This window comes from Cupressus sempervirens, chromosome 3, assembly GCF_028749045.1.
Source record: "Cupressus sempervirens isolate cs-2001-9-10 chromosome 3, ASM2874904v1, whole genome shotgun sequence".
NCBI classification, from domain to species: domain Eukaryota; kingdom Viridiplantae; phylum Streptophyta; class Pinopsida; order Cupressales; family Cupressaceae; genus Cupressus; species Cupressus sempervirens.
The window spans coordinates 272,065,082-272,137,170 of NC_143120.1; the positions used below are offsets into that span (position 1 = coordinate 272,065,082).

The 72,089-nt window shown below is 34.0% G+C and overlaps 2 protein-coding genes across 2 annotated transcripts in view; one reads left to right on the top strand and one right to left on the bottom strand.

Annotated features, from left to right (window-relative positions):
- Positions 1 to 25,142: 25,142 nt before the first annotated feature.
- LOC149565975 (peroxidase 4-like) lies at positions 25,143 to 27,145 on the bottom strand. Its single transcript, XM_089819435.1, has 4 exons — positions 26,882 to 27,145; positions 26,143 to 26,334; positions 25,877 to 26,042; positions 25,143 to 25,749 (listed from the first exon to the last, which is right to left on the bottom strand). The coding sequence occupies exons 1-4, from the start codon at positions 27,086 to 27,088 to the stop codon at positions 25,364 to 25,366; spliced, it is 951 nt and encodes a 316-aa protein (XP_089675561.1). The 5' UTR covers positions 27,089 to 27,145; the 3' UTR covers positions 25,143 to 25,363.
- A 44,162-nt stretch (positions 27,146 to 71,307) lies between these two features.
- Positions 71,308 to 72,089, top strand: part of LOC149565976 (peroxidase P7-like) — a 1,497-nt gene continuing 715 nt past the window's right edge. The window contains exons 1-3 of the mRNA XM_089819436.1: positions 71,308 to 71,605; positions 71,785 to 71,976; positions 72,065 to 72,089. The exon at positions 72,065 to 72,089 is cut by the window's right edge and continues 141 nt beyond it. Of these exons, the coding sequence (XP_089675562.1) occupies positions 71,384 to 71,605; positions 71,785 to 71,976; positions 72,065 to 72,089 (439 nt within the window). The 5' untranslated portion in view covers positions 71,308 to 71,383. The remainder of the gene's footprint in view (positions 71,606 to 71,784; positions 71,977 to 72,064) is intronic.

Below are 72,089 nucleotides of genomic sequence, written 5' to 3' on the forward strand. Positions count from 1 at the left end.
AGATTAGCAAAAAGCTCGACTATTGGATTACCAAGCCACTTTCTCTTCCTAGTAAATTCTAGATTTGTTCTAAGATTCTAGCCACCACCCATGTCTACTATTCTTCCTATTGGGTGCCATCCAAAGCTTCCTACCTCAAGCTGGAACACTTGCTCAGAGATTTTCTTTGGGCTTCTAGTTCTAACCATCATGGTTTTCACAGAGTTGCTTGGGATTTTTGTTGTCTCCCAAGGGAGTTTGATGGTCTTGGCCTGCTTTCCATGTGGAAATAAGGCCTTGCTCTCTATGCAAAATGGATTATCTAAGCTATCTCTAAGGAAAAATCCTGGAAGATTCTGGTAAGGCACTTCATTTCTTTCGGCTTCCCTGTCAATAGGCCTGTGTGGAAGGGGATAGGTTTTCAAACCCTTCTCATCATGCATGAACTAGTGGCCATTTAGGGCTCATTTTTTATTAAGAGTATCTGGAAAGCCTGAGAAGCTCTTAAGCCATGGCTTCATTGGGCTGGAGACGAGTTTTGCAATGGGCTTTCCTTGAATCAACAAAACATTTGGTGGTCTCCCTTGTTTGCAATTCGGGGTACTCCTCTCGCCAAGATTCAAGGTGCCAGTGCTCTGCATTTTTTCAAATGTGGCATCCGCACTCCTAAGGATCTCTTTTCAAGAGTCACCATGAGTTTCAGGTCATGGGAAGATATGCAAGTTTAGTACCGCCTTGTCAATATGGATCAACAAACTTTTGACCTTCTGCTATCTTCCATCCTTGTGCACCTTATTCATAAGGTGGGGATTCAGGCTAGTCAGCCTTGGTGGCATGATTGGAAGTGGTATCCTGCCACTCCATTTGCCAATTATAAGCCTAGTATGGGATACCGATGGCCCTCACCCCATCTTCCAATGTTTGATATGCTTAACCAGCAATGGCATTTGTAATCTTCACTCTCTCAATAGAGAAAATATTTTGACACCATTTGGAGTGCTATTACAGAACCCAAGATTGCCCACTTTGCTTGGTGCCTTGCCTTCCAAGGTCTTCCCTTGGGGCCTCGGCTCAAGAACATTGGGGTTCTTGATCCCAGATGCCCCTTCTATGGTTAGCCTGAGTCTTTTTTGCATATTTTTTGATTTTGTAAGCATGCTCAAAATTATTGGCACTGGATTCGTAATTTTTTCAAGCCTTTCAAGCTCGAACCATTTTCATGGCACATGATCCTATTGGGTGATTCCCCCAGAATTCCAAGGAAATTCACCCAGATTTGGCATACCTTCAAGATGGAATTTTTTTTTCTTTGTGGAAAGATAGAAATGCTATTCTGTTCACTCACAACTTTTTGGATGTTAACATTGCTATGTACACTAAAGCATGCATTTGTAATAATGTGATTATGCAGATCTAGGTGCAAGCTAATAAAGTTTCCCTAGAAGTTGCTCACTTACAAGAATTGTTAAATCACTAGGGCAATGCTCCTTGTACCATTGCCAGAGTTCCTCTGGATGCCTCAGCTAATACCTCTACGCCTTGTGGCTACCCTTCTTGCCACCACTCCTCAAGCCGCCAATCTCACACGCCACGCTCCCAAGCTTCTTACCACCACTCTCCTAGTGGTGGTGACAGCGGATGGAGGTGCCGCTCTACTTCCCCACCCCATGGTGGTTCTGGCTGGTCCCTGGCTCCACCTCCTAGGCCTCGGTGGGCGCATTCTAAGAAATTTCCTCGCCTAGCTTTAGCAATTTCTCCTTCGCGGCTAGAGGTCAAGGAAGCAGAGGCTGCCCCTGATCTTGCTGCTACAGATGATGACTAAATTGTTCCTAGTCCACCCCACAATCCCATTGATATGTGGGGATTTCCTGACAAAGATGATCCTCCTCCTTTAGGTGGCACAATCTTGGCAGCTTGAGGTGGTTTATTATTCTTCTTTTTTGATGAATAGTTGTTATTTTCAGCTGAGTCCGTGTTGTTAAGTCTGGCTATAGCTGTGTGAACTCTTTCATGGGGTGATCTTGTATCCCCTAGCCCTTTTTTTGTGAATTGTTTTCTTAGTATATTTTATTAATAGAAAATGACTATTCATCAAAAAAATAAAAAATTATACATTCTAGAAGAGGATTCTCTCCTCTAGAATGTCATATGCTTTTTGGAATTTTTGGTATGATTTACTATTTTTTTCTTTCTCAAAACTAACATCTTCTTGAGTTTTAAAATATGTACTTGTACTATTTTTTAATTATAGTACATTATATCTAGTTAAAGCACTATAAAATCTATATGAGTATATTATTAACTTTGATCTCTATAAAATAGTTTTTGTGTTATAAGAAAAATATCATTAAAAAGAGTAAAAGTTACTAAAACTTTAGTTTGCTGAAAAATTTTGCTTTAATAATTGGACAAAAACTAGTATAAAACATTAATTTAATAGACATTTCTAATTAGAAAAGTGTAGGAATATATGTAAGTTAGCTAAAATGAGTTTATCTTGATCATCTATTTGGAAGAAAATAAAAATAGATCAAAATACTGAAATTCAGTCATTTTGATAAGTCAACCTAAAAGATGACATAGATCTATACTTTTACTCTAATACAAATCTTCCATGCCAAGCTTTATCAAGATTTATAGAAACATTATATTCCCAGAGAATATAATTTCATACATGCATATCTACTATCTAAAAAATTCCTAATATTTTCTTAAATACAATATACCAAACGTCTATGCTCAAACATCAGCTTGACATTCTTTTCTTCAGCATTGGTTTTCTCTCTAAGGCTATTAACTTCTCATTTTGGTAGATCCAAAATCCACATCTACACATTTCGTGCCCCAAAATTTGAATTTAATCAAGTACATGGTCATATTACCTAAAAAAGAAGTTGTTAAACTGCTGAGCAACATGCACTAATCTTGAAACCTTCTATGATCATTTTAATTTCTAGATGGTCTATTTAACTTCCAATCTTAGCATTGTTAAGAACTCACCTAGAGAACATCCATCTAAATTTCTAGGAAAACACATTCTCTTTGCTCCTATGTTTTTGTGGAATTCCAAAATCTGAAATCAAACTATCAAAACTAATCAACATGAAGGAAATTTTGAAAGGAAAGTTGAGAGGAAAGTGATGCTTTCTTAATCAAAAGGCCTCGTATATGCCTCCCTTAATGTCTTCCAACTATAGAATTTGCAACCATATCAAAATGCAAATTCTTCCTAATAACTAAGAATTTTCATGTTATCCTCAATAGAGAAATTACCAAGGGCAAATTTGATTTGTACGATAGTGAGAAAATATGAAGAGTAACTAGTTTGATCAATTTTTCTCCAATAAATATAAGAACAGAGTATACTACTCCATTACCAATCCAACTATTGTATCACTGGTGTTCAATTGGTATTTTACGTGGTATCTCAATTTAAATGCCACTTACTGGCTCATTTTTAATGTGAGCCATTACTTCTCTTCCTAAATTTTAATGGAAACGAGATGATAATTTGTCACAAATTGTTAGGATCTAAAATAAGAGATGTCATCAAGTAAAATTTTTATCTTCCAAACCTGAGTGACTAAATATATGACTTGTAAAATCGTAAGTCTTTCAAAATCATATATGTCACTTTGAAATTAATATTCTAAATTATGTTCATTGCCGATAGGCTTTCACTAGTGGGTGAAAGCCCTCAAAATTTGCTAACACTATAGCTTCCAAACCAAAAATTTGTATCGGAATGTTTGTTTCTGATCATTCCTATTTAGTGCTGGCAACTTAAAGTAAACACATTCGTGTTCAGTGCTGGAAACTTAAAGTTTAGTAATAATATTTCTAATTAATTTTTGTGATAGACATAATTTACAGATACCAAGATAAAAGAATGCACATTAATCTGGTACTCTTGCCGCGCACTACCAGATTATACAGAAGTAGTCTAAGCATAAATTGTTTTTGTTTGAGTCTGATTGGCATTGTAAAAGGTAGGAATGTCTACCATTTTTGGTCAATGGGAATACACAACTCTAGTGGCTTGTGCAACAGTAGCAAATTGTAAGGTTGTTAGCATCATTGCACAACTGGGATCCGGGTTTTTGTTTCGGCATGTAGGTGAGACACGTGCACACAAGACCTTAAAAGTGTTAATTAACATTTTAATTTCTACACTGTAATTCAAGTAATGTGAATGTGTTTCTTGAATTTTCATGATGATTAGTATTGTACATTTAGACAGAATTATTCATCAAGAGTTTGTATTTTAAATCAGTTGTCTTTCTCTGAGGTACAAATTGTTTCTGAGTTTAATCACATACAAATAGGAAAATAAATCCAATCTATTTTTGGGTGTGATTTCATTTCAAGAAAAATAATGCCACTAAAATCAGTATTTCCATGTACCTTTTTCATCATTTTTCTTTCTCATCTAGTGAAACTAGTTTTGATATTAGGTGATCTGTTTCGGTCTACAGTTGTGCATACACTCCAAATTCATTGATTAAAATGGCTGGTGTGGAGTTGCAGTTGTTTTTTTTTTAATTTCTTTTCTTAATCTAATAAAATAGTGATTTGTTATTTGTTGAAATTATTTCCTTTGAAGTTCTCCATTACTATTTTTTGTCAACATATTTCTTTCCTAAGAAATGCCTCACGCAGTTTTATTTTTCTTCATGGGACATTACTTAATAAAATCTCAGCAAGTCAAATCATTCAGGCATTTTGGAAGTAGGTGAAGATAGAAATGGTCAGAATTCACCTATAAGCATATAATGATATTTATTGGTATTATTTTTATTTACTTGAAATTTGAATACAACCACAAGAAATAGGAGGAGGATGTCCCTATATGTGAAATTATGTGCCTGATGATTCTCAGATCATGTGTGGAAAGAGTTGCCTGACATCAATAGAATGTATTCCTAGGCATTACCCATATGGAGATCACTGCAAAACTAGGCCAATTTTTTAATATTGCTCAATACATAGGTTATGCGATTGATGTTGATGTAGTGAATATTGGCATTATGACTGCATTAATTTTATCCTAATTTGTAGTCAACAAATTGAAGCCAAAGAAAAATAATTAGATATTATTATTTTACTAATACTCAAAAATTCAAAGACTCCAGTCCTAGCCCATACAATAACAGTAAATTTGTTTTGGTTTTCATAGAGGTCTGTTCCTTATCATTTTTCTTTTCATTTCATTGAGTAGCACACAAAAAAAATTTATCACTTGGAAATCATATGTGATGTGCATGGAACATTGTAGGTCATCTCTTCTTCAATTCCATCACAAACCAATGAACAAAACATTTGCCAATGCGAATGCATGTAGATTTTTCAGCAAGGATGGAAATAAACAAACTTTCCAAGGTAATGAAGATGGGACTAGCGGTGGCCTTGGCATGGCAATTGCGTTGTGGGATAACTATTGCCTCTTAGCTTTAAAAAGATTCAATCCAACCCTTTACTATATATGGTAGTATTTCATAGGTACTCTTTACTATTTCATATTATATATTCATGTCATTTATAATGTTAAAGCTTTAGAGTTCTTATATTTGCATTAACCCTTATGGTCGTAGCAAGAAGTACTATATCAAATAGCTGGTTGAAGGATGGGTGATTGGTAGGAAGAAGGGTCTCACTACCAATGTTCAGTATTTACATATCTCCATTTTAAAAAAATGTTAATTGCTATTATGCTACATGACAAATGCTTTGTTCTAAACTAGATTAGTTGCCAAATCAAAACTAGACTAATTTCCCAACACAATGGCTTTAGAAAGATTGGCAATTAGTTTCTACAAAAACAATAGAGTAAACAACAACACCAATTCATACACGGTCATCAATGTCATCAAATCAATGGATGACATTATCAAAGCAATTCCTAGAGAATATACAATGGCATTTTTGTGATGGTCAGTCAGTTTTTATATGTGCCACAATGGCATTGCCAATGATAAGCAAGTCTCCAAAGAATGAATAATTAAAATATTGTGAATAATTTTGCATATAAATTGTAGAAACAAATCAGTCTTTTACAAATATCCTATTACCTCATATTAACTCATATAAAAAGTTTTGTTAGAAATGGTCAATCTTCACTAGAACTACAATCACACAGGCATGGATGAAATATTCAGCTATTGATACACTTCAACCCCAATGCCTATTGGTTGTACTCTTGCACCTTGTTGGGGCAAGCGCTAGTCTTAGAATTGATGGTGCTCTATGGAAGTTAGTCTTTTAGAGTTTCTTTAGTTGCTACTACAAAGCTATATTAATACTTTTACTTTCATCTATTTGTAATTTTGGCAAGCCATCAAATTACATGTGTGGCATATTTATTAACATTATATGTAACTATGGAATGTCTCAATTATTGTAATAAAAAGTGAAATTTTACTTTTCTTTCATGTAATTAGATATTGAATAAGCTTCTATGTTTATGAATTTACATAGATATTAGATGGCCAAATATTATGATCTTATAGTGTAATTAGCCATATCATCAAAATTATTAGTATTGGTTAATTTTTACTAATAGTTATATAAAACTATTTTTTGTAAAAAGTCACCTAAAAATAAATTGCAAAGATGATAATGTCATATCAGAAGAAAAGGGCATTCAAGAGGAAGTGGTTGGATTTTTTAAAGATCTATTGACTACTACCTCTTCCATGGAATTGGAGGATAGGGTGGAATAAATTTTGGAATCAATCCCATGTCTTATTTTAGACCAAGATTAAAAATATATTAATGGCTCCTTTCTCTCTATTTTTGAATTACATGAAGTGGTTTTTCCTTTGCCTATAGATAAAGCTCTAGGACCATATGGGTTTACGTCATTGGTTTACCAAAAATGTTGGGATGGTATATGTGGAGACCTCCTTGCATCTATCGAATAGTCAAGGAGAAGGAAGGCTATGTTAAGATATTTGAATACAACTAATATTGCTATCATCCTAAAAATCCAATCTCCAACTACATTTGTGGACTTTCATCCTATCTCTCTTTTTAATATAGTTTAAAAATTTGTTGCTAAGGACATCTGCATGAGATTACAATAATTCATCCTATACATTGTCTCTTCAGAGAAAGATGGATTCATTTTATGTACATAATTAATGGAAAGTGTGTTAGTTTCTCATGAGACCCTACATTTTATCCATGAGAATTATTTACCTAGTTTTGTTATCAAGTTAGATATGATGAAAGCATATAGTTGAGGTTTTTGGTAGTTCCTTTTCATAGTCCTATATAAATTTAGTTTTTCATAAGCATGGTGTAAATGGATAAAGGCTTGCATATCTAGAGCTTGATTTTCAGTAATTATTAATGGGGTATCAACGAGCTTTTCTCGATCCTTGTAGGGGCTAAGGCAAGGTGACCCTCTTACCCCATTTCTTTTTATTATAATGGAAGAGGTTTTGAGTAGAATTATTTAGTCCAAACATATTATTGGTCTTTGGAAGAGGGTTAAAATGATATGTAGATCCATTTCAACCACACATTCTCTCTTTGGAGATGATACATTGTTAGTTGGGGAAGTGTCTATTCAAGAAGCATGGCAGACTAAAGGAAATTTAGATACATACAAATTTGTTTTAGAGTAGAAAGTTAGTCCACATAAATCCAATATCTTCTTGTTTAATGGTGATGATAAGGTTTTTAGTAAGATTTTCATGATTCTAGGCTTCTAGGTTTACCACTTATCATCATCATATCTAGGAATTCCTCTCTTTATGGAAACTAATAAAGTGTGTTATTGCTCTTCTATTATTAAAAGAATAAGGAGAAGGGTATTAGTATGGAAATTTCGATGGTTCTCACTTGTGGGAAGGATTCTATTGGTTAAGGTGGTACAATCTACTATTCCAACTTATTACATTGCAATTCTTAAGGCCCCAGCTTCAATTGTTAAACACATTGAGAATTTGATTAAGGACTTCTTATGCAAAGGAAATTTGTTGGAAGAGAGAAATTTTTTGTTAGTACCATTACAAGATATGACACAAACTAAATCAATTGGAGGGGTAGGTATTCATGATTTTCATTTTAGAAATAACGCTTTTGGTGGGAAACTAATTTCGTAAATGTATGCAAATCAAGACATAAAATGGTGTAGGATTATGTAGCACAAATATCTTGATACTGAGGACCCAAAAATAATTCTTACCATTCTAGATCCTCCAAAAGGTTCAGTTGTTTGGAACTTCATGATGCACTCTAGAGATCTAGTCTAGCTAAAAATCTCATGGAAAGGATACAAAGGAGAAAATATAAAATTTTGGAAAGACTCATGGCATGGTTCTCTTTCTCTTGCTAACTTACACCAAGACACTAAATTAATTAATATCTACTATATTTGGCGTGAAAATAAACTTATTGATTATGTCGACTTTCTTGATAAACTCTTGGGGAAAGCTGCTTGGAAAAATCCTACTGAATTACAAATAAAGGAGGATAAAAAAGGAATTCTTTAGACAATATTTAAGGATAGGGGGAGATATTTATCTAATAGAGAGGACTCTGTAATTTGGGTTCCTACTAAAGATGGGAATTACTCAATCAATGAGGGTTATAAAGTATTATAGGAAATTTATAATTTCAAACCGCCTCATTGATCTTTTTCATTTTGTTGGAATAATTATGTTCTTCCTAAGGCCCAATGTTTTCAATGTTTAGCCTTGAAGAATAGAATCCTCACAAGTGATAGACTTCAAAAATTATATATTGCTTTACCTTTCAGTTGTGTCCTTTGCAATGAAGTGACAAAAACCACTAATCATTTGTTATTAAATTGCTCTTTTGCGAATGAGTGTTGGTCTTTTGTTCTCAATAAACTAAACTATAGCATGCCCTTACTACATACATTGTGGGATCTATTCAAATCTTGGCCTATTTTCATTTGTCATCTTTAATCAACTGTATTTAGAAAGTATTTCAGCCATTATTGTATGGGTGATCTAGTGGGAGATAAATAAGCACATCTTTCAAAAGGAGAGTAATAATATTAGTGAAGTGGTAAAAGGCATTGAGAAATCAGTATCAGGAGTGGTTAATGCAAATCTATTATCAGTCAAATGCATTATTTTGTTCTCTTCCTAGGATGGACAAATTGTGAAACAATGGAAGAGGCCCATGATTCCTTTTGGGTCAATCCCTCAATGGAATGTTTTTGCTACTATAGACATGAAAATATAAAATGGGTTACTCCAACTCCCGAGTTTATTAAACTTTGAGCATTGGTATTTGCAGTTATGATAAACAAGGCAACACGTGTGCAGTTAAATCTTCTCCTATACATCAAGGGACTAATAATAATGATAAGCATAGGCCCTATTACATTGATTACTATTAGTTAAAAGGGGGGATTCAATAGGGTGCACATCAAAAGTGATTCCATGGTAAGGGGTGAATAGTGGGTTACACTTTTTTGCCTAAATTGACACCGAACTATGAATTTTCAAGAAAACTTTCACTTTCGGATGCAAATTGCTATTTAATGGTTAGGAATTTGATGAAGTAAGTTATAATCTTTTAGGATTTTTTTTGTGGAATCCAAATATATATATTCTTTAAAAAATTGAATTAATTTGATTGAATTACTTTTTCTCCCACAAAAATTGCTATGTTATCAAAAACCTAAATTTTAAAAAGTGACATTTTTTTTTTGACACAAATTAACTTTTTTTCTACAATAGATATTAATGTGATTCTTTCTAATTTCATTTTCTAACATCCTTACCAAAACCTTGAAGGTGATTTGATGTTTTTATCCTTAGTATTTCATATTTTATCAAAGTTTAAAGTTGACCTAACGTGAATTTGGACATACATGGATTTTGACACATGTAACTCATCATATATTTACTCAATTTCAAATTTTGTTTTTTCAATTGAAAGAGGACTTGAATATGGAGACTATAGTTATTTTTTAAAATAAAATTTCTCTTACTTACTATTTTACCATGAGCGTCCAATATATAGGTTTTTTTTTATAACAAACCTTTGTTCAATTCACGTTCAAAAATGTATACCTAAACAATTCAAAATGTAGCAAATTCATAGTCATTAGAAAGCTCATTCAAAGTACTTCTATCATTCAAATGACATGACTTTAGTGCTCCATCTAATCTTAGTAAGTGAGCCTGTAAGCCAAGAAAACATAGTAAATCTTTTTACATGTAGGAAAAACCTATATTTACCTAGTTTCGATAGAAACTAAGTTTCTATTGAAACCAAAAATACTATTTTTCATAGAAAAAAAAAGTTTCTAGTTTCTATCAAAACTAAAAACACTAATTTGTGTGGTTGAATGGGCCATCCATACTTTCGATCAAAACTACCTTAGGTAGTTTCGATCAAAACTACCTAATGTAGTTTCAATTGAAAGGGTAGTTGGCCCTTAGGGTTTTTTTTAAAAAAATAGAAATTTTCATATAAATAAATTTTAGTTTATTTTTTCAATTGTAATATTCAAATCCAATCAGATAGTTCACACTTAAATTGTAGGGCAGGAAATATTTTGCAACTTGTCTATTTTTGAATTTTTGAAGAAAAATTGCAACATGGGCAATAAAGGTAAAAGAGAAAATAAATATTCACAAGGAAGAACTGACAAACAAGAACATGAAAATTGGCAAAAAACTTTTACAAGATACTATAGGAGGCAAGGTATGTACTTGTGCAATATTTTTACCAATGCGTATTTAGTTCATATAGTGTGCAATTTTGTACTGTGCACTTTTTGTATGTTTATAGTTAGGATTAAGGTTTATCCAATTAATAATATGGTAAATATAAACTTATGGTCACTATTAACTTAATATTAATGGTTTATTGAATTATGAATATTTGGGATTAGGTTTTATTAAATTATGAATATTTAGGATTAGGGTTTATTAAATTATGGTTTTTAAATTATGAATATTTAGAATTAGGGTTTATTACATTATGATTTTTAACTTATAAATATTTAGAATTAGGGTACATTTTGATTATGGTGTTTTAAATTATGAATTTATTTAGGACGTAGTGAAATAGGACAACCTACTAAGGTTGGAGAAGGTTCATCCCAAGTTGAAACATGTATGTATGCATGCATCTCTCGCAAGTACAATATCTCTCTAGATTTCTACTTGTCTAGAGGAAAAATTTATATCTTTGATTTTTAATTTTAGAGAAAAACCCCCTTAGAAACTTGTTTGATTTTATTTGTTATATCGTGCATGTGCAGTAGTAGATGATGAAAATGTTGGACATGAGGAAATTGAAGATGAAGCAATGGATATAAAAGAAGGACCATCTAAAGGTTGGATAAAATTGTATTTAAATTAGTTCGTTTGTTATGTATATACACATATGTGGACCCTAAAGAGAAGTTGTATCTAAAGTCTTTATTTTAATTTTTCTTGTAGCCCAAGATCAAACACCAAAAGAGAATGTTAATCTAGCTCAAAGTTTGAAGAGAAAAATTAATCATAGATTTATAGATCATTTAATTAAAATGGATGTGGAAAAATTAAGAGAATATACTAGTCAACCTACACATACTACAAAGTGGAAATTGAATAAAAAGTCTAAAGTAACAATTGCACAATTTGAGAATCTTGATATAGTGGATAAAACTCAACTATTATCAATTTCACTTCTTAAAGATAGATTAAAAGAGCCATTGAAACTATTGGGTATATATACAAGTGTAAAAAAGAGGAAGACTTTTAAACTACAAAAGGATATTGTTGAAAGTGTTAAGGAAGGGTTACATTACATTGGAAAAAAACTAAACTAGATCTATAGATAAATCCATTGCATGAAGAATGATACTGACATCTATTTTAATTAAGAAATTATGGTGAAAAAGATAGATCTCTTCACTATCATCTCATATTGGGTATAGTTGAAAGATGATATTACATTATCTAAAAAGAAGAAACAATTTGGATGATAGTATATTAGAAGGAAATTGGTTGCTAATGTGTAGAGTTCCTCAATCTGATCAGATTGTGGAAATAATTAAGAACTTAGTCATTCAATTTTGGATTGATAATACTCATCCTTCCCTAAATAGAAGAGATATCACAAAGCAAAGAATTGGGCCTAAGAAGTATATTCAACAAGAAAAACATTGGTTGGATGTCACACAACATGAATTGTATCTCTCATTTTGTAATTTAAATCTGGACACAAGGATTGGATAAATAATGTTTGAAAGATTGAAACCCTATTTTGTGAAGATAAATAGATCTTTTGAAACACTTTTTGTCTATATCATGTTCAATTTAATTTTTAATATCAAGGGTTCAAAAAGATGATAGAATAAAGTGGTGTTTCTCAAAATTCTTTTCATAAATGATCAGGCCAATTCATAATATCAATCTTGTCTAACAAACCAAATGATCATGCAATATGTGAAATCAATTACATAAGAGGAACTTGTGAAACATGTGGTAACCTAATCGAATTTCCCTTGATAGATGAAGATACTAATATTTTGAGGATAGTAAAGTGTAAGAGATATAAGTACATAAACTCATAAAAAAAAGTTTGAAAAGAATCAACAAGGTTGGAATATGTAGAGGGTGACATACCTATTGGAGAATTTATGTCAATTTTTTGTAAATTGATTCAATGATATATACGTCATGCTTTTTTGCCAAGTGGCAAGTAGAATAGTTTCAAGCACTAAAAGAAACTTTCCCACTAGGAACAATTTTGTTTGTCATTAACTTTGTAGAGAATTACTCCTTCATTTCTCAAAAACAACTTCAAGCATAATATTTCTATATAGAGTAGGTTACTATTATGGTTCAAGTGTCTTATCAACATGCACAAATTGACTTGGATGGTGTGGAAAGTACAAATCAAGCATGAGTCATTAAAAAAAGAGTATCACTTTTAATTTAGTGATGACAAAGAACATGACACACATTTTTTGGAACATTATTTTAAGACATTTTTTGATTATTTGAAAAGCAAAGGCATAAAAATAGAAAAACATTTTGTATGGTTGGATGGGCAGCACAATTTAAATTAGCTAGACCATTTTATGCATTATGTAGATATCATCTATACCTTAATGTACCACACATTTGGAGTTTTTTTTTTAGAGTGGAAATGGAAAGGGTAAGCATGATGGTGCAGGAGCTTGTATCAAATGTGCTTTAAGAAAGTATCAAATGCACTATAAAGGATATCACATTAATAATGCTCATGATGTGGTTGAGTGGTGCAAAACACATTTTACAGTGCTAGCAAATATAGACAACACGTCATCACAAGCTGATAGAGTCATATCATTCAAAGTATTTTGGGAGGTATTAGGTATAAATTAATTTGAATATTATGATTGAATCAATTTTAGATTTAACACATTAAATTTTATAAATAAATTAAGGTACACACACGTGTTTAAAACTCATTTTTTAAATATGTATGTGGGGACCTTACACTCAAGTGTCAATAAAAGATCAATGCATGCATGCAAGAGGGTAGAGAATACACAATCTTTGCATTGAGTTATGAGTATAGATAGTAATGTGTGGTCATTTTACACAAGTGAATACTCATGTTTTTGTCCTGATTGCGGTGATGAAAACTATGATGGTTGCACTGATCAAGAACATGGATATGTGGGTGAATGAACTTTGGTGCCACTAGATGTTATCAATACAAATGAGTTTGAGGATGAAAACTTTGATGATATCCCATTGATTTCCAGTGATTATGACCATATTTCAAGATTGATCAGAGTTAGTATGTATTTCATAATTTTTGTTAATTTATTTTATATACACACACACACATATAATATATACATATATACATGCATGCATGCATGCATGCATGCACACACACACACACACACACACACACACACACACACACACACACACACACACACACACACACACAGATAGATAGATAGAATTTATATACATTGTTGGGAATATTATGAAAGGTTAAGTTACTGAGAGGGGAGGAGTGAATTAGTAACTTGTAAAATTTAATCCTTAAATACCAATTAATCCTTTATATGTATTCTGATCTAGTAGCATGCATGAGAAACTGAAAACATGAAAGCATACATGACACTTTTAACAGACAATTTGGTGACATAGAAAACTTCCAAATAGAAAGTAAAACTAGGGTTGGGATGATACCCACAAGCTTTAGTACTATAATATAAAGTTGGCCTGATAAGGCTTACAATGATCAGTTCTGATGATCTGCCTTATTAGGACCAATAAGGACTACTAGGTTCACCTTGCTAAAGAATTTACAAGCATACAGTCTTACCTTATTAAAATATTTGACTAATCCACCTATTAGGATGAAATAGTAGCTTGATCTCTGATCTATAACTTGGTTTGCTGAATGAGATAACTTTGAGTGTAAAATCACCTTGTTGTGATAGGTAAATCTTTGCTACTCCTTATACTGCTCATAGCCTTGTACTTCACTTTTCTACTCTCTTGTGCTTATTACATTGCTTCAAAATACTCTATTGCACTTTTGATGTGAAACAATACATTACATATATACCAATCAAATTACAAAGTCAACCAAAATAAAAGTTTACAGAATATACACAAAGTCAACCCATACTACAAGAACTCAAGTTCTGAAGACTAGCTCAATGAGGTTCTGATACTCAACATTCACTATCAATGCTTGGCATCTTGATGCTTTACAAGAGATACTACCCTGGATTGATACAATTGTTAAAGAGTAATAGTAGGGCTTTAATCTGATATAACTTACAACTTTTCTTGCATATTACATATCATTGTTCAGTCCTCAATTCTACTTGGCTTTTGTACTTTTTAGTTCTAACAATTTGTTCACCCTTCAAGCATATATCTCCTTAAGCATTTCTACTTAGCATGCCAATGCAATCACCTTATAGGTCACTTGATGAAGTAGAGTCCTTGACTTGCTATCTTCCTTTTTTCTTCTATTCTTTCCTTGTCTTCTCTGACTCTCTCCTCTTTGTTTTTCTTCATGACCAAGCACTCCTATAAAGAGAAAATTAGGATACTTTATCATTTTCCATCATCCATTTTAGGGTTTTGACATATTAGGTAGGCTACAATGTATTTACCTCATATTCTATCTTTCTTCTAGAAACTTCTCATAGAATCCATTTGAATTCACCTAGAAACAATTTACCTCAAATTCTATGCCACTATCTCATCAACCTTATCTTCCACCTGGTTCACAAACTTCAAGGAAACAAACTTGTCAACTCAAATTTGACAAATCTTTGATCTTTTAAATAATGCAATACCTCGGCATTATCAATCTTTTGATGCTCGATGCATACTGCATTGCTCGGCATCAACTTTGAACACACTCAATATCAACTAAAGTTTATTGATGCTCAACACATACTGTGTTGCTTAGCATAAACTATTTTACTTGGTATACACTAGAATTTTCTTTTACTTGGCTCCAACTGATTTTCTGCTTGGCTTGCACTAACATTGCTCAGCACCTACTAACAACTCGAACAAGATTGACAGAGAGTCTTTGTGTAACTTGTTCTTCTAAAGTTTCTAAGTGTAACAAGCCTTTGTAATCATAAGTAGATTATTAATACATCATGTCTTCATTGTCTTAATTGATCCTTCTACTTCATTACATAATCATAACTCAATCTTTCCTCTAGGTGCTATTGTTACATCTTATCAATCAAATCCTCTTCATCAATCAACTAAGTGATAGTAATTGAATCTTATAAGCAATTGTCTTACCATAAAATAGTAGGTTTGACATTAGTAACAAAATAATGATTGAAACACATTTTCTGCTTCAACAATCTTCCTCTTTCAATAATCTCTTTCAACTATGATCTTTTCAATCAGATCTCAACAAAGAAAAACATAACATATATGTACAGTACTACATTTGTGAACTTGTACATCCTAAATTAGAATATGAAAATTAATAAGCTTTAAATTTATTGTACTTGATGAAATTTAAGAAACTAGAATTTCAAAAACACATGAAATTAAAAATAATATGTGTTTAAATATGAAACAAATATATCTTATGTACATGTACATAGAATTTTGTAAACATGAAACAAATATAGCACATGTGCATGCACATACATTGTGTGTGTGCAATAACTTCATAAATATATTTCAAAACTACTTGTCTAGATAAAGTCTAGACCACATGGGTGGACTACATTATGTACATAACTATAGGTTAAATATAGAACTAGAGATTCACTATATAATTTAATAGGTGTATCAAGTCACGATCATGGCTAAGGTTACTAGGAAAATAAGTAGGACTATGGTTAGAGTTAAGAGTTAGTGTTAACTTTAAAGTTAATTTTAAGGTTAGGGTTAAAGTTAAAACATTGCATAGGGTTATAGTTAGGCTTAGAGTTATAAAATTAGTACTTCATATTTTTCTTGAACTGCACGTGCCTCATAGCATGCATAAATTAATTTGATTAGTGTTGGCATTCAAGGTTAATGTAATATCATGATTATGGTTTATATTATGGTTCTAGGGTTAATTTTAGGGTTACCTAGCTTAGTATTACATAGATTGAGTTTAGGGGACCATTATTAGTGTTTAATCATGGTAAATTTTCATTTAATTAGGGTTATAAAAATATTTAGGGCTATGGTTAAAGGAGTGTGTGTTCATCTAATAGTGTTCTATGTAGAGTAAGCTATTATGGTTAGAGTTAGGGTAAGTATTATAAAATTGAGTAACTTATATAGTCAGATCATTAGTGTTTAATATCACTATGAGACTTATGTTAGTGTTATAGGTATAATTATGATTAGGTTTAGGATTTAGATTAAATGTCACGAGAGTAAGTTAATATAATTAGCCCATTACCTAGTTTAGTAATGCCTAGGATTAAAAGGTAAATATGTTATGGAACTATAGAACTACATTGTTAGGCTTAGAGTTAGGATTGCGGCTAGGATTTCTCGAGCTATATTTTTAGAGGCATGATCAATGTTAGGGAAAGTTAATATAATGTTTAGGGATCTTTAGGATTAAATTTTTAGGGTTAGTGTACAAATCTAGATTAAAGTTTTTAGTTAGGATTCATATACATTAGCCCATTTTTTAGGGTTAAGAAGTGAGGATTATTTTGTGAAAATTTATAGTTAGTCTTCACATCATGGTTAAGTTTAGGGATAACATTTGGGTTAAAATGATATAACTTTAGATTTAAAGTTTTATGTTTCTATGGTACAACTTAGATCTTATGGTTATGGTTAGAATCAACCTATCAAATCTAGGCGAGAAATATAATGTTTAGAGTTAAGGTTAGGATTAAATTTACATAAGGGATAGCATTGTGGTACATCACATTTCTAGGGTTAGGATTGCACGATTATATTTATCTAAATTAGATTATGTTAAATAGTCAATGTTTAATTAGACTTTCAAGATTATAGTGAGGAGGTCAATTAGTGAAGTTTATATTAGGGTTCATATATATGACTAGAACCTATTGGAACTAATGTTAAAGGGTTAGTTGATTGAAATTAAATTATTAGAGGTAAGTTGAAGATTTAAAGACACAAACAAACACACACACACACACACACACACACACACGTATATATATGAACTAAAATTTTAATATATTATAAGTTCATGTGTGTACATTAAAAATTTAAATGTATGTGTACATATCCACAATATGTATGTATACATACATGTGTGTGTGTGTGTGTGTGTGTGTGTGTGTGTGCATGTGCACGCGCACCATGTGTGATTACATGCATATATGTATAGATGTACATACATGTATACAAACACATGTATATATATGAACTAAAATTTTAATATATTATAAGTTCACGTGTGTACATTAAAAATTTAAATGTATGTTTGTACATATCCACAAATATGTATGCATACATACATGTGTGTGTGTGTGTACGTACACACACACACACACACACACACACACACACACATGTACATGTACATGTGTGTGTGTGTATACATGCATATATGTATATATGTACATACATGTATAAAAAATCAAAAAACTACATCTCCCCTTTTCAACTAGAATGGAGTTCGGCGAAGCCCCTCTTAAACCATCTATGATCCATAGGGGAAAATAGAAGAAGATGTCTCCCTAAATCAACCAGTGCAAAAGATCCTCAAAACCCCTTTTTGCAAAAACCTCAAGAGACAAAACTAAATTCCCCTTAGAGAAAGGGGTTGAGTCTTCCCATAAAATTAGTCAAAAGATCAAAAATGGGAAAGCCCATCACCCCCAACACAAATATAAAGTATTGAAATAAAACACTCCTACAAATCTTCTCACACACCACCAAGTCCAAATAATTAGACTTCTTGGGGAAGCTAGACAATAGATATTATTTTAATTTTTAAGTTTTGAACAAAACATTTCAAGATATAACATCATAGATATAGTTATAATAATAAGAATAATATAATAAAAACTCCCTAGAATATTATTATTATTCTATGATGAAAAAACAAAACAAAAATCACAAGTCATACATGAAGAACAAAATAAAAAAAGCTTTTTAAAACATCTCATTCAAAAGAAAACAAGAATGCATATTCCTACCTTGACATCTCAACCAAACCATACTTAACTAATACTTCTTAGATTAAAATTTTCTTTGTAATCTATGATATCGCAACAAAAATATAAAATATCAAGATGCACCTATATTTAATTACGTGTATCTAAAATATTAGATTTAAAGAATAAATACAATGCCTTTTCTCGCGATCTTCTCGCTTCGATGTTGCAGGTAGCCTACCATGTTATCTTTGTCAATGAGCTGCCTATGGTTATCGATGTCTCTTTAAAGCAGCACACGCACAAATGTTGAAAATAGAGAATTAGCGATTAACATTCTGTCCGCACATTTTGGGCCGAAAGTAAACAATTCTACGTCTTAATTCCACGCTTTTCGGTTTGAGGTGACTGGTTCAAAAGCTTTCACGTTTCTTTTTAAAGCACCGCCACCTGTCTTCCTCACCATCTTCTGCCTGTTCCCGTCAATATAATGAATCCTCCTTTACGTATAAGACTGGGAAAATGTGTAGTTTTCAAACCATGTGGATTGTTTAGCCCTTCGGAGCATCCAATTCCTTTATCACAAAGTAATAATAATATTAAAATCTTATTATCTAGAATCTGAAATTGTAACATATTTTCACAATCTATGATATTCTATTTATGCTTCTAGGTGAGATTGTGAATGAGATGGCTGTTTGGCTGTTTAATTGTTATGTGTACAAGAAGTGACTTAAGTATAAACTATATTTTGATAAATTGACTTTGAATTGCTCTTACCAAATAGATGAAATTAAGCACACATGGATTAAATTGAATGTTCAAATTCCTATTATGCTAAACTATCTTTTGAAAACTATCTACTCATATAAATTAAGCAAGCTAAATGCATCTCACAACATAGACAAACCTCTGAGTTTCAAATGTTATTAGGTTTTGCACCTACAATTAACAATCCCAACAAAGAAAATTGGAATTAAAGAAAGGAGCGAAACATAATTTAGGTTATTATGGCAAGATAGATTGATTCATTGATTTTGTTCACTTTGACAATAAACAAGGACATGCTAATATGTCAATTCATGGTACCAAATAATCCAAATATAAGTTGCCCCACACTTACAAAAGTCAGTTTAATTCTTTTATTAATTAGTTTACTCAATCATGCTTATTCAACACATTATATTATATGGTTTTCAAGAAAATCATGTCTCAAATTTAGTAAGATTCTTGATACATTAATGAAGTGCAATTCTTACAAATTGCTTATTTTCTCATAGATTAATTGTACAATATATGTTACTATTGGCATAAGCACATTGCACCTTTTCGTGCAAGTGCTAGTAATACTATTAAAATCATATTATCTAAAATCTGGAATTAATATGAATGTGAAGGATTTTTAAATTCTAACATATTTCCACAATCTATGATATTCTATTTATGCTTCTATGTGAGATTGTGGGTGAGATGGGAGTGAACTCACACACAATCTCACCCATAAGCATAAATAAAAGTTTTTTGTTTCTTCTTATTTCTCTTTACCTAGCATTTTTTAGATTATTTTTTATTGTGTTGTCTTATATTTTAATAAAATAATAACAATTAATATAGATTTTAATCAACAATTATATTTGAAATCTATATTTTAATCATCTTATCTATACCTTTGAAAAATAACACAACAACAATAATTAGATATTTATTATATTTTAACTTTTTGAAAATTCACTTGTCATATTGTCTCAAATTAGATATCTAGAGCAATAAATGCATTTTATAATACTACATACCAATAACCACTTTTACACTCTTACAATTTCCATTTTGAGATGATGATGTTTCAGGTTATCTTAAATATAGACAACATGCTTCACGCATGCACATGTATCTCGATGATTCACATGCACTTGTATAAGTGTATGATCATACATGATAGATATAAGTATTCATAATTCTTCTTGATTGTCCTTTTATAAGAACATTACTAGCTTTCATACATTTTGTTACGTCTCCATTTTTACTAATAAGGATGAAATTTTGCCTTTCAAACCTAAGCATAATTTCAAATTAAGATTGTTTGTGTATGACTATCTTACAAGTGACCTATTCGATGCTATAATCTATTAGGATGTTTGAGAATTTTTTGCATTAACAAGGATGAAGATTATTGTTAATGATGACCTCCTAGTTATAAAACATAAATTTAGAAAATCATCTTGATCAAATATGCATAACAATTGGATGAGATGCTAGAATAGAAATTAGTATTAGAATCAACCATAAGGTCAATTGGAAGGAAATATTAAAAAAATAAGACTACCAATATATATATATATATATATATATATATATATATATATATATATATGTATATATATATATATATATGTATATATATATATATGTATGTATATATATATATATATATATATATATATGTATGTATATATATACATATATCTATACATATATATATATATGTATATATATACATATTATATATATATGTATATATATACATATGTATATATATACATATGTATATATATACATATATATACATATATATACATATGTATATATATATGTACATATATACATATATAGATATATATACATATATACATGTACATATATATATATATGTACATGTATATATGTATATATATCTATATATGTATATATGTACATATATATGTACATGTATATATCTATATATATATACATGTACATATATATGTACATATATATACATATATACATATATAGATATATATATATAGATATATACATGTACATATATATGTACATATATACATATATATATATATATATACATATATACATGTACATATATATATATATGTACATGTATATATGTATATATATCTATATATGTACACACACACACACACATAATTCACTCTTGTATAACTAAAGAAAATAGTATGTAAGTTTGATTATCATTATTTTGTGCATTGGTTAAGTAATCTAAAGTTTGATGTAATTGTTTGTACAACTATTTTGTATTTTTTGAGGTAGTTTTTTCAACAATTTTTCTATAATATATAATTTTTTCAATTGATCTACACTTTTATAAAAATACCTTTGTATTCTTCACTATTGTTATCAATGCTTTTGCACAGTTGAACTAATTACTAGCACAAAATCTAAAACTACACAGCTAATATTAACTAAAACAATTTTTTAAATATTCTTTCAATTTGTCAAATCTAATACACAACGATTTATAGTCTAAGTGGTGGTGCTCTTCCACCTACATTTCAAATAAAATTCAAATCATTGCTTTCATTTTTACTCTTCAAATAATATTTTTGTTCATCCATTGTAGAATGATAACGAGAAAAAGAATTCAAATAGCGTTACATGAATCTGAACCAACCGCATCTTATAATATTGAAAAAAAGTTCTTAGTTAACGACTTCACTTTCCACATAATACTCAGTCCATTGATTCTGCTGTCATGTTAATGAGGTAATATTTTGCCCGTCTTTTGTCAACAATTCCCTCCTTTTGATTACGTACGCAGAACGCAATACAATAATTTAAGAAAATTTCAACAATTTTTTAACCTTTAAATATCCACCTCTTATTTATTAGAATTCATATGAGAAGTCTTTATTAACTTTCACTGTAGATAATGAATACACTGTTTCTAATATCCAATTTTAAAGTTTTTCCCAACTTTAAATAAATTCTGTCTGATAAAAAATAAAACATTATTTACCACTCTTTTGATATCAATGAAATGTTGAATTATTATTGATTACTTGATCATAAATATTGAATAATGTTTAAATAGAAAGTCTTCCACATACTTTATATTGGTCTTGAAAAACTTTAAGGAAATAAATTGTTTTGGCGTGATTATATGTGATATAATTTTGTTTACATCATTGGATGTGGAAAGGGCACTGTTAGCTGCAGATTTGAGGCTTTCATGTCTCCATGAAAGCAGCACCCACGTATTCAATTCAGCAGCCTTCCTCTGAATCACAGACTAATGTCAGTATCTTATTTTAAGATTGTAATGTTGTTTAGATGTTTGGCTGAAGACAAAAGATTGTTAGAATGTGGATACAGCTACGCTGTACTTTCATAACATGAGAATCAAAGATTATTCAAGAAATGAAATAAAATCCAGGCATGCAATATCCCAACTATTGCTCCATTTCTACAAGTAATCACTTCCTTAAACACAACGGGCCTACTCTTATTCTTAGCTTATCTGAAACAACATTCTAATGCACCATTAATGGTCATAAACGTGCGTGAAACAGCCAATCCATTCCATCCACTCAAGGCATTAACACATTCTATAATTGCTAGAGATCATTTTCTTTGATTTAAAAGTACTTGCTCTAGAAGAGGACATCAGTAATGGTAAGAGATATTCCAGATATTGTTCATATCAGATCGATTGTTTTTAATACTTCAATCTGTACCACGATGAAAATGTCCCCCACGCGGTACGATTTCCACTTCATTTGTGCAGTTTGAGCCGTCACTCTAGTTGTCGGGCATCTTTGGAAGTGGTCGACGCATATTTTCCAGTATGGCTTGCTCGTATATCACCATAAGCCAATCCAAATACTCCATTACGAATTCTGCGCAAAACACAGTGGTTTGGCTCCGCGCAGCATTTTTGTCGTCACTTTAACCAGCATAACTTTCACGGCACCGATGTTTGGTTTAACGGCGTAAGACTCTGGGTAAATCCAAACAATCCGGTCAAGGATTTCTAAGGGGTGAAGCCTATCAGCTTAAATATATATTTTTTAAATAAAAATTTGCAAGCCCCACTTGATTTCAATAAATTCTCATTTATAATGCATAAGAAATTGTTCAATTTAGTGAAAAAAACCAAAGGGAAGAATGCACTTAAATATATCTTATCACCATCTTAATAACAATATTATGAGATGCAAACAAGTAGTCATTATAGGTAACTTTGTGTACCCACCAAGCATAAATGGTACATTATGTTTCAATTAATATTTTAGTTCTCTTTGTATGCAACTCAATTTGTCAAAGCTATTATTTTGACTTTTACATAGTAAAGATAATTTTATTTATAAAGTAATCATTTTAAAATTTAGTTAAAAAGTTATCATTTAAAAAAAAAATTCTAGTACATGTTGTTCTATTACCTATTTTCTTTAAGAACACTAAAATTGTAAATGTGATCCAATTCTTTTATAAATATTACAATATAATCTTGCACTATTGCTATCAATAGTCTTGCACAATTGATCTAATTACTAACACAAAATCTATAAATAAAAATGTAATATTAACTGAAACAATGATTTTCAAATATGCTTTTAATTCAAACAACTTAATATATAATAATTGAAATATAAGTAGTGGTGGCACTCATCCCCTACTTCTCAAATAAACTTTAAATCAATGCTTTTTATTGTTATTGTTATTATTACGCAAGTAATATTTTTGTTCATCCCATTGTAGAATGATAACAAGAAAAAAATTCAAATAACATTACATTAAATCTGAACCAACTACATCGTGTAATAAAATAAGTCCTTGTCGCTATCCCCATATCGAACGGCTTAAACATCACACATTAAGGTTTGATTCCTAGTGCAAAAGTGTTAAATAGTCAAAGTTTGACTTACTTTTCCAAGCTTAATCTCTTCCTTAGTGTGTGATGTTTAAGGCTGGCCTACCTACATTGATTTAGTTATAGTAAACCCTAGAGTCATTTGTGAGCGCTGATTGCTAGCCCCAAAAATTCCAAGAATAAATTTGATGTCTGTGGCCTTGACTATAACGTTTTCTTAATCATGTTCTCTAGAGGATTGTATCAAGGAAATGGGAGAAAGGGGGATTACCATAATCATATACACACTTAGAGGTTTGCCCTAACATTTGTTAAACGAATAAAACTAGAGAATCCACCACACACGTACCACACGCACTACATGAATTAATGCAACATATGGGATTTAGGCCTTGATCCGGTTAGTCGGTTGGCTTTTCAACAACTATAACTTTCCACACAATACTCAGTCAATTGATTCTGCTGTCATGTTAATGAGGTAATATTTCGCCTGTCTTTTGCCAACAATCGCCTACTTTCGATTTCGTATACGCAGAACGCTTTGCTAGTCAAAAAGCTATACATCGATGTTTGGGAAAGGAGACGACCCTAAATTATGCGAATAGCGATAATCAATATTTAAGAAGCTTGGTCCCGCATTTTGGCCTACGCGAAAGCTAATACCGTCTATCCGGCCCATTTGGTCTAAAGAATAAAATTTTGATAAGAATAATTTAAATACTTTTTATTTTAATTTCATGCTCTAGACTTCTAATTAAATGTGTTCTTATCGCATAGGATGATTGTAATTTAATAATTAAGTTAAGTGAGAGATAATTGTATATTATTTAATAAATATATTAAATAGTATTTGTAATTTAATTTATAAAATATGTGGTTGACTGAATTAGAGTTGTCTAATTATAAATTAGATTTCGTTTTTCCTGTTTTCACTGTTGCTTGTAGTTTCGATCGCTGATTTTGATCCAAAACATTAGAAACTCGATCAAATCCAAAAGTACTATATAATTTCTTATTCGAAATACAATAACAATTACATTGTTATGATTTCCCCGCGCAGACCATTTAGCCTCCTTGCAGCAGGCTAGTGAAATGATTTTGCAGTGGGAGAACCATATCCTTACATTATTTCTCTATATAGATTACTACAAACCCTCAACTAATTTCATAGTAATATAGAACGCTAGAACATGAAAAACGCGAAACTATTAGTTGGGCTTCCTACAATTCTTCCGGATCTCTCCGTTGCTACCAGTGAGAGGCTTAATGTTCCCCATCTTTATCATGGCGGCTGCGAAATCATTGAAGAAGGCATTGTTGTTGCTGCCGTATGTTTTAACCTGAGAATCTGTAGATCCTCCATTAAAAAGCTCCTGATCAGAGTGTAAAAGTCCTTTCTGGCTTTGGAGATTATTGTAGTAGTTATTTTCAAATACAGTGGGAGTCTGGAGATCTAAAGGAGAGGTATTGTTGCCACCGCCACTCCTGGGACATTTTGCTTGTAAAGAAGTAGAATAAGTCTTCATTATGTTGGATTCATTGTATATACGAGCTCTGAAATTGGTGCATCTAGCCTTACCGATTGTGTGAGCTCCTACAAAAATAGGAAAAGAAACGAAATGTTTAACGACCCATTGATAGGAATTGAATCTCTACAAATCATCTAGCACAATTTCAGAATGTGAAGAAATAGTTTGTAAACTTAAGGGAAAGATGCTTACCTGCAAGTGCCACCATCTCTTTTGTAGAAAGTCCCTGAGCCTGGAATTTAGAGATGAGGTTACTTAGACTGGAAGTGGGCGGTGGAATGTTATTATTTGCCCCACTTTTGCTAGCTGTTTTTGAATCCCTTCTTCCCAATGGAACAGTCCAAGAAGGACCTCCCAACTAAAAGACAACAACAATTTTGATCACGCTGTGAATCTAGGACGAGATCTTGAAGGTATGCGCAGCAAATGAAAAATAAAAGGATTTAGATATGGCTTACTTCTACAACTGAATCACGAGCAGCAATTGTTAAAATATCAGCACATGAAACCACTCCATTGCAGACTTTCTCGACTTGGGTTTTGATGTTGTCTATCACCTCGAATCCTCTTGCTGAATTAAGATTGGGAACTGCAGTCTTTTCCCCAGTTAAACTTGAGGAGTCGTCCAACAGAACAGATCCATCGCAGCCCTGTTTTGAGAGGTAAATATTCAATTTGTTTATTTGATGTCAATTGAAAGAGATGATTTCTAACAATCTATTGTCATGATTATGTATACTGCTCTTAAAATTCATTATATTTAAGTGAGACTTTTCCATTTGGCAATGAGAATACAAGTGGAATAAGCATATGAATATTCTGAAAATTTTAAATTTTCTGTTTGGATCCACCAAATCGGAATTGGAATAAGAATAAAATTGGAAATGCCTATTTCAATTTTGGTCCAACAATGAGCCTTTGCTATTCCATCTAAATATGTGGAAGAAGAATACGTAGTCTTATTCCAAATTTTTTTTATTTTAAAAAACATAAATTTTTGAGTACCAAACAAACACATATAAAATCAACTTGTCTATTACTCAGATAACCTATACCAATATTTTTTTTTTTTAAACACATTTAACAATAAGCTTTTTTAAATCAAATTTCCTACTTCAACTAATATCAATAAATCAACTCAAATTTCTGGACTCCCACAAACACAAATACATATATATAAATAGAAATGTATCTTACATTGACGAAACAGTCATGGAAATGTAAACGGAGTAACGATGCACCCATTCGCTTCTCTTTGGCCACAGCTTTTTCCACTTCCGCCTTAACTGTGGACAAAACTTGAGGACAAGATTTAGCATAAAAGTTTGCACTAAGTTGAGCATACACAGAGGTCGAGGACATGAAAAGTATACAAAAGAGTGCAAGACTAATGTTAGAAGCCATTTCTAAGAATGTATATCTTGTTCTAAAGAGGATTGCCTTTGAAGAAAATGCTTGTATGGTTTCATCAGCCTCTGGTATCATATTTATAAGGTTCAATCTCATCTCTGGGCAGAAAATTCCACGAGCCTTTGTGGCAGAAACTTTTTTTATCGACTTGTGAGTCTCTCTGAAAGAAACACAAGTGAGCAATTTTCAAAGTTGCTGGCCCACGCAAGAACTTTTGGCTTGTTACAATAAATGTATTGAGATTCTTTTAGCAAACCATGAAGTCCCTTTCTATGATTTAGAGCAGTTACGTAACTTCTCCCTAACATTCACCTACCGAGAAGGGTAGATGAGAAAAGTGTCAATGCGAATATTAGCTTTTAGGTGGTAATAGGATAGGGTAGGAAGCCACCATGAAGTATGCGCGTGGAAAATATAGGCAACGTTGTTTATTAATTTGATTTCCAGTGACAAACTGGATAAATAGGGAATCTATTAACATTGACTGACCTTATCATAGTCTAATGATGAGAGAAACTCCGTGGAAAGAGCACAACATTGTGCATTATGTAGAACGTCTCTCCCTCCCACTGGTTAGATTGTATACAATTTCCTTATTCTTAGCATCTTCCAAGCCATTTCTGCCTACGTAGACAGATCCTCCTATCTTCTCATTTGATTTTTAAATAAATCTAAGACTCTTCGCGAATAACTAAATTAGGTTAATGGCGTTCCTAAAGTACAAGGAAGTTAGAATCAGCAGTACAAGTCTTTGAAAATTACACACAACCGCGTTAAATAGTACATTTTCCACTAATTGTGGGACAATTTGAAGAACAAGGTGATATGAAAAATAATTTCATAACATTTATATATTGGTTATTGTTGGTTTATTCATTAATGTAAGAATATTTATATATCTATTAGGTTATATTATTTTATAACAATTAAATTAGTAAGAAAATCTGAGTTTAAATAGTTTGACAATATTTTAAAGATTTTTTTAATTTAAATTTGTTTCAAAATATCAAAATAACTTTATCTATAATTCTATTAGATAATCATTATGATTAGTGATATTAATATGATGTAATATATTGGACTGGTGAGCAATTGTACTATTTATGAAATCATATTTTCTATGTTCATTTTGACTATAAAATAATTAGATAACATTTTTTTCTTGTATTCATTATTGAATATCATAATACATGCGACAACGATATGAAGGTTTTTACTATCATAAAGTTATTTTCTAATTTTTCTTGAACATGATTTTCTATAATATTAAAAATGAATTCTTTTATTATATTGTTCAAATGTTATGTTGAACATAGAGAATACCATTTATTTTCAATTATTTGTTCTTTTTTAATATATTATGTTTAAGTGACATCTAATTTATTAAAGGAACACAAACTGAAGGTAAATTGTATAAAGACTAACAAAATAATAATATTTAATAAAGGATAATAAATATTTTAATGATAGTATTTCTATCATTTTTCTAGGGTAGTGAAGACGATCCTACATTTTCACAAATTTAAATATCTTTCATCAATTTTAAGTTAAATGCATAGATTTAATAATTTGCAACTTGTTTAGAGCTTTAATTCTCAATTGGCTCTAACAACTCGAGGATGAATCGTGCTAATGTGCTAGATAAGAAATTGGAGGGGATACTAGGGAGAGTGGCAGAAATGAAAAATACACTAATGGACATTCTCAATAGCAGCCAAGACATTATGTCATCCTTAGTGGATTTTCTTAATAAGCTAATTGGGAAGATGAAATAAGACTCTAGTAGGCTCACTATGTTGGATGTATATGGTGGTGATTTCTCTAGGCAAATTGTTGGGCTTGGAAAACATACGTGCTCAAGCACTAAGAAGAAGATGGATGCAAGTCCCCTTCAACACCTCCTTGATATCAAGGTTGTTATGTGAAGGATGATGGACTTCAAAGATGAGGTGGTGGCCTATGATAAAGAGCTCACTTGATTCTCTTTGTTTTTGTTCCTTGCTAGTTTTTGGTTTAAGGTTTTAGTTGTGGCCCTTGTTGGTATGTTCTATCTCTCCTTTTTTTGGGTAGTTGTTGTGTGGCTAACTTGTCTAGCATGTTTTATCTTGGGGCTTAGTGTTAAATCTTATCTAACTATTGTAAGGGGTTTTGGATCCTCTCAAATCCTATTTTTTTCTTATTAATAAAAAAAAGCTTAATAGAAAAAAAAATACTTTGAAAAGAAATTGGCTCTATAAGTAGCAGGCAAAAATCCTCAATATGGTTCAATTTGGTAGCTAGAAAGTCTTTTCTAGTGTCTCTTGGCTTGGGAACACTTGAAGAGGATGATTTTTCTACTTATAGTAAAGATTGCATTGATGATGATGACTCTGGGATCAACCCAATGCTTTTCCCAAAGATCACATGCCCCTATTTGATCTCTATTAATTTATCTTGTGGGATATACTAGATCAAATAGCTCATGAATGAATCTCTACAAATTTTGAAATAATGATAAACGCAAAAGTAGTGTTTGAATAATTTTGATTTCCCAGTGATATGGATACAAGCAATAGAAATTCTCACATGTTGTCAGAAAGATCTCATTGAAAGCCTTGTAAGAGAATACACTAGGGAAAGTAGGAAAGCTTGGGCTCAACAATGATACACCAAATATTTAGGAATCTAAAGGACTAGATTGACCTAGCGGATTGTGACTTCCTTCAAACTTTAAACATAACAACCATAGGGAGTTGGGGAAAAAGGAAACAATAACATAGACTTTTCTTGTACCTATAATTCTATTTTGGAAACAAATTCCAAAATTACCACTAGGGCTTTGTAGATTGAATGCCAATATTTTATAGTATGTTCAAAGGTAGAATAAACATGAATATATTGAATGCCTATAGATCTAGCTAGATGATTTAGAATTGATCTTTCACATCTTTCTAAGAATAAATATTTTTACTGTCTCTAGAATTTTTTTTGAAGGTGTGTGAATATGAAGTTTGTAAAAATAGAGAACACAAAACCCATACACCTAGGCCAAAGAAAAACCTTGGACCTAAATGAGAGGAAACCACCAAATATTAAGGTAGTTGATCCTTCCCTAAAATAAGACCTAGGCCACTAGATCCAAGGTTTGACAACTTTCACAACACACAATATAATTTTGACCATAAAATTTTGTGTGCATTGAATGATATCGATCAATGTAACCAAAAGGGTTTGAAAGTTAATTGCCTTATACAATAGCCTTTTAACTATATACCCTAAAGGAAAAAATATCAACGAATGATTTTCCATGCATCATTTACAAAATTTGCATAAACAATCGACTTAACACACAAGGTTAAGACCTACTTCTAGGTAGGAAGAATCCATTAACCACCATAGTAATGTAAGAGATAGAAAATATCCTTGATGATTCTATCAAATCCATGACGATCTTCATAGCTATCCCATGAAGATACGTCTAGTAATTTCTAAAGTATTTTGTAAGAGGCATTTGATAGAGCCCAAAAAGATGAATACCAAACATATGTTGCTAGAATGGTTTTAGAATGCACGTAAAATTATCCAACCAATGAAAATATCTAGGTAAATTCCAAAAAGATAGTTTTTCCTTGATTTGGGAAAGGGACATACTTCAAATTATGTCTACACTAGAAAACTAAAAAGAAATGGTAATACCCAAAAAATGAAAGATTTTTCCATGCCCAATCCACTTCCACCTATACTAGACCATCTAGGATGTCAATTAAAGTAAATATTGTCATTGGTACTAGGTTTAATGTCACTATATACTAGAACCAAAAGAAAAATAAACCATATCAACAAAATAAAGAAACCCATTGATGTTTTTCTCCTCTTCAATCAAGGTTGTAAAATAGTTGTCCAAAAAATGAACATCAAGCTTCTAAGAAGGTGCTCTATGCAGCAAATTTTCCCTAACCCATCTTGTATAAATAGAGTTTTCTGTGAGTATCTAGTGCCTTCAATAGCTAGAGCATTGATGAAGTAGCTAGAGAAAATCCTTGGAAAATAGAATGAGAAGGCACAAAATCTTAAAAATGAAAAATATTAATTGATTCAAATGGAGCCATCTAAGTATAACATTTGTATAGACTAGATACAAAGAGGTCCAAAGCCAAGGACACCAAGTAGGGCTAAAATTGAAAGGTCATTTTATCTGGTCTCAACCCTTGGAAAACTATAATTTGAGGAAGATGGCATTTTTTGGGTAATGAATGACCCACTCCAATCCTTTCCATGTTGAAAAATGTTATTTGGAATAAACCTTGGTTTTAAATGTCTTTAGTTTTTATTGTATAAGTTATTGAATAAGTGCATCGAAATAATGTATAGGAGATGAAAAAAAGTGAAATTTTTTTACAAGTCCCTAAGATACATGGAAAAAATTTCGTAAAACATGTTTTCTAATACAAAGATATCCCTAACTGCATAAAATCCCTTACCAATGTACAAGCATCTCCTATTTGGAAAACCCAAGTTTTAGGCATCTACGATGAAAAGGACTCTTGAAAAATTAAAGAATACAAATTTATTCAAAGACAAAAAAAAGTTATAATTGTTGTGGAATTTGAAGTAAACATGAGAAAGTTGAATAGAACAATAAGATTTAAAGAGAAGTAAGGAATTAAAAAATAAATAAATTGTAGGCAATGGTCTTAACCAAAATTTAAACTCTATCATTACGTTTAGTAGACTTTATATGTGTACTTATCATAAAACTAAGATTTTACAAGCTTGTCAAATTAGTTGGTATTAGACTTAAAAAGTTTTTTTAAAACTTTTTCTCCCACTTTCTTCACCCGCCTTCCCCTCTCCTAATATAAATACACATTCCTTTGGTATTGATACAAGTCTCTTGAAAATTATAGAATAATAAGAATGACTTTTACATAAATAAAATAATCTTTCTATCTATGTTCATTCAAATGGATATGAACACTTGATATATATAAATATTTTAAAATACATTTTAAGCTTTTTTTCATTAATATTTGTACGAATTTTAATTGACATAAAAAATATATAAGTCATATAAGAAATTTATAATATAGATTTAATTAATAAAAAATTAAATAAAAGATTTTTTCACTTTATTAATGAAATGAAAAGTATTGTTTTTTTTTTTTGTTTTTTTGGGGATAAAAAGATAAAAAATAGATTTTTTTGTATTGAGGACAAATACATTACATTTTTGTGCCTAGAAGTCGTGCCTAGCTTTTATATAAATCGACCAGTTGAAACAGTCGACGACGTTATGGGAAAGAAAGCCATTTAATTTCTACAACTAGCTCCAACTCTTTCCATGTTGACATCATGACATTTTTTCGAGAATGGTTTACTCATTCGTTACGGAACTTCGGTTTGAAGGCTGGCCGGCAATTTGGGTTTTGCTACTTGCCAATACATCTCCCCTTTGTCTTTGATTGCTGAGTTTGACCCTCTCATCTTAGTAGTTTGATATTGCCACCATTTTTCTGTCTTTACTTCTCAGCTTTTCTATCAGTCTACAGCTCATTAAAAACTTTATTTAATATGAGTATTTGTACAACACTCGTTGCGAGTTGGTCAAATGAGAAATTTATTGTCTCGCCACTTTATTTCCTGCTGTCGTCTTGACAAGTAATGTGACACAGTTGGAATTCAATAGTTGTAAAGCATATGGGAAAACATGAATTGCTAGGTGGGGCACTGGTGAAAGAAATTTGCTAATTGCGTGTCAAACCTTGTTACGTTCAATTATAAAAGCACATCAATCCTTATTCCGCTATTTATTTTCTAAAAATGATTTAAGATTATATGGACCGTCTCTTATCTCAGCTTATTCATATACTGAGGGAAAAATTAAGCTTGGAAAAAAAGAAGTCAACTTTGACTATTTAACACTTTTGGTCTAGGAATTAAGCTTAGTGTGTAATGTTTAAGCTGTTCGCTTATCTCATGCTATCTAACTGTGTCGTACACTTGCTTCATACAAGATTTAAATTCTTCATCTATTTTTCAACTAGATAACTTCTCCATCATTAAACCAACTCAAAATACACCCGATTACAAAAGATTTTTCCGAAGAAAATATCTTCAATTTGCAAAAATGAGATACATGTGCATTTCTTGCGTGCATTAGTTTGGGGCTATGCTCGACTGTTGTATATGGCCAGTTTAGGGACAGATATTACTATGTCGTAATCTGTTGACTGTTTAATCTGTAGTAAAGAGAATGAGGGCATCATTTCTATGTTGTCACATTCATGAATGTTTCGTTAATGTAAGAATTTTCCAGCTCTTTGTTATGAGGCTTTATGGTTTGTTTACTGTATATATCGTTCTCCGAGCTGTGTAAGAGTATGATATTTGTCTAGAGCCCTGTCCTCATAGCATAAGCTTTGTTAAGATACTTTTCAAAGGTCTGATATAGGCCAATCACGAGTGGCTTAAGCACATTTGAACTATTGACTAATAGTCGCTAAGAATGGAGTTTTGGAATGCAAAGAACTTTAGCCTTCAATTTTCAACAGTTATAGTTCATTTCCTCATTCTGTAACGATAGCTTACGAATTTCCACTCCTTGTAATTCTTTTATGTTTGTAAACTAATGTTTTCAATATTAGTGTTTAAATACATGATGCTATTGAAGCCTGTGATGACTATTCTTTTGGACGATTCGTCGACTGCCGAGTGCTGACTCAGCCAGAGGATACGACATGATAGACTCCAATCTTCAAAACTCTTAAGAGTTTCTATATTTCTTTTGAGTCCTTTGTTTTGGACTCTTCATCTGTGATACAGAAAGTATTTCTACTCTCCCCTTCATCAGGTCGCTTGATATTGTCGATCTGAATCTTTCATTTATAAAATCCGTCAAACGCTTTGCTCACAAAACAACACATCAAGAATCATGACTAAATAAGAACGTGATACTGATCCATTAATACATAATATGAAATAAATAAGGGATGCAAGTGTCAATTTTTCTTCTTCTTTAGGATAATGGTTTTCAATATGTTGAAAATAGAATGTAGTTAGCAATTGAATCGAAGTTCAAATTGAACTAAGCATGTAGTTAGGAAACTTAAAATATTGTCAAGTTGATTAGCAATTCAATCAAAGTTCAAGCTGAGTTAAGCATTATGAAATTAAATCTTGATTTTTTTAATAAAAGAATATGACAAACTAATAACAAAATATATCTAGATTCAAATAAATTTTCATTCTACAGTTTATCAGTCTAAATTATATTATAAAAGAAAAATATTCTTATTACTCTTTTTAGATAATTTATAAAATATTAAAAAGTATATCAATGCATAATTGACTGCTAAAATGGAAATAAATTAGAACATGGTGATTGATGAAAACATGTCTTCCATAGATATGGCATGACTTCTAGGTACATCATTATACAAGCAAGATGATGATATTTAATATTCTTGGTCCTTTACGACTCAACAAAGGATTAAACTATAGATATTTATGAGACTCGGATGTGAATTTTTTTAAAACTTGACCTACCCTCTCAAAATTAATTGTACATAGATTTTCTAATCCTACTTTCCCAATACCTAGACCACCCTTTCTTAGATTATAGATTGGATACAGATATGTGTGTGTATGTGTGCGTGCACACACACACACACACACATGTATATGTGTATGTATGCATGCATACATACATACATACATACATACATACATATATACATACATATATATATATATATATATATATATATATATATATATATATATATATATATATATATATACATGTGTGTATGTGTGTATGTATATATATATGTACATATATGTATGTGTATATATATGTATATGTATATGTGTATATATATGTGTATGTATATATATGTACATATATGTATATGTGTATGTATATGTATATATGTGTGTGTGTGTATATATGTATATATGTGTGTACACACACACACACCTTCTATAAACTAGCTGAGCATGAATACCTATTGAGCTCTCATAAATAACAAAGCATACATGCAATGCATGTGAAATTAATATTAGCCAATGTGAACGATAAGAACATAATATCATCTAATGCAGTAACAGGGTTAAGAAAATGTGAGATGGATTTAATTTTTCACAAATTTCCTTAAGTAAAAGTAGAAATAACACCTATAAATATATTTATTTTTGCCACTCAATTGATAAATGGAGCTTTGACTCATGTTGAATACGTATTCAACCACCTTTAATCTCTAATGAGTTCATGTCAGCATGGGATACAAAAAGATTTCATCTATCCTATATTGACAGAATTTGGACTAAGTAGTCTTAGATAAGGAAAGATCAAAATTTTAGAAGGTTGCTCATTTAGTCATGTTGGGTTTTCCCTATATTATAGCGCTTTCATTCTTGAGCATTGTTACAATGTCCACATCTCTTGATATCTTCAAACCCAAAAGATAAAAGGAGCTTGGAGTGGTATTGTGTTTGTCCTTGGAAGAAATATTCTCCTTGACTAGTACATTGATTCCATGGAGACCACCAAGAACTCCAAATTTTAGCCTCTCTTCATCTTCATTGCTAGAGAGCATGAGAGCATTAAGATACACTTCCATAATAGTGTATATTTGAGGATCAAGTTTTTGAATGTGGTAGAGATAGAATTGTGTAAGACTTGTGGAGTTAATCCTACCCACCTTGAATTTTGATTAAATTTTTGAAATGGTTGCTTCTTCTATAGAGAAAGAAGTATGGTAGAAACCATTAGCATCATGGAAAGTGATATATGAAAGAAATAACATGACCTTTAATAGAACTATAAGAAGAGGTGAGACATTATTTCTCTGTGAATGGTTATGTTATGTGCTTATTGAGGCCTAGTCAAGAATGAAGTAAAATTAAGTAGAGATGAAGATAGAGAGGGATGGGAGGGAGTCAAATATATAGTGGTGGAGGGAAGTAGGAGTAAAAATAGAAGGATAGACAAGGAGATAGTGGGTGGGAATGAAGAATCCTGAGATAGGAGATGAATGATGAGAAGAATAAAAATATAAAAATGAATATAAACACCACATTTTTCATTGAAGTCATCATTCGAAGAAGCTAGGTTATAATACTATAATATTTGAAAATTTCAAACACCATTATTTCTTAAACTAATTTTGATTGCAAGAACAAATTTTTGTTTCAAATCCACTACTTGCATTTTATTTTGTTCCGCCAATAAGTTCTTAATTTATTGCATTGGAAATGTTGTTGAATGTGATGACATGTTTGATTATGAAGTCCAAGAGGAAAAGTGCTTAGTAGGACCATATAGCCCACCGAAATAGTGATATACTTTGCACTAGTTACATATTTTTGTGCATAATTCAATGACATCTAATAATATGATAATACTATAGTTCATTAATGACATGCTGTGATAGTTGTTACTCATTAAGGACTTCCAATAACATTTGCCAATAATATTCAAGTTCTATTGTAGTTGGAGAGTTCAATGATTTCTATTTGTATGAGAAAGGGGAAGAGGTAGAGAGAAATAAATAGTGTTAAGAGGTATAAGAAGAGACAAAGATAGAGATCTAAAAAGAAATAGAGAGAAAAGTAGAAATTGGAGAGAGTGTAATTAAAAGAGACAAAAATAGGTAATATCATAAAATTAATTAATTAATTGATATAGTAATATAGTTTAAAATAGTTTTGACAAAGATTAAAATAAAATATTTATTAATGCCATAGTTGAATAGGACTTTTTTAAAATAAACATTTTTTCCAAAATTTTATATATTAGATTGTTAAATTACATAATTAAAATTTTTTAAATCTCTATTATATAAAATTTAACTCCCATTCTAACTTAATTTAAACTATATATATATATATATATATATATATATATATATATATATATATATATATATATATATATATATATATATATATATATAATACTTAAATTAATTATATATATTGTAATAAATTGTGTGGAATTAGTATCTAAGCAACTTATTACTTACCATTGGTCGCATTACTATATTTTACTATTGTTAACTAGCAATTATTGAAATAATTCTCATATAAAAATTGATTAACTTATTTTAACAAATTATGGAAACCTTTCAATTTAATATAAATCTAATTCTAAAGAATAAGTCATTATGGAAAACAATATGAAATTCGATAAATATATTTAAGATTTAGATAAACATGTCATTTTTTTATTCTAATGCATCTTCAATTTGTAATAATTGCAACAATAGACAAATTCTACAACAACTCTTTATCTCCTCCTCATGACTAGTGATTCTAGGGAGGGCTCGCCTCCTCCTCCTTCCTCGAATCTATGGCAAGACTACCTAGACTCGAGTATCTTTTCCTGACACTGCATTTTGCAGATTCTGACCCCCCACGGGAAACTAGTTTTTTGGACTTCATGTATGGGCCCTTTAAGAAACCAAATGATTTTCCTTTTTTGGGGATCCATGATCCACTTGAACCCAAGGGTCTTGACTTTAACATGGTTGTGATCCCTAAGATGGGATGGAAAAGTGTATTTTTGGGGTAGAAAATTGAGTGACTGATGGATGTGATGCTTTTGTTTTCCTAGGGTATAGATGGTATGTAGATAACTCTACCATATTTAGTAGTTCATAATATCTCACTTTGATTCACCCAAGCCTTGGTAGTTTTCTTTGAAATATTCTAACTATCATTTGAGATGGTCAAGAAATGGTGTTCTACAAGATGGAAGCTTAAAGGCTCATTTAGTGCATCAACAATGCTAGGGAGTCTATTTTTACTCAACTTTTCCTCAGAGGAGGATTAAGGTCTTATGTTGGTAGGAACTTGGCACTTTGGTACACACCTACTGATGCTTGCCAAATGAAAGCCCAAGTTTAACCCTACTACGAATCTTCTCCTTATGGCCCCAATTTGGATTCACGTACATGGGCTTCCCCTAGATTTTTGGGATGATAAGGTTTTCAAATGGATTGGAGACTCTATTGGTCACTTCATTAGAACTAAAAAATCTTACGGAGAGTAAATCCAGGCTATTTTATGCTTGGTTCTACATGAATGTGGCAATTAATGAAAACCTCCCTACTATGGTTAGCTTGAAACCCAAGGGCAAGAAAATGGTCTTAAAAGATTGGCTATGAGAATGCATCATTAGTTTTTCCATAATATGTGTCTTATGGTCATTGTAAGAATTTTCCTTAGGGCAATATCACCCAAGACCAAGGAACTCAAGCACAAGCACAATAGTAGACCAAAAAGAGTATGATTAGAATGATGATATAATATTCATTCAATGTGAAAGTACACTAGGAGTCCCTATATATAAAGGCCTCTAGAATGCATAGGAATTAGCAACATGATAAGTCATACAACTAGGCACATGTCCACTAGATATGGGTTATCCTCCATTAAGCATAGGAATAAGTGCAATGATGAGAGGATAAGCCTACAAAGTTGTAGCATGCAAAATTATGTTCTCAACACCATGTGCTAAATTAGGAGTACAAATAACAATGTTGTCTACATGAAAACTCAGTTGATTATGCAAACTCCAGTGTTGTAGACACCATGTGCTGAATTAGAGTTGCTTACTCTAGTGTTGTCAACATAACAACTCATAAGAGTATGCAAACTCCTAAGTGTCTCACCTAAGAAATAATAAAATAATGCATTGACCTAAGTAAACTTAAGTAAAGTGTAATAAGTAAATACTTATTTACACCAACACTAGCCCTTAAGTACAACTTAGGGGAATGTACTTAAGCTTATGAAAGCTAGAATGAAATGCATAATGGGTCCCAGCTACTAGGCCATGTTAGGTACCCATGTAGATAATGAAATGCAATTCTCATAAAGTAGAGAAAGAGGGAAAAACTCATGGGAAAAACCCTCCCCCAAAAAGAGAGATGAAAAAAAAAGATGCATGGATGGATGGAGTAATCAAGACCCCCCCACTCATCAAGTATATACCATAGAGAAATATGAGAAGAATATAATCCCAAAAGAGGAAAGGTCACCCCCACAAGAGAGAAGAGGAAGAGAGACAAGGCAGTCCCCCCCTCAAAAAAAAAATGAAGAGTGTCGATTAGTGATAGTTGCTCCAAGGTAGAAGCTAGTCCACGAGTGTTGTATAATGTTCCTCCCCTTTGGAAGAAACAATGGAAAAGGTACAAGTGAGATGCTTCCCCTATGTGTAGAAAGAATCTCGTTGATCAATGATGTCTTTGAAACCTACTTAACTATCCCTATGTCAATACTGATGGTTGCCCCTTCCAACACTGTTGAAAAGAACAAATGTAGATCTTCCAAGGATGGATGTAGAACCTACCCCAAAGAACCATCTATCTCCTCTAATGATAAGGAGACCTCTTACAACTATTGTACATAAGGATCCACAATCATATCAGCCTGTGAAGATCAATCATGTAGAGAATGGACATGAGAGTCAGAGTGAGCCCTTGCAACAATTGAAGAAGGATCATCATCATCAAAGAGAAGATGTATATCATCAATGATGTCTCCAAAATATGATATGTATGATTCCACAAAAAAACCTAAAATATGTGTTATACAGTCATCCTTTGATGCTGGAGCTGGAAGACTAGGTGTACCTTGTTTTGTTGGACCTATCATTGTGGCAATGTATGCATGTGGAATGTGCTAATGTCATGAGCTCTCTCTACATCTATCAATAGAACCCTATGTATTTGAATCTATTAAATTACTATAGTTGGTGTCACTATCAGTTTCCATAATGTATGAAGTGCAGAGAGGAGTAGAGGATAAGTTGGGTGAACTTTCCTCAAAGTGTACATTCCTCTCTATGAAAATCTTATGATTCTCAAGATCCATAAGTCTGTATGCCTTAACACTATCGTCATATCCAATGAAAGTACAAGGCCTAGTTGGTGGTTTCTTTCATTCCCTAGAAGATCTGTTTGCCCATGCTGGATAGCCAAAGACTCTAAAGTGTGTCACAACTAGTTTTCTGCCACACCATGCCTCAAAAGCTATCTTTCTATCTAAGGCATTGTGAGGAGACCTGTTAAGTATGTGATTAACACTACTGATTGCTTCGACTTCAAGTGATGGATCTATAGACTTGGCTTGTATCATGCAACTTGCCATAGACTTAAGAGTTCATAACCTTAGTTCTACAATATTTATCTTGTGTAGACTGAATGCTGATGGATTATGAAGATCAATACCCTCAAGTTTGCAAAAATCTTTAAGTCTTGTGTTCACATATATGCTTTCATTGTCCATCCTTAGAACTTTGATGGCTTTCCTTGATTGCTTTTCAACATGACTCTTGAAGGCTAGAAGCTTGTCCAACACTTCATTCTTATGATGAAGAAAGTAGACTCGCATGTAGCGTGAAAAGTCATCAGTGAAAGTAAGTATGTAGTGACCCTAGCTGACTGATGTCACTACAAAAGGACTTGCTAGTACCATGTGAACCAACTGAAGAACAACTGGTGCTCTTGAAGACTTTCCTTTATTAAACTTCTCCTCTAGATGCATATCCATTGAACATGTTGAACATTCACCCTTAGAAAACTTGATTGTAGGTATACCTTTGACCATATTGTTTGAGAAAAGTTGTTGAAGATAGCAGAAGGCAAGATGTCCATACCACTCATGCCATAATTTTATTTGTGGATGAGATTGAGTCAACAAAGCATATGAAGGAGACTTAGGTACAAAGTGGGATAAAGAATACAACCTTGTGTTATGATTAACTTTACCCACTGCAACCAATGCATCATCTTTTAAAGTGCATAACATTATTAAATCTAGGAGGAAGTCAACTTTATCTCCATCTCCAAGGTGAGTGATTTGGTAAATTGAGAGGAGATTAGTACTTTGGTTAGGAACATAGAGAACGTCTTTGAATTTTCCATTTTCCATCTCCACTTGTCCTTTCCATTCAACTTCCATTTTTGTATTATCTCCAACAAAGATCTGTAGTACCTTGGACTACTTCAATTAAGAAAAATCTCCTTTTGAAGAACCCATATGATATGAGGCACCTGAGTCAAGAATCCATTCCTTTGAAGAACTTGAGTTTTCCATGAGTTCTTTCCCTTTGTCCTTTGAATCTGAAGATGAGGATCCTTTCTCCTTATAAGAATTAGGCAATAGAATATTGTGTTTCTTTATGATGTTCATTAACTCATCAATCTTTTTATGATAACACTCATGTTTATCATGACCCAACTTCATGCAATAAGCATAATTTTTCTTCTTCATATTAGTGTCCCCCTTCTTGATTGAATTTGAGGAAGACTTGCCTTGTTGATTTGATCATGGTGTTGTCTTTTCGACATCCTCTTGTGTATTACTTTTCCACTTCTTCTTCTTGCCCTTTCCTTTATTTGAAGATTGACCAACTAAATTTTGAGAACCCTCATTATTGGCCACCAATGCCTTAGACTTGGATGACTTGAGAATTCCCATTGATTGCAACTTCTTTTCTTCTTCATCCAACAATATAGCAAAGCAATCAAAAGAGACTTTATGATAGGCAGATCCTAATGTAGTCTTAGAGGTGTTATAAGAAGAAATTTTTTTGGAGTACTTAGATGGTAGCTTATTATGAATGAGATAAATTAACTTGTCATCTTTAATAGGAATCCCACAATCATCAAGCTTCGTTCTTGATTCTTTCACCTTTATGATAAAGTTTTGTATAGAATCAAATATCTTTAGATCTAAGGAGACAAGCTCATCTTCAATTTTTTAAAAATCCTCCTCAAACACTTTGCCATAGAGTTTTTGGAGGGTATCCCAAGCTTCCTCAGATGTATGAGACTTCTAGAGCTGATAGATGATCTTGTCTAATATCACATAGGGCTTTCCTATCCATTCTTTCCCAAGTGGAGATCTCAGTTGTAGATACTTTATCACCTGTTGGTTTATGAAGGGTACCATTTACATATTGAGAAACTCCATTATGCATTAAATGACACCACATTTTAATTGACCATGTAGCATAGTTATTGTTGGAAATATTCAAGACTATGCTAGTTTACTGAGAGGAGAGGGGTGAATCAGTAACTTTAAAAACTTTATCAAGTTCAGATCTTAATTGCAATAATCTAGTAACCATTTAATTCATTAAATCAGATCTAACTGTATGCATGAGAAACTAAAAACATAAAACATTCATGGCATATGAACATAGTAATTGGTGACCCAGAAAACTTCCAAATAGAAAGTAAAACTAGGGTGGGGATGATACCTATTGTCACTTAGGTTTGCACCCTTGTCCAAGGCCTATGTGCGAGGACAACCTAGTGAAACATGGAAACAACCTCCAAGCTGTGGGACTTGAACTGTAAGGTTGTGTCTCCGGAGAAGGTCGGCTTCCTCTTACTATCAGGGTGCACCTAACTACTCTTGAAGAGGAAAAGGGAGAAAGAGAGCACAAAAGGAAATCTACCTAGTCTAATCTAAGGAGGTGATGCACCAAAATAGAGTGTTCGGACCAATCTCTGCCCATACATGCACTACTGAACCAGAATAAAACTAAGGATATACACATCCAGACTTGCTTTAGTCAAATAACCACATACAGATCAGAAAACCAAGATGAATGACACAAGGAAGAAGTTCACTTATATATCATTCATAGGCCAACAGAGATACATTCATGCAGATTATAGATTTCCACAAAGCAATGGCACAGGCAAAGATTTCTTGCACTTAAATACCAATGGTTGAAGGAGATAAGTAGAGAACCAGACAGTTCAGAGGCACAGGGGAATTCACACTAGAATTGTAGAGCAAAATCGGAGGAAAAAATCAGAGAGAAAAGTCCTCCTTAGAAAAGATCACAAAATTGCCTTTATAGTTCAGGCATAATTGAGGATTTTTCGCATTACATTTACGTCTCACCTACTGGCAATAACTTCTCACCCTAAAAATCCAATCAAAGATCTGGTGGTTTTGAGTACCAAAATCTGATATTCCTTTGAGAAAGAGCCTGGAGAAGGCAGAACGGCACCAGAAAACATCCCTTGACATAGTAGATAGATTTGTAATGGTGGTAGAATGTCCTTGCACTTTGCATTCACTTCTGAGTCGGTGGCATTGATCATAGGATTGAAATCTCGCGCAAAAAAACCTGATTCATTATTTTTGGCTCATGAATCTGCGAGGTCAAAGCAAGTCAAATAGTTCCTTATGTGCCAACTAGGCTATGCAGAACAATTGTCTCTCTCTATTTTTCCACCTCCTCAAGGTTCCACGTGCTGACCATTCCTTATGTTGGACTGTGCGCTATGTTTCTGTTGATATCTTTAACCGCAATGGTCACCAACCTGACTGCGCCACCTTTTCACTACCTAGCCGCAACATCAAAACTAACTGCCATGTTGACTATAATGATTGTATCGACTGCCAACCGTTAACCGTCAACCCTAGCCGAGCTAGCGAGACACGTGTCGGCAAGACGCTATGTTGCTATGGTAAAGATCGCACAACTTCGCCATAGCGAGACAGGGCCTTCCGTTGATCTGCCCTGATCTAACAATCGTGAAGAATCGTCGTACCACTATACTATTCTTACCCCGAGCCCATCATATCTGGTGCCACCTCAAAAAATGAACCACACTCGAATGACACCTGGCGTACTTTGGTGAGACTTGGCCCTATCGACCCACGTGGCAGATGGGCGTTATGTCGCTATGGTAAAGATCGCACAACTTCACCATAGCGAGATGGTGCCATCCATCGATACAACTTAATCTGACGATCATGAAGACTCGTCGTACTTTTCACTTTGCTCCCCCACTGTTAGCACACTTGGCATCACCCCTGAGGTTTACGAGATAACACGACCCCACCTGACACGTGTCACTGAGGCGCTATGTCGCCATGGTAAAGACCGCGCAGCTTCACCATAGCGAGATGGCGCTTGTCGTTGAGTTGAATCGATCTAACGGTGAGCAAGATAGATCATTCCCCTCAGTGCATCAATGAATAGGAACTGGCCACATTCCAACTGTCTGACGGATCTTCATTGACATCCCTAGACCCACGAGGACACGTGTCCTCCAGGCGCTATGTCGCCATCATATTCGTCGTGCAACTTCTGAAAAGTGACATAGTGCTGACCGTTGATTTGAACTAATCCTATGACCATGAAAAACTTGCCATGATCCTACTGATCACACTAGAACCCTGGTCCTATAACACACGTGGCAACCCCACACTAGTCCGTGTAGCATCATCCTAGTGACCTATACCACCTTGACCCATTGAGTAGCCTTTTCTCGCAGATGTGGCATGTTCTGATTTGTTAGTGTGGATTGAGGACCCTTCCAACTGGGCAAACAGAGTACAGAATGGGACCCAACTCGTTTGCCTAAAGTTCTTTTCTACGGCGACTTTCTGTTAGATGCTATGTCGCTGTTAAGATTTTTTGACCAACACATGATAGTGACATAGCGCCCACGGTGCCGTGGAACTTTCCTGACCCACTAAAATATGTCACCCAACCCGTTGGACCCACCGAACATGTGTCATCAGGGGACCATGTCGCAAACATAAATCTCGTGTAGATTCCAATGGCGAGATAGCGCCAACTGTGGATCTTCTCAGATCTGAGGAAGGAGAACTTGCGGGCTGCAAAAATATGTTATAAGGTTTAGGCATTAAAATAATATTAACTTTTGGAATTAGCCATTGGATGGGCCGGATGTTTGAAATTTGAAATCTTTGCGGGTGAACAAATGATAACATTTTTGGCGACTCATAGGGGACACAAGCCTGCTATGTGTATGACCAGTGCCTATAAACAATCCATTGGGTCACATGGTCTAAAAAGTATGAATATGAGAACTACAAAAAACCCTAACCTCTTTGTGAGGAGATCAAAACATTTGAAAACCCTAGCTCTGCAACTGCAACTAGAAACAAAAACCAAACTTCCTCTGCAACCTGAGACACCTCAAAATCCGCTACCTCACAGGGAGATGGCTATGCCCACGCACTTCTTGAAAAGAAGGAAACAACAGAAAAGAAACCAAACTACTTATGTACATGGATCCATAAATTTTCAGAAATAGGGCTTCAGATAGATTCCATTAACTGGAATGGGCAAAATCTCTCCATTTGGCCTGCTCAACTGAAATGCATTAGCCTATTTGCAACTGGCAATTAGATAAGGGCCACTCCATAGTGGGTCAAACTTGGAATGTCTTCCTAGTTTTGCTCTGTCTGAATCCCACTTTAGAACTAAATCTCCCGCTCTGAAGGTTCTAACCCTAGCCTTCTTATCAAAACTCCTTTTCATCTGCTGCTGATGTATCTCTAGGGTTTGCATAGCCTTATTTCTCTTTTCTTCTAGTTCAATCAGCTCTGCCATTCTTATTGACATGGCATTATCTTCAATCAATTCCAACTGATGAGCCAATTCCAAGGATGGGAATTCCAATGAAATTGGGAGTCTGGCCTCTCTACCATATACCAGTACAAAAGGTGAATTCCCAACAGATCTCTTGGATGTTATCCTATCAGCCCACAAAGTAGTTCTTAATTTCTTATGCCAGACCCTTTGATTGTCTTCTATTGTCTTCTTCATGATTCTGATCAGATTCTTGTTGGAAGACTCAGCCAAACCATTACCCTAGGGATAGTAATTTGATGATGTGCTTAGGTAGATATTGTGATTCATTGCCCATGCACAAATCTGGGTTCCAACAAAAGACTTAGCATTGTCCAAGATGATAGTAGAAGGAGCACCAAACCTAGATACAATTCCATCAAGGAATTCAACAACTGATGGTTCTATGGCATCCTTCAAGGCAACTGCCTCTGTCCATCTAGTGAAATAATCAGTAGCAGCCAAAATCCATTTATGACCTGCACTAGATGGAGGATTAATGGGGCCTATAAAATCCAACCCCCACTGGGTAAAGGGCTGATCCACCTAAATAGGACAAAGGGGGAGAGCTGCAAGCCTCTATTTGCCTGAGAAGAAAGCACATTTCTCACATTTTCTCACATATCCATAACAATCATGAAACAAGGATGGCCAGTCATAACCAACCCTCATGATCTTCATGGTAGTTGTTCTTGTAGAGAAATGGCCACCATCAGGGCTATCATGAAGTTCCTTAATCATTCTCTCAGCCTGATCCTCTTCAAAGCATCTCAACAGGGTCCCATTAAAATCCCTCTTGAATAGGATACCATCAATCACAACATAGGGAATGGACTGTAGTCTATATTGTCTCCTTTTAGCTCTGTCCAATCCCTGAGGGTATCCATCCCTTGATAAGAAGGTCTTCATATCATTTATCCAACTCCTTGGACCATTAACATTTCCTTCCTCCTGCTGCTTTGTTAATACCATAGCAGCCTCTTCATCAGAATCTTGGCCTGATAACATTTCTTTGCACAACCCCTTCCCTCTTACCAGCTTGGTAATATGAATATCAACATCATACTCCATTACCTTAGTGATCTATCTAGTTCTCTTTTCACTGATATCCTTGCTTAACAGGAAATCTTTTACACTGGCATGGGGCACCAAAAAATGGATCCTATTGTGGGATAAGAGGTGTTTGAATTTCTTCAAGGCTTCGATGACCACAAGGGCCTGCTTCTCAAAAAAGCTATACTTATCTTCATATTCCTTAAGCCCTTCACTAAAGAAGGCCATGGGCTACTCCTCATCCATGTCATTTGTTTGAGTCAAGACAGCAGAGATACTTGACTCACCACCTAGAGTGTAGAGGATGAAATCTTTTCCAAAATTTGGGTTCATGAGAGTAGGGGCTGAGGCTATGGCTGTCTTGATCTTTTCAAAACTCTCCTTCCCTTCCTTGGTCCATGAGAAGACCATACTTTTCTTAAGCATAGCTGTAAGAGGTTTCACCATGGTAGCAAGATTAGGAATAAACCTTCTTACAAAATTTATTCTACCAAGGAAAATTTGCGTCCCCTTCTTGTGTTTAGGAAGAGTAAGGGCAAGTATTGCCTTTGTTCTTTCTAGATCAATGGTCAACCCATCCTCAGATATAATGTGTCCCAATAGTTTTCCTTGGCTTGTAGCAAAGACACACTTGGCTGGGTTAAGGGAAACCCCAAACTCTCTACATCTTAGAAATACATGCCTTAGATGATCAAAATGATCTTCTACATTTTTTGAATATACAGTTATATCATCAAGGTATACTAAGACAAACTTGTCAATTAATTTTTTGAAGGTCATCTCCATTGCCTTCTGAAATGTGGCACTTGCATTTGTTAGTCCAAATGGCATCTTGCAATAAGCATAGGTACCCCATTTAGTAGTAAATGATGTCTTATGTCTTTCAGATTCTTTATCCAGCACTTGATTATAACCATAGAATCCATCAAGAAAATAGAATCTCCTTGAACCACTAACCTTGGATAGAATCTGCTCCATAGAAGGGAGAGGATGGTGATCTTTAAGAGAAGCCTGATTAAGATCCCTAAAGTCCACACACATTCTGATTTCTCCATTCTTCTTCCTTACAGGGACAAGGTTAGCTACCCATGATGAGTGTTTGATAGGAAATATTATATTAGCCTCTATCAACTTGGATAGTTCTTTTCTCATTAGAGGTTCAATCTTAGGATTCACTGGCCTCTATTTTTTCCTTACTGGCTTGGCCTTATCAACTAAATCTATGGTATGCTGAAACAAACTAGGGTCAAACCCTTTTAAATCATCATATGTCCAAGCAAATACATCATTAAATTCTTGACATAACTGAATGAAGTTTTCTTTCTCAGTTTCAGAACATACCTTCCCCATATTCAGAGGTTTTCCATCAACAATGGTAACTGGGGCACAATCATCCTTTTCTGCAGCTAGATTCATTCCTTTGCCTCTTGTTTGATCATCAAGATTAAAGAAACTCTCCAAGGTAATGAGACCCTTGGGCAGCTTGTTAGAACTCAGATGAATGATCTGATCACTATACTGATTTTGCAGTCTTGACTAGTTTCTATCTGAGAATTCTACCTCATTCTGCAAGAAACTCACAATTTGCTCATCAGAATCAAACACCTACCAATGAGTGTTGTTGTTAGGGATGATAGGCCTCACTACCACCTTTATTTGTTGCTTCTTCTTCTCCTCAAGATTCCCTGGTACATCATACGATGCACCCACTACTGCAAGTCTATCAGCATGTCTATTTTCTTTCCTAGGAATGCTCTGAATATTAAATGCATTGAAGCCCTCAAGAAAATCCCAGACTCTGTGTTTGTAAGACTTGATCAGGCCATTTTTGGTGATATTCTGGTTTCTCACTTGGTTAACTACCAACTCATTATCCCCATATACTTTCAAGGCTTGAATTCCTCTCTTTTGGGCAAGTAAGAGACCTTGAATCAAAGATTCATACTCAGCCACATTATTGGTGCAACTGAATTGGAGCCTAAAGGAGAAGTAGTATCTTATTTGTGCAGGAGAGATCAACATAACACCAGCCCCTGATCCATTTCTATTCCTTGAGCCATCAAAGGACATACTCCATGTTCCATTCATATCATCATTAGTCCTAACAAGGTCAGGAACTTGAGCATCTTTCTCTATTATGCAATATGTACTAAGGCCTATCTCAAGAGTCTCTAACATAGGTTCAAACTAATATGTACTTGCTCACTCATCCAAGAAGAAATCAAAAATCTCTGCTATGGAAGTAGCAGGCTCATTTACTATGTCATTTTCATCCATCTCTAGAATAGGGCAATTCATGTTGATGGGATTGGGGGTGTAAGATTCAGTGTGATGAAGGGCTTGAAGTTCTGCTCTAATTGAGGCATTGGCTCCATATCTAGTCTTAAATGACATATATGACCAATCAGCAGATATGAATCCACCTATTTGGGCAGCGAAGTCTCTTGAAAGACAGATAGCAAAATAGGGCTTGACTTCAGCAACAGATATGTCTTGAATCACAGTGCAACCAGGGCATGCATGTAGGGCCATCTCCACATTCCTAAAGATACCTAAAGTTTTGACAGTACTACCATCTAATTGTAACACATCCTTAACAATGGGCTCATATTTCATTCCTAAAGCATTAGCAACACACCTAGCCATTACTGAGCTACTAGCCCCTGAATCTATCATGCAATTGTGGACTAATTTGCCCCCTATAATTAGAGAAACATAGAATGGAGTAGGTCTAACCTTTTTATTTGTCTCCACATCCCCTACTGGTTGTACTAGACTTGTGGCACTCTCCATGGTAGATGGCTGATCCTTGGGTTCAATCTTCTCTAATTCTTGCTGCAACATCCTCTTCTGCATTGGTATGGTAGCAACAACATCCCACATAGAAATACTCACATTTGTTTTCTTCATTTGCTCTACCACACTGAATGGTCTATTAGGAACTTTGGGAGCTACATTTATAAGAGGTTGAGATAGAGCAACATAAGGATCACTTGTATCTTTCTTTCTAGAGTCTTGCTTTTGCTGCTGTGAAGTACTTGTTTGTTCATTTGCTGCATGTGCATGAGGCACAACACTTGAAGTTGAGGCCTGCTTAGGAGAAGGAGGGGTAACATGTTCCATAGCTCTCCTCTTACTTCTTTTGTTATGAGCAACGAAATCCTGGTTTACATTACAATGCTCCCCAATCTGATGATTCATGAAAGAGCAATCATCATGTCCTTGAATATATGAGGCCTCCTTGGGATGATCCTCCTTGTATGATTGCTTTGCTGTAGGTTCTTGGGTAGTTAGGGCCAAATAAGAGTTTTCCTTCTGGCACATGCAATAGGCATAAGAATAGTTGCAAGAAGGACAGAAATCTTGATCTTGAGCCAAGTTATTTTGAGGGACTATAGCTCTGGTCTGATTTGAGCTTGAAGTAGAAGCATGACTATTTTGCCTACCCTGGTCAAAAGGGCTATTCCACTGATTAGGAGGCCTACCACCATTTGGAGCTTGATATTGCAATTGGGGAGGCTTGCCGCCTTGAGCTTGCTGCCTTTCCAAGTCCACCACTTTGTTACTCATTTTTTGTATTATAGAAAAACTATCCTCTAATTTCTTTCCTTGGTCCTTCAACTCCTTCCCCTGCTCTTGCAATTTTTTATCCAGGGTCTTCTCTCTTTTATCTGTATTCAGCACTAGACCTTGGAGCATTTCTTTGAGTTCATCTATCCCATTTGAGGATGTGGAAGCTTGAGGGACTGGAGGAAGGGCTTGTGATGTAGAAGTTGTAGGGAGAGGAGCCATTGCTAGTTGGTGGTTGGGAACATCAGGAAAGAAAGGCATAGGGGGCCTTGGAGCCAAATTTCCTCCTTGTATTAGGATATTCTCAGCTTTTATGGCTATCTCATAAGCATTAGGCAAGGTATCTCCTCCCATAGTTTGGATAGTAGTGGCAATATCACTGTTAAAAGCTCTAAGGTAATGCAAGAAGGCATTACCAGGGGTAGGTTTCACTGTAGTAGGTATTCTATCCCATGTCTTTTGAAATCTATAGTTAAAATCAGTCATACATTCATGGGGGGCCCCTTTTATAGTAGTCAACTGCTCTAAAAGTGACAGATAGTCACTTCTATCCTCAAAATGTTTGCATAATCCTGCTCCTAGTCCATCCCAATTAGTTATAGAACCATGAGCTAAGCCTCTATACCACTATAATGCTTTTCCTTTTAAATATGAGGCTAGAAGTTTGACAACAACATCATCTTCTGTAATACCATGAATGTTACAGACATTTGCTACTTCTTGGATATGCTCTAAAGGGGAGATGGAAGTTTCACTAGTAAAATCAGGTATACTTTTTAGTGCAGATACTGGTATATCATGTCTTTTGGCTAATAGTAGAGGACTTCCACCATTAAAGGTGGCAAAAGCATGAACACTTTGTTGTGCCATGTAAATAAGTGTTCTATGATGAGTGTTGATGGCAATCTAGGCTGAGTTTGAGCAGCAGGAGGAGTAGAGATAGACTTATAGGTATATTAACTGTTATTACACCCCTAACCGGTGATAATGAAGTTCTAGTCCTCCTTCTTCTAGGATTTGAAAGAGAAAGCTCTTGATATTGAAATTTACCTCTAGAAGACACCCTTGTTTCAGCTCTAGGCATGAATCACTGCAACTTTGGCCTGGAACCAGATTTGTTGATGTTTAGAGTCGCCAAGTACTTTGAAGAATCAGCCTCTTGAAGGCTCAAATACTGAAGCCAACACTACCTCTGTTAGGAACTTGTGTGTTCCTTCTGTTTATTAGAGTAGTGTTGTTGGACGCATATGCTTTGTAAGTCGTCCCGTGAGTATATTTTATTATCCCACATGCATAGGTAGTATTACTTTTCTAGATCGTACCCAGTATATAAGAATAGGTTGAGGCCCTTGATGGGCACGGACGAATTTATTGTATTGAGCTTGCTCAAAGGAGGTTACCCCCTCGAAGTGGCCTGCGATCAGTAGATTCATTCTGAGTTCTGCTATCACTTTGTATTCTGTTATTTCGAGCATTCTCACGATATTGCTATAAGGAGGTTCTTCACATCTGGTATCAGAGCACTCTCTTGGGCTCGCTGGGTGGAAATTACATCAACTTTTTTTTTCTGTCGTGGCCTTCAGGTTCCTCTCACTTCTAATATCTCTTGTTATTGCAATAACTCTTTTCAGTTGTTATGTCTGTGAGTGAATTTTTCTAAGTCGACTGTTAAAAAAAAAAAAAAAAAAAAAAAAAAAAAGTCTTAAGCTTTGAGGACAAAGCTTTTTTCTAAGGGAGAGGGGATGTTAGGAACCTGTGTGTTCCTTCTGTTTATTAGAGTAGTGTTGTTGGACGCATATGCTTTGTAAGTCGTCCCGTGAGTATATTTTATTATCCCACATGCATAGGTAGTATTACTTTTCTAGATCGTACCCAGTATATAAGAATAGGTTGAGGCCCTTGATGGGCACGGACGAATTTATTGTATTGAGCTTGCTCAAAGGAGGTTACCCCCTCGAAGTGGCCTGCGATCAGTAGATTCATTCTGAGTTCTGCTATCACTTTGTATTCTGTTATTTCGAGCATTCTCACGATATTGCTATAAGGAGGTTCTTCACATCCTCTTCAGCATTAATCTCTAAAACTCTTTCTTCTTCAACACCAGTAGACTTTAAATTTTTTTTTGAAAAGTGTCCCACAGGGCGTGCCAAAAACTGTTGTCACTTAGGTTTGCACCCTTGTCCAAGGCCTACGCGCGAGGACAACCTAGTGAAACATGGAAACAACCTCCAAGCTGTGGGACTTGAACTGTGAGGTTGAGTCTCTGGAGAAGGCTGGCTTCCTCTTACTATCAGGGTGCACCTAACTACTCTTGGAGAGGAAAAGGGAGAAAGAGAGCACGAAAGCAAATCTACCTAGTCTAATCTAAGGAGGTGATGCACCAAAATAGAGTGTTCGGACCAATCTTTTCCCATACATGCACTACTGAACCAGAATGAAACTAAGGATATACACATCCAGACTTGCTTTAATCAAATAACCACATACAGATCATAAAACCAAGATGAATGACACAAGGAAGAAGTTCACTTATATATCATTCACAGGCCAGCAGAGATACAGTCATGCAAATTATAGATTTCCACAAAGCAATGGCACAGGCAAAGATTTCTTGCACTTAAATACCAATGGATGAAGGAGATAAGTAGAGAACTAGACAGTTCAGAGGCATAGGAGAATTCACACTAGAATTGTAGAGCAAAATCGGAGGAAAAAATCAAAGAGAAAAGTCCTCCTTAGAAAAGATCACAAAATTGCCTTTATAGTTCAGGCATAATTGAGGATTTTTTGCATTACATTTACTTCTCACCTACTCGCAATAACTTCTCACCCTAAAAATCCAATCAAAGATCTGGTGGTTTTGAGTACCAAAATTTGATATTCCTCTGAGAAAGAGCCTGGAGAAGGCAGAATGGCGTCAGAAAACATCCCCTGACATAGTAGATAGATCTGTAATGGTGGTAGAATGTCCTTGCACTTTGCATTCACTTCTGAGTCGGTGGCATTGATCATAGGATCAAAATCTCGCGGCAAAAAACCTGATTCATTATTTTTGGCTCATGAATTCGCAAGGTCAAAGCAAGTCAAATAGTTCCTTATGTGTCAACTAGGCTACACAGGCCAATCGTCTCTCTTTATTTTTCCACCTCCTCAAGGTTCCATGTGCTAACCATTCCTTATGTTGGACTAGGCGCTATGTTGCTGTTGATATCTTTAACCGCGGTGGTCACCAACTTGACTACGCCACCTTTTCACCACCTAGTCGCAACATCAAAACTAACTGCCACGTTGACTACGATGATTGCTCCGACTGCCAGCCGTTAACCGTCAACCTTGGCTGAGGCACCGAGACATGTGTCGAAAAGACGCTATTTCGCTATGGTAAAGATCACACAACTTTACCATAGCGAGACAATGCCTTTCGTTGTTCTGCCCTGATTTGACGATTGTGAAGACTCATCGTACAACTATACTGTTCTTACCCCGAGCCCATCATATCTGACACCACCTCAGAAAATGCACCACACTCGAATGACACCTGGCGTACTTTGGTGAGACCTGGCCCTGCTGACCCATGTGGCAGATGGGCGTTATGTCGCTATGGTAAAGATCTGCACAACTTCACCATAGCGAGATGGTGCCATCTGTCGATACAACTTAATCTGACGATCGTGAAGACTCATCGTACTTTGCACTTTGCTCCCCCATTGTCAACACACCTGGCATCACCCCTGAGATTTATGAGATAACATGGCCCCACCTGACACGTGTCACTAAGGTGCTATGTTGCCATGGTAAAGACTGCATAGCTTCACCATAACGAGATGGCGCCTATCGTTGATCTGAATCGATCTAACGGTGAGCAAGATAGATCATTTCCCTCAGTGCATCAATGAATAGGAACTGGCCACGTTCCAACTGTCTGATGGATCTTCACTGACATCCCTGGACCCACGAGGACACGTGTCCTCCAGGTGCTATGTCTCCATCATATTCGTCGTGCAACTTTTGAAAAGTGACATAGCGCTGACTGTCGATCTGAACTGATCCTACAGCCACGAAAGACTTGCCCTGATCCTACTAATCACATTAGAACCCTGGTCCTATAACACACGTGGTGACCCCACACTAGTCCGTGTAGCATCATCCTAGCAACCTGTACCGCCTTGACCCATTGAGTAGCCTTTTCTCGCAGATGTGGCATGTTTTGATTTGTTAGCGTGGATTGAGGACCCTTCCAATTGGGCAAATAAAGTACGGAATGGGACCCAACTCGTTTGCCTGAAGTTCTTTTCTGCGGCGACTTCCCGTTAGGTGCTAAATTGCTGTTAAGATTTTCTGGCCAACACACGATAGTGACATAGCGCCCATGGTGCCGTGGAACTTTTTTGACCCACTAAAACATATCGCCCGGCCCGTTGGACCCATTGAACATGTGCCATCAGGGTGCCATGTCGCGAACATAAATCTCGTGCAGCTTCCAATGGCGAGATAGCGCCAATCGTGGATCTTCTCAGATCTGACGAAGGAGAACTTGCAGGCCGCAAAAATATGTTATAAGGTTTAGGCATTAAAATAATATTAAATTTGGGAATTAGCTGTTGGATGGGCCAAACATTTGAAATTTGAAATCTTGGCGGGTGAACAAATGATAACAATACCCACAAAACTTCAATACTGGAGCATAAAGTTGGCCTAAAAGGCTTACAATGATCACTGTTGATGATCTACCATGTTAGAAGTAATTACTACTAGGTCCACCTTGTTACAAGTTTTACAAACATACAATGAAGTATGCACTCGGTAAAGAGATTTGACAAAAGATTGTTAAGTCTACCTTGTTAGAGGATTTGGACGGGTTCACCCATTAGAATGAAACAATAGATCTTTGACTTATAACTAATTTTCTAATAGAGATTCTTTGAAGTACTAATCACCTTTATGTGATAGATATGACTTTACTACTCCTTTGCTAATATGGCCTTACAATACACTTTGCTATTAATTCACATTCACCTGCTTCTTACATATTCTTCACTCTCACTTTTCAATTCATGCATACATACATTTATCTATCTATATGGATATGATACAATATATATATATATATCAATCCAATTTACGAAATTACAAAGTTGGCCAATATAAAAGTTAACACCAATATTACAAAGTCAACTCAAGTGAAGACACTCGGGTTCTAAAGACTGACTTGGTGAAGTTCTGATACACAGTGCCTACTATCATTACTCAATATTGTTACGCATTCAGTAGAAGTAGAAGCTCAGTCCATACTAATCATCTCAGAGTAGTCTTGAACTTGGTCTGCACTAGTGACTCGGTAGATACTATGTAACTTGGTAGGAACTGAATTAATCATTTACCATGACTACACTTGGTAAGCACTAATTATCATATAGCTTGGTTAACATTAACATTGCTTCACATGAGCTACTAGCTTGGTAGAAACTATGAAGCTTGGTAACCACTGATCTGCTTGGGTTGAATTATTGGACTTCACACTGCCTGAATTCACTTGGTAACCATTGGAATGCTTGGTAGGAGCTATAAAGCTCAGTGACTACTAAATTACATGGAAAACACTGTAGACTATTCAATGAGCTTAGTGACCATACAGAATCTAAATAAGTGTTGTCACTAATAACAAACTTGACTTAATGTCAACAATCTCCCCATTTGGCATTAGTGACAAAAACACTTATCAGCCAAAACTTATATACATTACATTGTGATACTGGCTTGGTACTATTTTTGAGTTTTTTCAAAAAATTCTTTGTAAGTATATACAATATACTTTCCTTTCCTTTACATAATTCTCCCCCATACAATATACATACTAAGTGTCTAAGTGTCTCTCCCCATATATACATATTGTCTCTCGTATATATATTCTATTTCTCCCCCATTTTGGAAATAATGCCAAATATTTATTCAAAACTTATTTACAAAAAGACAACAATATAAGAAAGAAACTCATAATTTAACTTACGTATGAGTGCTAAAGTCTTTTCCCAATTTTCTTGCAAAACTTTACACGTATAAAGAGCAATTTGGACTTCTGCAAAGAGTTCTATCATAGGATCTGCAATTGAGAAGTTGTTGTCATGGATCAATATTTTTGAGTAAACAATGTGCTTCTGGGTTGTGTCCATGATGGGGAGGATCATATTCTAAATATTTATCAGTTAAGACTAGATCCTTGCTTCCTCTCTCAAAAACTCTACCTGCATATTTGGCAAGAATCTGATTTTCATATGATGTGCAGAGCTTGAACTAGGGTCAAGTTGCAACTACTATGCACTAGCCTTCAGATCTTCATCAATTTTTGTCAATTTTCTCTTTATTTCCTTTGTGAACTAGATAACATTGCATAATTTTTCAAAAAGTGATTTTACATTTATGCAAGAGTTTTCAAGCTTGGTCAAAATTGAGGAAAGCTCCACTTGCTAAATGGCAATTAGTTGAGCAATGTGCTTAAATAATTTGTTATCAAATTTCTTCTCTGCTTTCTCAATCAATTTGTCTTAACCACTTGAGTCCTCATTAAACTTCTATACTTCCTCTTCTAATTGAAACAAAATGTGTTGAGAAATATCAACTTCAACACCTATCACCTCAGTCAAAATATTCTTAGCACTTTCTATGATTTTATATTATCTATCTCTTTCCTCTCTTAATTTCTTCTATTTTGCTTTCTTCTGGAGGAGTTGACTACCTATTTGCATTTGATCTACAGTGGTATTATCAAAATCCCACTTTGGAATTTCAATCTCTTCATCTAGGTCAATGTCATCCCCTAACTCCTTTCCACTCAAAAGTCTTATACTTGGTTGAGCCTTAGGTTCAACTGCCTTTGTACTTAATGCCTTAGAATTGGAATGGAAACAATAGTAGAGATAGTAGGACTGGCTCTGAAAACTAATATAATACCAATAGATGGAATACTAATTGGTATGCTTACTTAATCCAAAACTCAAGTACTTATAGATGTATCCAAAGCTGTAGAATCCAAAATTGTAGAACTCTAAACTATACTAACTATTCAAGAACACAAAATTATAGAACATACTATACTCATTTTTGATGATGCTCACTTGAGAGCTAAAGAAGAGGGAGGTTGCACCTCGGTAGATAAAGTGGTAGAAACTTCCATTAGTGATGTGCTAAGCTATGAGGGAGCAAAGAGTGATTGGACATTTGATGTATCTGTGGTCATAATCAAACTTGCTAAAGCTGTCTCTGAACTTGATGTAGCTAATGATTTTCTTGGAGAATGAGGAAGTGAGGCAATGACTGCTGCTTCTATCTTCATAGGATTAGTCTCCTCATCATCTTCTTTGTCTTCCTCAGTGGCTTCTTCCTCTTTATCTTCTTCAACTTCTTCATTGTCAAACTATATTGTCTCAAAATATGTTCCTTCTTCCTCATCATCACTATCATCATCCTTGACATCTACTAGAAAGCCACTTTGTTTATGCAAGTGATAAATATTCTTCCACATACTTGTAGCATTCTTGACTACATGCTCTATATCCTTTCACAATATTAAACAAGTATTAAATCTAAGAGTCATCTTGTCTTTATTTTTCTTCATAAACTCTTTTACCTCAGCATTGGTAATGCTCAATAACAACTACCTTAGGGTTTGTTCATAGATATCTTTTGCTTTCTATGTAGTTGATTCCCATCTTGGATTTAACTTCTCTAATAGTTCACTAGAGATCTGAGAGGCTATCTAATTAGGGGAATACTTCCATTTACCCATCTTCATTAGCACCAATTCTTCAACCTGTTTCTTCTCAGTCTCTTTCTTGGTCTCATACTTTAATGATTTGAAATTGGTTATGCTTGCACCTTCTTCCAATTGTTTCAATTTTTCCTGGAAGGTGGGAGGAGGCTTTCTAAACACAACTTCACTACCTTTCTTCCTAGATCTCCTGGTGAACACTGTAGTGGATGGCTTGGGTGGCTTGGTGATGATCACCTTGCCTTTCTTCTTCATTGGCTCTTCTTCCTTTTCTAACTCATCTTCATCCTCTACTTCATCATCATCTTCTCCCTTACCCTTAGTCAACATAAGAGGTGTGTTGGTTTTGAGTTTTTCTATTCTCCTCTTGCCTTTGTTAACTGCCTGTGGAAGCTTAATTTCAAGCTCTATTCTTGCCTTGACCTCATCATATGTTCCAAAGTGTGTTGTCTTTGGATTGATAGGTTCATTTATCAAGGCTTCAATTATGTCTTTTGCTTCATCAATTTTCACCTCATAGGGAAGAGGTTTTACCCATACAACTCTTAGTTTTACTGCCTAAATGTAGACTTTGTCACTGTCTACCATGAAACAAACATTGTCTTTGTAATCTTCAACCAATTTCTTTCGAATCCTGAATTTGTTATTCATTTTTTCCTTGAATACATCAAAGTAATTATCTATTATGCTGACAAAATTCTCACCCATTTATGCAGTATACTAGTTAATCTGATACAAAACTGGCACGTCCTTTCTCCATACAACTATGCCTTTAGAAGGGAAAAAAAATTGAACATAGAAAAATAGACATGTCAACAATGAACCAAATTTACAAGGATTGTTCTTGGATGTCCTTATACTTTCCATGTTTTTGTTGAACTGTTTCAACAAGTCTGCAAGATCATATGACAAATTGTTCTTCACGATCTTGAATGCCAAGTCTACTACTTCACATGACACACTATTTAGATGACTAGAACTATAGATCTTGTGAGCTATCACATGTATGCCAAATTTCAGTTCTACATCTGTTACACTACTAATCTTCAGGCCTCTACCGTCCCGCTTGGCTAGGGTTTTCTTCTCTAACTCCACCCAACCTAAGGTTTTAGTAGTTTTGGCTTTGGAGTACCAAAATTTTAAAAATACTCTAAAAGGTTTCCCCAACTTGAGATACATACAATATACAAATTATGCTACCAATGCAGTATTTTTAAGTTAAGAATAGTCTCAATCATCTTCAAGCTTGGTCTTTACGCAATAAATTATCTTCTTAGTGATCAAAACTAGTTGCTCAAGCCATAACTGACCATTCTGAACTCAGCTTAGGATATATCTAATCCATTTGATTTGGAAACTTCGATGCAAGTGGGGAATGTGGGTTAAACCCTTATATTCCAAGTGCTTATGTTTGAGTTTAAGAACACCATTCACACACAATTCACCTAGGGCATCATCCATCTCTAGGGTTCCAATTTCTTGAATTGCACACTTAAAATGAGTTTCGATATTGTTAATGAGTAGTACCTTAGGAGGTATCTACAATTGTGCTCCATTTAGATCGAGGGTTTCAACAATTGCAAGTACAAGTTTGAAAACTAGTGGTTTCCATTTGACTCCTCGAACCAACATTTTTTGACCCATTCTTTACCTTGCTATTGCTGCTTGATGTTCTCATGGCTACTTGGTAAGTTATCGAAAGCTTTGAAAAATTTACTACAAATTCTGCTTGAAATTGCTTGATGGCTTGATCGAGCTATTTAAAAAAAGAACTTGTTTTTTAGTATAGATGAGCCCGTATGGAGCATTTGAAGTTGCAAAATAAAGGATTGGATAGGTACAGTTGCCAAAAGATGTAATTTCTAAAAAATTCGTATCCCCAAAACTAGAAAAGAACCACATCATTGAAAATTTTAGGAAATTCTAGCCAAAATAAAAAAAATTGCACCTGATTTGGAGTCTAGATGACTAAGATATGGCCTCCCAAAGTCAAACTATCAAATCAAAAATCAATCTAGAGAGGGGTTGGATCAGAAAAAAATGGGGTTAAATTTGATAGTCAAATGACCATTGTAGTAGTTCTATTTTGCCTCCTGATGATGGTCAAACAACTGTCAAATTTAGGATAGTGGACTATTGATGTCAGTTTACTTGGGCCCCTTGGATGATGTTAGCAATGACGTGTCCTATATGGATGATGATGTCGCACTATATGGCATCATATAAATTTGTATGGACACGACTGACAGGTCTGATTGATTTGGTGTAAGGATATCCTTGCTAGCTGCCTATGTGGTAAGCTGGTGTGCACCTCTGCACTATCTGCTTTGGTGGCAAGTGTCCACGTGGTGATCTGGTAGTGAGTGGAGTAACTATCGCGTGGCAAAGTTTGATCACATGTTAGAATATTAAATGTGGGCACTAAGAAGTCTGATTTGTGGTGGCTGATAAAGGAAAATGACTAGTAGGGTCTATTTTTAATCCCACATCAATGGGGTAGGACTCTATAGAGTGTTTAAAAATAAGGCCATGGGTGTATAAACCAAACAAGCCCGCTGGATTATGGGAGTTGCCCATCATATTTTGATTGATCGCTAGTGATTTGACTACAAAATATGGTGAATTTATCATTGAATTATGATGATTGCTCGACCAAAATTAAAATGGAATATTTCATCAAGTATTAAAGGAATATTCTATGAATATTCCCTACAAGTGCCAAGGTGTCACTATCTAGTTCCTATAAAAACATTTTCTTTGCAGGGATCTGTAGGGCTAATTTTTTTTCAAAAAATACCAGATTCAAAAATATTGTAGAGAAGGAGAAAATTGCAGATGTGAAACAATTGAAATGTGTAGATCTAATAAATCATACCAAAATTTCAAATCAGGCCTTCGGGTGCTAGTTTGCAAAACAAAATTGCCTCAAAATTGACTTTGACCTAGCATAAGCAAATCTGTAGCCAATTTTAACTGAATCTACATTTCAAATGTAATGGTGAGGTCTAATTTGTCTCTAAACACTCCTAATGTCTATGAATTCTGTGGATCTGGGTCAAGGTGCTAAAGCAAGAATGGTCTTGAATGGCTATGTGAAGAGAATCTCCCTTTAGCTCTGATATCATGTAAGAATTTGGTATAGCTCTAATACCATGTAAGAATTTTCCTTAGGGCAATATCACCCAAGAACAAGGAACTCAAGCAAAAGCACAATAGTAGACCAAAAAGAGTATGATCAAAATGATGATATAATATTCATTCAATGTGAAAGTACACTAGGAGTGCCTATATATAAAGGCCTCTAGAATGCTTCTAGAATGTATAGGAATCAGCAACATGATAAGTCATACAACTAGGTACATGTCCCCCAGATATGGATTATCCTCCATTAAGCATAGGAGTAAGTGTGATGATGAGAGGATAAGCCTACAAAGGTGTAGCATGCAAAATTGTGTTGTAGACACCATGCGCTAAATTAGGAGTGCAAATAACTGTGTTGTCTACATGACAACTCAGTTAATTATGCAAACTCCAGTGTTGTAAACACTATGTGCTAAATTAGAGGTTCTTACTCGAGTGTTGTCAACATGACAACTCATAAGAGTATGCAAACTCCTAAGTGTCTCACCTAAGAAATAATAAAATAATGCAAAATAGTAAAATAATGCATTGACCTAATTAATCTTATGTAAAGTGTAATAAGTAAATACTTATTTACACCAATAGTCATGTTATCACTGGTTGTCCAAAAAAGAACCACAAGGGGAAAGAGATAAATTTTTTTAGGCCCCTTTCTAAGAACTCCAATAGGGCCCTTTCAAAAATTAGAGGGAACATAAGAATCATGGATACTAGAACCCGACTAAAGGATTCAATGGTTCAAGAGGTAAAAGAGAACCCAATTGCAGAGGATCCCCTTAAACAGGTTCCCTAAATGGTTAAGGGGACGAAGGAAAATATCAAAGACCATCTAGAAGAAGGAAAAATCCCCAACAAGTGATTGGAGGACACCCTAGGAACCTGATTGGGGAACTTGAAGATGGAGGATGTAGATCCAAAATGGACCTCTAGTATAGGTGTTGCAAGGGACCCATGCTTCAATACCAAGGAAGGAATTGATCTTCAAATTTCACAACCTGCTCAAGATATGGTTGCCCTTGGGGATACTCAAAAGAAAGATGAGAACCTAATTATTGTTAGTAGGGATAATTAGGTACCTTGGGGTGATCCTATCAGCCCCCTAATGGTTTCACACCCAATATGATGTGAGATGATCTATCCCATTCATAAAAAACTAGAGGTTTTATTAGCTCCAAAGGAGTCTTTGGTGGACCTAGATGGAGGTTGGATGATAGTGAAGAGGAAAAGTACAGGATTTGTCAAAGGTGATATTGGTTCAGATTCTATGGTCAGAAGAACCCCAAAGAAGATTGTTAGACTAAAACCTTTAGTGTGGTAAATTTCTCAAGGTACTTAGTTCACCTTGGTAGACACATGGAGATGCTGAAAATGATATTTATCTCTTGGAATATAAGAGGGCTCAATAGCCCTAGGAAGTAGTATGTTTCCAAATTAATATTTTGGAGCATAGGGTGGACATTATTCTTTTACAAGAAGTTAAAATATCTTGGAAATAATTTGAAGAGATAGTAACCTACATCCAGCCAACTACTTGATTTGCATATAGTGAGGCCACTGGTGCATTGGGAGACATTGCTACTAAATGGGACTCAAACAAGATTTAAGGTAAGATGATCTCCTCTTTTCTATATTTCCTAATTAGTGAGTTTGTGGAAAAAGGCCTTACTTAGAGCTTACTTAACTTCTATGCTCCCAATATGTGGGGTGAGAGAATTCAAGTTTGGGAGGATGCATATTTTGTAATTACTGGCAGTTTCTCTACTATTTGGATATGCGCTAGGGATTTCAACACTCCTTTATATCCTTTGGAGAATAAGGGGGGTTTGGAGGATTAATTTGATAGTATGCATGACTTAAATAATTTCCTTAAGTAGAATAATTTAGTGGACATTGACCTGAGTGGTACCCCCTTCACTTAGTCTAATAATAGGTTCAGTAATAACCTAATCTAGGTGAGGTTGGATATAGTGTTGATTTTGGTAGATTGGAATATCCTCCCATCCACCTTTTGATGCATGTTCCTCAGGACTATATCGAACCACTCCATGATTTTATTTAGCTGGTAAAAACACAACCTTCAAGGCATTAAACATTTTAGATATGAGATCATGTGAAACTCCCACCCTAAGTTGGAGGAGTGTATCAAGTTTTGGTGGAACTTTAGAGTGGAGGTAACAACCATTTTTAGCATTGTTAAGAAACTTGAGATCATAACAAGGGAATTTACCCACTAGAAAAAGACTTAGTTCAGGGATGTCTTTAAACAAAAGAAAGAGATTGAGAATAATTTAGAGGAATGTTAGTCTTCACTTGCTAATGGAGAGGTGGTGGAAGAGCTCACTAGCTAAGAATGAGCTTTGAGAAAGAAATGGAAGGATATCACCATGAAGCATGAGATTTTTTGGAAGCAATGACCATGAATCCAATAGTTGACTGAGGGTGATAGAAATACTGCCTTCTTCCATAGATCAACTTCAAAACATAAGAAAAGGAATATAATCACTAGACTATTGGATGACTAGGGTTAGGAGCTTGTGAAAGAGGAGGAAATGGGTAGCTGGGCATCCAAGTATTCTTTACAATATTTACTATTGAAGTTAATGAAAGATCAACCCCATAGCTCCCAAGAATCACCTACATGCAAACACTTGTCATAGAAGAGAGAAGCTAAAAGCTATGGAGGTTGGAATTGCTAGATCCATAGATGAGGTATTCTTGATGAGCATACTTACAATCATAATTTGTGCCCCCAAGATCTCATGAAGAGATATGACCTCTTAAGGTGCATCACCTTGATGATGAACAATGTGATGAATGAGGACTTGTTGAAAAGAGTTGAGACTGAGGAAGTGAAAGTGATAGTTTTCTCCATGGAAGCCTATAAGACTCTAGGCCTTGATGGTTTTCCATTGGCCTTTTTCCAAGAGTTCTAGGATCTTGTTAAGTATGATCTCACCCATGTTGTTCAAGATTTAATAAAAAATGTGAGATTTCTTAAAGAGATGAATTAGACATATAATATTTTGGTCTTGAAGATTTCTAAATGTACTAAGATAGGATATTTCAAACACATCAGCCTATGTAACACTATCTACAAAATCCTATCTAAGATCTTGGTTAACATGCTGAAACCTCTCTTAGGAAACTTTATTATTTCTTGCCAAAGTGGATTTGTCCTAAGGATAGTTTGGATGCATTCATTACTTCCCATAAAGTTATGCATTCTACGAAAAGAAGCAAGAATCCTAGTATGACCATGAAGCTTGGCATCTCCAAATCCTATGATAATTGAGATGGGATTTTCTTCGTGACATCCTTGAACATATAGACTTTGATGGGAAATTCATCTTGTTGGTTAAAGAGATAATTATTTTTGTTCAATTTTTTGAGCTCTTTAATGGTACTGTAGGAAATTTGTTTAAGACCAGGAGGAGGTGAGAGAAGGGAATCCCTATTCCCTTATCTATTCATTATTGTGGTAGAAGTTCTTGGAAGTAACTTCCCAGCCATGGAATATTGCAGGGAGTTAAAAGGAATTAAAGTGGCCACCACCCTCCCTCAAGAGGTGGTATAATAGTTTTTGGAAGACATATTCCTCTATGGGATTGTGCCCATTAAGGAAGCTAGGCACTAGAAAAAGTTACAAGGGGACTATGCTATTGTGTCTAGCCAATAGATCAACTATCATAAGAGTAAAAATCTACTTCTTTAATACCTTGTGGATTTTTTAAGATAAAAGTACCAAGGAACTACAATGCCAACAAGCTAAAGTCTTAGATATTTATTTGGGGTTACCCCTCACTTTTAAATATGTTTCCCCCCATTTTTGGAACACTATTGCTGAGTCCACTTAGAGGAAGCTGGCGAGCTAGAAAGGAAAGGTCATGAGTAATGTGAGAAAATTACAACTTCTCACTACATCCTTACAATTTATCTCTATTTACTTTCTTTCCTTTCTCAGAATATCAGGTAAGGTTAGAGATGTGGTTGAGAAAAATAAAAAAGAACCTTCTATGGAATGGGACAAAGGAGCACTCCAAGATGAGTTTGGTTTCTTGGGAAAAGGTTTGTAAACCAAATTCCTGGGGAGGGCTAAACTTGACCAGAATCTATAATCTTAACAAAGCCTTAATGACTAAGATTGGTTGGAGATTGATTAACGAGGAGACTAAGTGGTGCAGGATCATGAAGGATAAATATATGAGGGGAGGTGATTTAAAATATATCACCTTGGAAACAATGGTCTTCTAATAGGGTCAAGCATATGGACTAATATTGTTAACAATCATAACATTCTAAGGAAGGGTATCAGATGGGTCATGGGGGATTGGAGGCAGATTAGATTTTGGGAGGATAATAGGTTGGGCTTCATCCTAGACCAATCTTAGTTTAGTCAACTAAAGTAGGTTTCCACTAATAGATTTGGGTCAATAGAGAGTAACTATATTGATAATAATGGGAAGTGGATTGATTTGCATCAAAGACTCTTACTATATTTGTTGGCCCAAAACTTGCAGAGATGCCTCGATAAATTATAGATCCCAGCTTTCCTAATGGTGGATGTAGGGGTGTAGCAACATAATTCCTCAAGAAAATTTATGTTAAATCAATCTACAATACCCCCATTCATCTTGAGGGGTGCACTAACTAGAAACCTATCATGAATCTAGGGTTCATCCCAAAAGTTATTTTTTTTGGTGGGCAGTCTTGCATGGTAGCATACTCACAAATGAAAATCTTAAGAAGGGGGATTTCCAATAAGTTAATAGTTGTATCTTGTGTCAATTAGAGGAAGAAATTGACTCAACCTATTGATACATTGTTTGTATACTCAAGTGGTGTGGTTGGCTATCCTGCTTAGATTCAGCTCAAAATGGGTGTTTAGTGACAATCTACAATACTTTGTTAGTGGATGGGAGCTCCCTATTCACCACTCCCTTATAATGTTACTATGGAAAATGATTCCCTATGTATGTTTACTGGTAGTTATGGAAAGAAAGAAACAATCAAATATCTAGGGACAAATCCTCTCCTCCCTCTATCTTTACCCATGTGATCACTAACTATTTATATGAGATTATCCCTCATTGGAAATGGTGGACCTCCATTTACCCCCTAATTCCCTATGAGTGGGTTATTGTGGATATTTAGCATATAAGGGATGTGGTCTCCAAAATTGATAACTCTAAATTGATGGCCAAGTAGATAATTAACTGGAACCCCCTTGTCTATGGTTCAAACTAAACTTTGATGGTTCTGTTAAGGGTGGTCAGGCTGCTACAGGGGGAATTATAAGGGACCCCTATGGAAACCTTGTTTTGGCCTATTCCTGCAACTTTGTTAAAAATAGCAGTAATTATGGTGAAGCTATGGGTCTATTTTGGGGGATTAAATTAGCCACCCTCTGAGACATACAAAATTTAATTATGGAGGGAGACTCTTAGTTAATAATTGAAGTTGTAAGATAGCCTTAATTTTGTATTAAGACTCTAGGAGATGTCCATTTAGCACATTTACTGAGAACACTAAGACATGGCAGATGCACTAGCTATGATTGGGCACACAACCTTTGACACATATACCTAGGGAAGTATGAATGAGCTTCTAGATCATATTTAGGAATTAATTATTAAAGATGGAAAATGATGAGGAAATTGTTTATGATGGCATTGCTTTTGGCTTAAAAAATGAACAAAAAGGATGATAAAAATTGCCAAAGTTGGTGCACCAATTTTTGTGAGACTTCTTGGGATTGTATCAGAAGCGAAACGATGGATTTAAAAGAAAAAAAAAAAAAAAAAACTCATATTGGAAAGAATGCAAGTGGAGTTTTAAATGAAGCACAGAGTATTAGGGGTAATAAAAAGACTTCATGGATTGAGCCTTTTGAGTGGTATTATTTCCTTCTGCCATTGCATTTGGGTATTCAACATTTCATTTGCTTAAGCCAAAATTTAATGGGTATTCTCTCTAGTTTTTTATTCTCCATCTTTTATGGGCTAGGGTTATGTCAGATACCTCTAAGGATTTCATTAAGGATCTAGGTGAGGGTAGAGATATGAGTAGAAAACTTGTTCATATTGAGTCAAGACCTATGGAGAATTACAAGGAGATGACATGGATGTATTTGAGAGAAGACGGACTAGTGTCATTTATGCAGAGCATTGAAGGATACAATGATGCAATTTCTATGCAATTTGTGAACTCTTGGAATAAAAAGAGGGTGGTCATGAATGGGATCTCATTTGAGATCAATGAAGACATCATAGCTAAGGTTGGCAAGCTTTCTTTGGAAGGAAAAAAAATGAAGAAAACAAACCTATGTCATTGATAAAGTGAACCTTAGCCAATTTTTCTAACTTGGTGAAAATCCCAACTTCTAAGAACCTGCCATGAAAGATCCTAGTTTTTCTATACCAAAAACCAATAGTGTTACAATTGTTATTGATCTTGAAGAAAACATGGAAATGTTGAAAGGAGGAACACAATTCATTGAAAATTGTGTAGTGAATTAACTACTTGTAAATAATTAGTAAAGATAGATTTGTTAATTTTTATCATTATGTTTTCCAAATTTTTATATATATATAATCAATGCATAGAATTCAAAACTCGTGAACTTACCAAGTTACTTGGCATTGAATTCAAAATTTTGTAAGTAAATTAATAATTATTCTAGTTTTTATTTATTTTTAAAGATTTATAATTGTCTAAATTTATTCAAACTTTAAATATTGAATTTTTTTATATTTATAATTTATATTCATGTATTTCAAATTTTATATTCATCAACACATATTTCTAGTATGAGTACTAGCACTAGTCTCTTAATAGTTATAATGTATACCTATTATATAGTTCTAAACTATAAATAAAATATTTTGTGTATGACTAATCTTATTTTCTTCTTCATCTATTTACTTGTCCATTAATAAATTTGTCACAATTATAAAAATATAAATTATATATATATATATATATATATATATATATATATATATATATATATATATATGAAATGTTACAAGTTATATCAAACACCTTAAGCTATAACTTTATTTCTAACTATAACTTTATTTCTAAGTAATTCAAGTCCAAATATATATCTTAAAAATATTAGTATTGATTTCTTTACATTTATGGTATGTTATAATAATAAAATAATTTTGAAGTACATAAATGATATGAGTTCAATCATTTTTCATTTATTTACTAATCCATGAAATATTTGTCATAATCTAAGTAGTGACTTAAAAAAAAATTACAGTTCATGAATGCTTAATATTATTAGTTCCCACATAGCAGGATACTTATGCATTCAATTGATGCATATCGTTAATTAGTTCAGCCAATAGCATTGTAAATTATTTTTTAAAATATATACATATTCTAAAGATTAAAATTTATGCATATTTTAAAAATAGTAAAAAGCTAATTATCATCAATTCTATTGGTTGAGAGTTAAACTAGCAAGGGAGAAAAATAATTTCCATTGCAAATAAATGCTTATTTTTTTGTAAACTTTTAAACTTATGCTCACTTCATTAAATGTGTCATTCACTTCTATGGATTAACTATTGCTTCCTCCACTCTTCTTTGACCGACATGTCTTCTTATCTTCTCCTTGGTGATTTTTTCTAGAAATCAAAGATAAATTTGGGAGATTTCAAAGAAAACTTCAATCACATTTGAGTTTTGACTACCAAATAAGCCATTTTAAATTCTTCTGAAATTGTATTTAAATATGAAAAGTTAAAGAGACTATGACACAGTTCATTGTAATTATGATTCTTAATAAGATTTTGGATATAAGTTATGTTAAGGTCTATCATGTATTCTAAGATGAAAAATAAACTAGAAATTTGTGACAAAAATTTATTAAAGGTTTAAAATGCACTTTACAACTACTCTATAAAGAAATTTAGTTGTTCAAAATTTTTATTATATAAATAAATTATTTTAAAATAGAAATATAAAAAGAGTCTTTTAGATATATATAAAATAAATTATAAATTTTTAGTTTATTTTTTATTTTTCAATTATTATTGAAATGTAATATGATTATTCTTAATATTATGAATTTACAGAAATTGATATTATTTTCAAAATATTACTAAATTTTATAAATAATTATTCTTTTATAAATGTATGCTCTTGAAATATCAATACTTTCCTTGGCTCTTCTATTTCCTTATATTTTTAGTTTTTACAAATTCACTTTCTCTAATCTTCTTGCAACTAACATTTAGACATAATCTTTAATATGGACATGTAAGTGTTATTAATTGCCTTGAGTTTCCATGTTTTAGTGCTCTTTGTGCTCTTTAATTTTAATATAGTGACAATTTCTATTTTTCATTGAAGTAAGACTATTTTTTTCCTAGTTCACATTCTACACCTTACTCATCACACACAAAGGTGCCATTGCTAGTTTAAAATACCAACTAGTGGTAACTAATAGGTAAGCTATTTCTTTTGTTTATTCGTTAGTTTTATTATTAGTATTTTATTTTCATTACATTGAAATAAAGTAAAAATCTATAAACTGTAATATGACATCAAAATACTACTTCTACATAATTAAATTTAAAATTAAGTATTATTAATTTTTAATTATATTAGACTTATAATTAATTATAATATATGTAATTAATTAACTAATGATTTTATTTTTTTAAAATATAATCTAAATTAAGTTAGAATTGGAATTAGAATTAAAGTTTATATGAAAGAGGTTTTAAATCTTTTAATTATTTAAGAATTTAATATATATTAAATTTTGGCAAGATCCTTTATTTTTAAATTTTCAAATAACTATGATCCACTAATAAATATTAGATTGAAATCTTAACTAAAACTATTTAAACTATATAACTATGTCAATTATTTTCATTAATTCAAATTACTACCATATTTGTCTTTTAACCTCTCCCTCTTTCCAATCTCTATTTCTCTATCTTTATTTCCTTTTGTATCCCTATCTTCCAATCTCCTTAGATTGGACAAATTATTATTTTTGTTCCACCCCTCTCCACCTATATCTTTATCCCTTCCTCTTTGCAATATCTCTTCTTCCACAGCACCTATTTTTATCTCAAAATCTTGATCTCATACTTCCCCTCTCTATCTTTCTATCTTCATTTCTCTCTACCTCTTCATCTGTTTCTACCCATCTTATCTATTTCCCTCTTTCCCTACCTCCATTATCTATGTCTTTACTTTTGTCAACCCCAATCAATCTTCAATTTAGACAGAAACTATGACTCTTTGAATCTCTTGTTTAATATTAAATTTAATAGCTTAGTTAATGAGATACATCTACCCAGTTTTGTAATATGAATTTTATATAGACTATAAAATTTATTGTATTGATTTAGCACAGACATCTTAGGCTACAAGTTTTTATTATACTTAAAAATAATAGATAAATTTGAACATCAATATTTATGGAACCAGCCAAAAGTGAAATAGCTTTGCGTTCAGCTATAATTAAATCCATAATATTTTTCATTCTACTAAAACGACGTTATAGCGCGTTTTATATCTCGGCTAGCTTTTATATAAAGCGAACAATTGAAAATTGCAGTCGACCTATATTAGTCAAGAAAGCTATTTAATTGTTCAGACTTTCCACGTTGACATCATGGCTTTTCTTCTAGAAATTCATACACGTCATTACGAAATGTAAGTTTATATTATCGTCCTCTAAAATGCTACCAAATTTGCTGTTGATTTGTTCTAAGTTGTGGAACTTTACAAATTTACATTTAGTTTTTGCTTGCTACATATCAATGTATCAAAATCAATGTGAGTTCTCTTGGCTTTTATTTCTTACGATTATTTGCGCGTTTGATCCTCTCTTAGTCCCACGATATCGCTACGATTTTTGTCTCCAATATCTAGCTTTCCCATTAGCATCTGGTCCGAAATGCTTAATTTAATATGGGGACCAGTACAATCATCTATCCGACCGAGTTTGGTATGAAATTTATTGCCTCGCAAGTGTGTTACAAGTAAATGTGATCGAGTTTCCTATTTGACAATTTCGGACAATCCACTGTTCTCCACTTTATATCACATAGTCAACATAGCGCGTGGGGCACACAAGTTTGAAATATACGTGGAGATCCGAGTTCCGCGTGGTGTGGTGTGTTGTGGAATTTTGAAAAAGTAATCGAAGTTACGTTTGCTCACAGTTTTCTATGTTCACGCGATTTCCATTTGAGTTATGTTGCGTGTTAATCTTCGTTACGTTCAATTATAAAAGGCCATCAATCCTTACTCGTATATGCATAGATTCTCTTGTTTGGAGTCTTGCGAAAGAGTAATCGAGAAGCTATTGATTGGTTTGCAAAGGAAGTAAATGTCTCAGTCTAGTGCAACAATGAGATCCACGCTTCTTGCCTTCACTACTTTGGTGTTATTTTCGATTGCTGTGAATGGCCAGCTTAGCTCAACATTTTACAGTAATACGTGTCCCAATCTGCTATCAACTGTTAAGTCTGCCGTGAAGCAGGCTGTCGCTAACGAGAAACGGATGGGAGCATCTCTCCTGCGTCTTCACTTCCATGACTGTTTCGTTAATGTAGGGATATCCAGCCCTTTCTTATCATCTTTTTATGCTGTGTATTCATTATATATTTCTCTCTTCTAAAGCTGTGTAGAATTGTTCAATTTGGGAAAGCAGTATATTTGTATAGAGGTTCGCTTCAATAAACATCTTCATGGCAGGACCTTTGTTAAGATTGTTTGGTGATATTGCAGGGCTGCGATGGGTCTGTTCTGTTGGATGATTCCTCCACTTTAACGGGAGAAAAGACCGCAGTGCCCAATGCTAACTCGGCCAGAGGATTTGACGTCATAGACACCATTAAGACCAACGTGGAAGCTGTTTGCAGTGGAGTTGTCTCTTGCGCCGACATTTTGGCCATTGCTGCTCGTGACTCAGTTGTCGAAGTAATTCTCATTTCTTGGCTCAAATATGAATTAACTGGTAAAATTTTCTATAGTTTCATATACTAATAAGTTATATTCTCACTTGTAGCTTGGAGGGCCAACATGGACGGTGC

What these genes read in the sequence shown, in the direction of transcription:
- LOC149565975 (XM_089819435.1), bottom strand. Translation starts at nt 27,088, where the DNA reads ATGGCTTCTAACATTAGTCTTGCACTCTTTTGTATACTTTTCATGTCC. An exon ending in TCCATGACTGTTTCGTCAAT is followed by an intron (nt 26,335 to 26,881) that starts GTAAGATACATT and finishes CTCTCAAAACAG; the next exon opens with GGCTGCGATGGATCTGTTCT. An exon ending in CTCGTGATTCAGTTGTAGAA is followed by an intron (nt 26,043 to 26,142) that starts GTAAGCCATATC and finishes GTTGTCTTTTAG; the next exon opens with TTGGGAGGTCCTTCTTGGAC.